Raw genomic sequence first — 68,772 nt, 5'->3', positions numbered from 1 at the left:
CGTGGTAGGGCTGGTGTTTCAGGGTTTAGGGCAGTGCAGTGGTGTTCGGGCAGTGTAGGGGGTCATGCTGGGGCTGGTGTTTCAGGGTTTAGGGCAGTGCAGTGGTGTTCGGGCAGTGTAGGGGTTCGTGCTGGGGCTGGTGTTTCAGTGTTTAGGGCAGTGCATTGGTGTTGGTGCAGTGTAGGGGTTCGTGCTGGGGCTGGTGTTTCAGGGTTTAGGGCAGTGCAGTGGTGTTTGGGCTGTGTAGGGGTTCGTGCTGGGGCTGGTGTTTCAGGGTTTAGGGCAGCGCAGTGGTGTTCGGGCAGTGTTGGGGGTTGTGCTGGGGCTGGTTTTTCAGGGTTTAGGGCAGTGCAGTGGTGTTCGGGCAGTGTAGGGTTTCGTGCAGTGGCAGGTGTATCAGGGTTTAGGGCAGTGCAGTGGTGTTCGGGCAGTGTATGGGTTCCTGCTGGGGCTGGTGTTTCAGTGTTTAGGGCAGTGCAGTGGTTTTCAGGCAGTGTAGGGGGTCATGCTGGGGCTGGTGTTTCAGGGTTTTGGGCAGTGCAGTGGTGTTCGGGCAGTGTACGGTTTCTGCTGGGGCTGGTGTTTCAGGGTTTAGGGCAGTGGTTTTCAAGCAGTGTAGGGGGTATTGCTGCGGGTGGCATTTCAGGGTTTAGGGCAGTGCAGTGGTGTTCTGGCAGTGTAGGGTGTCTTCCTGGGGTAGTCTTTCAGGGTTTAGGGCAGTGCAGTGGTGTTCGGGCAGTGTAGGGGTCGTGCTGGGGGTGGTGTTTCAGGGTTTAGGGTAGTGTAGTGATGTTCAAACAGTATAGGAGGTCGTGCTGGGGGTGGTGTTTCAGGGTTTAGGGCAGTGCAGTGGTGGTCGGGCAGTGTAGGGGGTCATGCTGGGTCTGGTGTTTCAGGGTTTAGGGCAGTGCAGTGGTGTTCGGGCAGTGTAGGGGGTCGTTCTGGGGCTGGTGTATCAGAGTTTAGGGCAGTGCACTGATGTTCGGGCAGTGTAGGGGGTCGTGCTGGGGGTGGTGTTTCAGGGTTTAGGGCACTGCACTGGTGTTCGGGCAGTGTAGGGTTTCGTGCAGTGGCAGGTGTATCAGGGTTTAGGGCAGTGCAGTGGTGTTCGGGCAGTGTATGGGTTCCTGCTGGGGCTGGTGTTTCAGTGTTTAGGGCAGTGCAGTGGTTTTCAGGCAGTGTAGGGGGTCATGCTGGGGCTAGTGTTTCAGGGTTTTGGGCAGTGCAGTGGTGTTCGGGCAGTGTATGGGTTCCTGCTGGGGCTGGTGTTTCAGGGTTTAGGGCAGTGGTTTTCAGGCAGTGTAGGGGGTCTTGCTGCGGGTGGCATTTCAGGGTTTAGGGCAGTGCAGTGGTGTTCTGGCAGTGTAGGGTGTCTTCCTGGGGTAGTCTTTCAGGGTTTAGGGCAGTGCAGTGGTGTTCGGGCAGTGTAGGGGTCGTGCTGGGGGTTGTGTTTCAGGGTTTATGGCAGTGTAGTGATGTTCGAGCAGTATAGGAGGTCGTGCTGGGGTGGTGTTTCAGGGTTTAGGGCAGTGCAGTGGTGGTTGGGCAGTGTAGGGGGTCATGCTGGGTCTGGTGTTTCAGGATTTAGGGCAGTGCAGTGGTGTTCGGGCAGTGTAGGGGGTCGTTCTGGGGCTGGTGTATCAGAGTTTAGGGCAGTGCACTGATGTTCGGGCAGTGTAGGGGGTCGTGCTGGGAGTGGTGTTTCAGGAATTAGTGCAGTGCAGTCGTGTTTGGGAAGTGTAGGGGGTCTTGCTGGGGCTGGTGTTTCAGGGTTTAGGGCAGTGCAGTGGTGTTCGGGCAGTTTAGGGGGTCATGCTGGGGCTGGTGTTTCAGAGATTAGGGCAGTGCAGTGGTGTTCGGGCTGTGTAGAGTGTCATGCTTGGGCTGGTGTTTCAGGGTTTAGGGCAGAGCAGTGGTGTTCGGGCAGTGAAGGGGTTCGTGCTGGGGCTGGTGTTTCAGGGTTTTGGGCAGAGCAGTGGTGTTCAGGCAGTGTAGGCGTTCATTCTGTGGCTGGTGTTTCACGGTTTAGGGCAGTGCAGTGGTGTTTGGGCAGTGTATGAGGTCATGCGGGGTTGGTGTTTCAGGGTTTAGGGCAGTGCAGTGGTGTTCGGGAAGTGTAGGGGGTCTTGATGGGGTGGTGTTTCAGGGTTTTGGGCAGTGGTGTTCGGGCAGTGTAGGGGGTCTTACTGGGGTTGTGTTTTAGGGTATAGGGCAGTGCAGTGGTGTTCGGGCAGTCTAGGGGGTTGTGCCCAGGCTGGTGTTTCAGGGTTTAGGGCAGTGCAGTGGTGTTCATGCAGTTTAGTGTTTCGTGCTGGGGCTGGTGTTTCAGGGTTTCGATCAGTGCAGTGGTGTTCGGGCAGTGTATGGGTTCCTACTGGGGCTGGTGTTTCAGGGTTTAGGGCAGTGCAGTGGTTTTCAGGCAGTGTCGGGGGTCATGCTGGGGCTGGTGTTTCAGGGTTTTGGGCAGTGCAGTGGTGTTCGGGCAGTGTATGGGTTCCTGCAGGGGCTGGTGTTTCAGGGTTTAGGGCAGTGGTTTTCAGGCAGTGTAGGGGGTCTTGCTGCGGGTGGCATTTCAGGGTTTAGGGCAGTGCAGTGGTGTTCTGGCAGTGTAGGGTGTCTTCCTGGGGTAGTCTTTCAGGGTTTAGGGCAGTGCAGTGGTGTTCGGGCAGTGTAGGGGTCGTGCTGGGGGTGGTGTTTCAGGGTTTAGGGCAGTGTTGTGATGTTCAAGCTGTATAGGAGGTCGTGCTGGGGGTGGTGTTTCAGGGTTTAGGGCAGTGCAGTGGTGGTCGGGCAGTGTAGGGGGTCATGCTGGGTCTGGTGTTTCAGGATTTAGGGCAGTGCAGTGGTGTTCGGGCAGTGTAGGGGGTCGTTCTGGGGCTGGTGTATCAGAGTTTAGGGCAGTGCACTGATGTTCGGGCAGTGTAGGGGTCGTGCTGGGGGTGGTGTTTCAGGGTTTAGGGCACTGCACTGGTGTTAGGGCAGTGTAGGGGGTCGTGCTGGGAGTGGTGTTTCAGGAATTAGTGCAGTGCAGTCGTGTTTGGGAAGTGTAGGGGGTTTTGCTTGGGCTGGTGTTTCAGGGTTTAGGGCAGTGCAGTGGTGTTTGGGCAGTGTAGGGGGTCTTGCTGGGGCTGGTGTTTCAGGGTTTAGGGCAGTGCAGTGGTGTTCGGGCAGTGTAGGGGGTCATGCTGGGGCTGGTGTTTCAGGGATTAGGGCAGTGCAGTGGTGTTCGGGCTGTGTAGAGTGTCATGCTTGGGCTGGTGTTTCAGGGTTTAGGGCAGAGCAGTGGTGTTCGGGCAGTGAAGGGGTTCGTGCTGGGGCTGGTGTTTCAGGGTTTTGGGCAGAGCAGTGGTGTTCAGGCAGTGTAGGCGTTCATTCTGTGGCTGGTGTTTCACGGTTTAGGGCAGTGCAGTGGTGTTTGGGCAGTGTATGGGGTCATGCGGGGTTGGTGTTTCAGGGTTTAGGGCAGTGCAGTGGTGTTCGGGAAGTGTAGGGGGTCTTGATGGGGTGGTGTTTCAGGGTTTTGGGCAGTGGTGTTCGGGCAGTGTAGGGGGTCTTACTGGGGTTGTGTTTTAGGGTATAGGGCAGTGCAGTGGTGTTCGGGCAGTCTAGGGGGTCGTGCCCAGGCTGGTGTTTCAGGGTTTAGGGCAGTGCAGTGGTGTTCATGCAGTTTAGTGTTTCGTGCTGGGGCTGGTGTTTCAGGGTTTCGATCAGTGCAGTGGTGTTTGGGCAGTGTATGGGTTCCTACTGGGGCTGGTGTTTCAGGGTTTAGGGCAGTACAGTGGTTTTCAGGCAGTGTAGGGGGTCATGCTGGGGCTGGTGTTTCAGGGTTTTGGGCAGTGCAGTGGTGTTCGGGCAGTGTATGGGTTCCTGCAGGGGCTGGTGTTTCAGGGTTTAGGGCAGTGGTTTTCAGGCAGTGTAGGGGGTCTTGCTGCGGGTGGCATTTCAGGGTTTAGGGCAGTGCAGTGGTGTTCTGGCAGTGTAGGGTGTCTTCCTGGGGTAGTCTTTCAGGGTTTAGGGCAGTGCAGTGGTGTTCGGGCAGTGTAGGTGTCGTGCTGGGGGTGGTGTTTCAGGGTTTAGGGCAGTGTTGTGATGTTAGAGCAGTATAGGAGGTCGTGCTGGGGGTGGTGTTTCAGGGTTTAGGGCAGTGCAGTGGTGGTTGGGCAGTGTAGGGGGTTATGCTGGGTCTGGTGTTTCAGGATTTAGGGCAGTGCAGTGGTGTTCGGGCAGTGTAGGGGGTCGTTCTGGGGCTGGTGTATCAGAGTTTAGGGCAGTGCACTGATGTTCGGGCAGTGTAGGGGTCGTGCTGGGGGTGGTGTTTCAGGGTTTAGGGCACTGCACTGGTGTTAGGGCAGTGTAGGGGGTCGTGCTGGGAGTGGTGTTTCAGGAATTAGTGCAGTGCAGTCGTGTTTGGGAAGTGTAGGGGGTTTTGCTTGGGCTGGTGTTTCAGGGTTTAGGGCAGTGCAGTGGTGTTTGGGCAGTGTAGGGGGTCTTGCTGGGGCTGGTGTTTCAGGGTTTAGGGCAGTGCAGTGGTGTTCGGGCAGTGTAGGGGGTCATGCTGGGGCTGGTGTTTCAGGGATTAGGGCAGTGCAGTGGTGTTCGGGCTGTGTAGTGTGTCATGCTTGGGCTGGTGTTTCAGGGTTTAGGGCAGAGCAGTGGTGTTCGGGCAGTGAAGGGGTTCGTGCTGGGGCTGGTGTTTCAGGGTTTTGGGCAGAGCAGTGGTGTTCAGGCAGTGTAGAGGTTCATTCTGTGGCTGGTGTTTCGCGGTTTAGGGCAGTGCAGTGGTGTTTGGGCAGTGTATGGGGTCATGCGGGGTTGGTGTTTCAGGGTTTAGGGCAGTGCAGTTGTGTTCGGGAAGTGTAGGGGGTCTTGATGGGGTGGTGTTTCAGGGTTTTGGGCAGTGGTGTTCGGGCAGTGTAGGGGGTCTTACTGGGGTGGTGTTTTAGGGTATAGGGCAGTGCAGTGGTGTTCGGGCAGTCTAGGGGGTCGTGTCCAGACTGGTGTTTCAGGGTTTAGGGCAGTGCAGTGGTGTTCGTGCAGTTTAGTGTTTCGTGCTGGGGCTGGTGTTTCAGGGTTTCGATCAGTGCAGTGGTGTTCGGGCAGTGTATGGGTTCCTACTGGGGCTGGTGTTTCAGGGTTTAGGGCAGTGTAGGTGTTTTCAGGCAGTGTAGGGGGTTGTGCTGGGGCTGGTGTTTCAGGGTTTAGGGCAGTGCAGTGGTTTTCAGGCAGTGTAGGGGGTCGTGCTGGGGATGGTGTTTCAAGGTTTAGGGCAGTGCAGTGGTTTTCGGGCAGTGTAGGGGGTTGTGCTAGGACTGGTGTTTCAGGCTTTAGGGCAGTGCAGTGGTGTTCAGGCAGTGTAGGGGGTCATGCTGGGGGTGGTGTTACAGGGTTTAGGGCCGTGTAGTGGTGTTCAGGCAGTGTAGTGGGTCTTGATGGGGTAGTCTTTCAGGGTTTAGGGCAGTGCAGTGGTGCTCGGGCAGTGTAGGGGGTCTTGCTGGGGGTGGTGTTTCAGGCTTTAGGGCAGTGGTGTTCAGACAGAGTAGAGGGTCTTGCTGCAGGTTGTGTTTCAGGGCTTAGGGTAGTGCAGTGGTGTTCTGGCAGTGTAGGGGGTCTTGCTGGGGTTGTCTTTCAGGGTGTAGGGCAGTGCAGTGGTGTTCGGGCTGTGTAGGGGGTCGTGCTGGCGGTGGAGTGTCAGGGTTCAGGGCAGTGTAGTGATGCTCGGGCAGTTTAGGGGGTCGTGCTGGGGGTGGTATTTCAGGTTTTAGGGCAGTGCAGTGGTGTTCAGGCAGTGTAGGGGTCATGCTGGGGTGGTGTTTTAGGGTTTAGGGCAGTGCAGTGGTGTTCCAGCAGTGTAGGGGGTCGTGCTGGGGGTAGTGTTTCAGGGTTTAGGGCAGTGCAGCGGTGTTCGGGCAGAGTAGGGGTTTGTGCGGGGGGGGGGGTGTTTCAGGGTTTAGGGCAGTGCAGTGGTGTTCCAGCAGTGTAGGGGGTCTTGCTGGGGGTGGAGATTCAGGGTTTAGGGCAGTGGTGTTCAGGCAGTGTAGGGGGTCGTGATGGGGTGGTGTTTCAGGGTTTAAGACAGTGCAGTGGTGTTCCAGCAGTGTAGGAGGTCATGCTGGGGGTAGTGTTTCAGGGTTTAGGGCAGTGCAGTGGTGATCGGGTAGTGTAGAAGGTTGTGCTGGGGCTGGTGTTTCAGGGTTTAGGGCAGTGCTCTGGTGTTCAGGCAGTGTAGGGGGGTCGTGCTGGGGCTGGTTTTTCAGGGTTTTGGGCAGAGCAGTGGTGTTCGGGCAGTGTAGGGGGTCATGCTGGGGCTGGTGTTTCAGCGTTTAGGGCAGTGCAGTTGTGTTCGGGCAGTGCTGGGGGTCGTGCTGGGGCTGGTGTTTCAGGGTTTAGGGCAGTGCAGTGGTGTTCGGGCAGTGTAGGGGTTCGTGCTGGGGCTGGTGTTTCGGGTTTAGGGCAGTGCATTGGTGTTGGTGCAGTGTAGGGGTTCGTGCTGGGGCTGGTGTTTCAGGGTTTAGGGCAGTGCAGTGGTGTTTGGGCAGTGTAGGGGGTTGTGCTGGGGCTGGTGTTTCAGGGTTTTGGGCAGAGCAGTGGTGTCCGGGCAGTGTATGGGGTCATGCTGGGTCTGGTGTTTCAGGGTTTAGGGCATTGCAGTGTTCTTCGGGCAGTATAGAGGGTCTTGCTGTGGGTGGTGTTTCAGGATTTACGGCAGTGGTGTTTGGGCAGTGTCGGGGGTCTTGCTGGGGTAGTCTTTCAGGGTTTAGGGCACGGCAGTGGTGTTCGGACAGTGTAGGGAGTCGTGCTGGGGGTGGTATTTCAGGGTTTAAGGCAGTGTAGTGGTGTTCGGGCAGTATAGGGGGGTCGTGCTGGGGGTGGTGTTTCAGGGTTTAGGGCAGTGCAGTGGTGTTCAGCCAGTGTAGGGGGTAGTGCTGGGGGTGGTGTTTCAGGGTTTAGGGCAGTGCAGTGGTGTTCAGCCAGTGTAGGGGGTAGTGCTGGGGGTGGTGTTACACGGTTTAGGGCAGTGCGGTAGTGTTCGGGCAGTGTAGGGGGTCTTGCTGGGGCAGTCTTTCAGGGCTTAGGGCAGTGCAGTTGTGTTCGGGCAGTGTAGGCGGTCGTGCTGGGGCTGGTGTTTCAGGGTTTAGGGCAGAGCAGTGGTGTTCGGGCAGTGTAGGGGGGCATGCTGGGTCTGGTGTTTCAGGGTTTAGGGCAGTGCAGTGGTGTTCGGGCAGTGTAGGGGGTCTTAATGAGGGTGGTGTTTCAGGGATTAGGGCAGTGCAGTGATGTTCGGGCCGTGTAGGGGAATTGCTGAGGTAGTCTTTCAGGGTTTAGGGCAGTGCAGTGGTGTTCGGGCAGTGTAGGGGGTCGGGCTGGGGGTGGTGTTTCAGGGTTTTGGGCAGTGTATAGGTGTTCGAGCGGTGTATGGGTCGTGCTTGGGGTGACGTTTCAGGGTTTAGGGCATTGCAGTGGTGTTTAGGCAGTGTACGGGTCGTGCTGGGGTGGTGTTTCAGGGTTTAGAGCAGTGCAGTGGTGTTCGGGCTGTGTAGTGGGTCATGCTTGGGCTGGTGTTTCAAGGTTTAGGGCAGAGCAGTGGTGTTCGGGCAGTGAAGGGGTTCGTGCTGGGGCTGGTGTTTCAGAGTTTTGGGCAGAGCAGTGGTGTTCAGGCAGTGTAGGGGTTCATTCTGTGGCTGGTGTTTCACGGTTTAGGGCAGTGCAGTGGTGTTTGGGCAGTGTAGGGGGTCATGCGGGGTTGGTGTTTCAGGGTTTAGGGCAGTGCAGTGGTGTTCGGGAAGTGTAGGGGTCTTGATGGGGGTGGTGTTTCAGGGTTTTGGGCAGTGGTCGGGCAGTGTAGGGGGTCTTACTGGGGTGGTGTTTTAGGTTATAGGGCAGTGCAGTGGTGTTCGGGCAGTGTAGGGGGTCGTGCCCAGGCTGGTGTTTCAGGGTTTAGGGCAGTGCAGTGGTGTTCGGGCAGTTTAGGGTTTCGTGCTGGGGCTGGTGTTTCAGGGTTTAGAGCAGTGCAGTGGTGTTCGGGCAGTGTATGGGTTCCTACTGGGGCTGGTGTTTCAGGGTTTAGGGCAGTGCAGGTGTTTTCAGGCAGTGTAGGGGGTCGTGCTGGGGCTGGTGTTTCAGGGTTTAGGGCAGTGCAATGGTTTTCGGGCAGTGTAGGGGGTCGTGCTGGGGCTGGTGTTTCAGGGTTTAGGGCAGTGCAGTGGTGTTCAGGCAGTGTAGGGGGTCATGCTGGGGGTGGTGTTACAGGGTTTAGGGCAGTGTAGTGGTGTTCGGGCAGTGTAGGGGGTCTTGCTAAGGTAGTCTTTCAGGGTTTAGGGCAGTGCAGTGGTGTTCGGACAGTGTAGGTGGTCATGCTGGGGGTGGTATTTCAGGGTTTAGGGCAGTGCAGTGGTGTTCGGGCAGTGTAGGTGGTCTTGCTGGGGGTGGTGATTCAGGGTTTAGGGCAGTGGTGTTCCAGCAGTGTAGGGGGTCGTGCTGGGGGTAGTGTTTCAGGATTTAGGGCAGTGCAGTGGTGATCGGGCAGTGTAGAAGGTTGTGCTGGGGGTGGTGTTTTAGGGTTTGGGCAGTGCAATGGTGTTCGGGCAGCGTAGGGGTTCGTGCTGGGGCTGGTGTTTCAAGGTTTAGGGCAGTGTAGTGATGCTCGGGCAGTATAGGGGGTCGTGCTGGGGGTGGTATTTCAGGTTTTAGGGCAGTGCAGTGGTGTTAAGGCAGTGTAGGGGTCATGCTGGGGTGGTGTTTTAGGGTTTAGGGCAGTGCAGTGGTGTTCGGGCAGTGTAGGGGGTCGTGCCCAGGCTGGTGTTTCAGGGTTTAGGGCAGTGCAGTGGTGTTCGGGCAGTTTAGGGTTTCGTGCTGGGGCTGGTGTTTCAGGGTTTAGAGCAGTGCAGTGGTGTTCGGGCAGTGTATGGGTTCCTACTGGGGCTGGTGTTTCAGGGTTTAGGGCAGTGCAGGTGTTTTCAGGCAGTGTAGGGGGTCGTGCTGGGGCTGGTGTTTCAGGGTTTAGGGCAGTGCAATGGTTTTCGGGCAGTGTAGGGGGTCGTGCTGGGGCTGGTGTTTCAGGGTTTAGGGCAGTGCAGTGGTGTTCAGGCAGTGTAGGGGGTCATGCTGGGGGTGGTGTTACAGGGTTTAGGGCAGTGTAGTGGTGTTCGGGCAGTGTAGGGGGTCTTGCTAAGGTAGTCTTTCAGGGTTTAGGGCAGTGCAGTGGTGTTCGGACAGTGTAGGGGGTCATGCTGGGGGTGGTATTTCAGGGTTTAGGGCAGTGCAGTGGTGTTCGGGCAGTGTAGGTGGTCTTGCTGGGGGTGGTGATTCAGGGTTTAGGGCAGTGGTGTTCCAGCAGTGTAGGGGGTCGTGCTGGGGGTAGTGTTTCAGGATTTAGGGCAGTGCAGTGGTGATCGGGCAGTGTAGAAGGTTGTGCTGGGGGTGGTGTTTTAGGGTTTGGGCAGTGCAATGGTGTTCGGGCAGCGTAGGGGTTCGTGCTGGGGCTGGTGTTTCAAGGTTTAGGGCAGTGTAGTGATGCTCGGGCAGTATAGGGGGTCGTGCTGGGGGTGGTATTTCAGGTTTTAGGGCAGTGCAGTGGTGTTAAGGCAGTGTAGGGGTCATGCTGGGGTGGTGTTTTAGGGTTTAGGGCAGTGCAGTGGTGTTCCAGCAGTGTAGGGGGTCGTGCTGGGGGTAGTGTTTCAGGGTTTAGGGCAGTGCAGTGGTGTTCGGGCAGTGTAGGGGTTTGTGCGGGGGGGGTGTTTCAGGGTTTAGGGCAGTGCAGTGGTGTTCCAGCAGTGTAGGGGGTCTTGCTGGGGGTGGTGATTCAGGGTTTAGGGCAGTGGTGTTCTGGCAGTGTAGGGGGTCGTGATGGGGTGGTGTTTCAGGGTTTAAGACAGTGCAGTGGTGTTCCAGCAGTGTAGGAGGTCATGCTGGGGGTAGTGTTTCAGGGTTTAGGGCAGTGCAGTGGTGATCGGGTAGTGTAGAAGGTTGTGCTGGGGCTGGTGTTTCAGGGTTTAGGGCAGTGCTCTGGTGTTCAGGCAGTGTAGGGGGGTCGTGCTGGGGCTGGTTTTTCAGGGTTTTGGGCAGAGCAGTGGTGTTCGGGCAGTGTAGGGGGTCATGCTGGGGCTGGTGTTTCAGCGTTTAGGGCAGTGCAGTTGTGTTCGGGCAGTGCTGGGGTCGTGCTGGGGCTGGTGTTTCAGGGTTTAGGGCAGTGCAGTGGTGTTCGGGCAGTGTAGGGGTTCGTGCTGGGGCTGGTGTTTCGGGTTTAGGGCAGTGCATTGGTGTTGGTGCAGTGTAGGGGTTCGTGCTGGGGCTGGTGTTTCAGGGTTTAGGGCAGTGCAGTGGTGTTTGGGCAGTGTAGGGGGTCGTGCTGGTGTTTCAGGGTTTTGGGCAGAGCAGTGGTGTCCGGGCAGTGTATGGGGTCATGCTGGGTCTGGTGTTTCAGGGTTTAGGGCATTGCAGTGTTCTTCGGGCAGTATAGAGGGTCTTGCTGTGGGTGGTGTTTTAGGATTTACGGCAGTGGTGTTTGGGCAGTGTCGGGGGTCTTGCTGGGGTAGTCTTTCAGGGTTTAGGGCACGGCAGTGGTGTTCGGACAGTGTAGGGAGTCGTGCTGGGGGTGGTATTTCAGGGTTTAAGGCAGTGTAGTGGTGTTCGGGCAGTATAGGGGGGTCGTGCTGGGGGTGGTGTTTCAGGGTTTAGGGCAGTGCAGTGGTGTTCAGCCAGTGTAGGGGGTCGTGCTGGGGGTGGTGTTACACGGTTTAGGGCAGTGCGGTAGTGTTCAGGCAGTGTAGGCGGTCGTGCTGGGGCTGGTGTTTCAGGGTTTAGGGCAGAGCAGTGGTGTTCGGGCAGTGTAGGGGGGCATGCTGGGTCTGGTGTTTCAGGGTTTAGGGCAGTGCAGTGGTGTTCGGGCAGTGTAGGGGGTCTTAATGAGGGTGGTGTTTCAGGGATTAGGGCAGTGCAGTGATGTTCGGGCCGTGTAGGGGAATTGCTGAGGTAGTCTTTCAGGGTTTAGGGCAGTGCAGTGGTGTTCGGGCAGTGTAGGGGGTCGGGCTGGGGGTGGTGTTTCAGGGTTTTGGGCAGTGTATAGGTGTTCGAGCGGTGTATGGGTTGTGCTTGGGGTGACGTTTCAGGGTTTAGGGCATTGCAGTGGTGTTTAGGCAGTGTACGGGTCGTGCTGGGGTGGTGTTTCAGGGTTTAGAGCAGTGCAGTGGTGTTCGGGCTGTGTAGTGGGTCATGCTTGGGCTGGTGTTTCAAGGTTTAGGGCAGAGCAGTGGTGTTCGGGCAGTGAAGGGGTTCGTGCTGGGGCTGGTGTTTCAGAGTTTTGGGCAGAGCAGTGGTGTTCAGGCAGTGTAGGGGTTCATTCTGTGGCTGGTGTTTCACGGTTTAGGGCAGTGCAGTGGTGTTTGGGCAGTGTAGGGGGTCATGCGGGGTTGGTGTTTCAGGGTTTAGGGCAGTGCAGTGGTGTTCGGGAAGTGTAGGGGTCTTGATGGGGGTGGTGTTTCAGGGTTTTGGGCAGTGGTCGGGCAGTGTAGGGGGTCTTACTGGGGTGGTGTTTTAGGTTATAGGGCAGTGCAGTGGTGTTCGGGCAGTGTAGGGGGTCGTGCCCAGGCTGGTGTTTCAGGGTTTAGGGCAGTGCAGTGGTGTTCGGGCAGTTTAGGGTTTCGTGCTGGGGCTGGTGTTTCAGGGTTTAGAGCAGTGCAGTGGTGTTCGGGCAGTGTATGGGTTCCTACTGGGGCTGGTGTTTCAGGGTTTAGGGCAGTGCAGGTGTTTTCAGGCAGTGTAGGGGGTCGTGCTGGGGCTGGTGTTTCAGGGTTTAGGGCAGTGCAATGGTTTTCGGGCAGTGTAGGGGGTCGTGCTGGGGCTGGTGTTTCAGGGTTTAGGGCAGTGCAGTGGTGTTCAGGCAGTGTAGGGGGTCATGCTGGGGGTGGTGTTACAGGGTTTAGGGCAGTGTAGTGGTGTTCGGGCAGTGTAGTGGGTCTTGATGGGGTAGTCTTTCAGGGTTTAGGGCAGTGCAGTGGTGCTCGGGCAGTGTAGGGGGTCTAGCTGGGGGTGGTGTTTCAGGCTTTAGGGCAGTAGTGTTCAGACAGAGTAGAGGGTCTTGCTGCAGGTGGTGTTTCAGGGCTTAGGGTAGTGCAGTGGTGTTCTGGCAGTGTAGGGGGTCTTGCTGGGGTTGTCTTTCAGGGTTTAGGGCAGTGCAGTGGAGTTTGGGCAGTGTAGGGGGTCGTGCTGGGGGTGGAGTTTCAGGGTTTAGGGCAGTGTAGTGATGCTCGGGCAGTATAGGGGGTCGTGCTGGGGGTGGTATTTCAGGTTTTAGTGCAGTGGTGTTCAGGCAGTGTAGGGGTCATGCTGGGGTGGTGTTTCAGGGTTTAGGGCAGTGCAGTGGTGTTCCAGCAGTGTAGGGGGTCATGCTGGGGGTAGTGTTTCAGGGTTTAGGGCAGTGCAGTGGTGTTCGGGCAGTGTAGGGGGTCTTGCTGGGGGTGGTGATTCAGGGTTTAGGGCAGTGTAGTTCAGGCAGTGTAGGGGGTCGTGATGGGGGTGGTGTTTCAGGGTTTAAGATTGTGCAGTGGTGTTCCAGCAGTGTAGGAGGTCGTGCTGGGGGTAGTGTTTCAGGGTTTAGGGCAGTGCAGTGGTTATCGGGTAGTGTAGAAGGTTGTGCTGGGGGTGGTGTTTTAGGGTTTGGGCAGTGCAGTGGTGTTCGGGCAGTGTAGGGGTTCGTGCTGGGGCTGGTGTTTCAGGGTTTAGGGCAGTGCTCTGGTGTTCAGGCAGTGTAGGGGGGTCGTGCTGGGGCTGGTTTTTCAGGGTTTTGGGCAGAGCAGCGGTGTTCGGGCAGTGTAGGGGGTCATGCTGGGGCTGGTGTTTCAGCGTTTAGGGCAGTGCAGTTGTGTTCGGGCAGTGCTGGGGGTCGTGCTGGGGCTGGTATTTCAGGGTTTAGGGCAGTGCAGTGGTGTTCGGGCAATGTAGGGGGTCTTGCTGGGGCTGGTGTTTCAGGGTTTAGGGCAGTGCAGTGGTGTTCGGGCAGTGTAGGGGTTCCTGCTGGGGCTGGTGTTTCAGGGTTTAGGGCAGTGCATTGGTGTTCGTACAGTGTAGGGGGTCTTGCTGGGGTAGTCTTTCAGGGCTGAGGGCAGTGCAGTTGTGTTCGGGCAGTGTAGGGGTCGTGCTGGGGCTGGTGTTTAGGGTTTAGTGCAGTGCAGTGGTGTTCGGTCAGTATAGGGGGTCGTGCCGGGGCTGGTGTTTCAGGGTTTAGGGCAGAGCAGTGGTGTTCGGGCAGTGTAGGGGGCATGCTGGGTCTGGTGTTTCAGGGTTTAGGGTAGTGCAGTGGTGTTCGGGCAGTGTAGGGGGTCTTAATGAGGGTGGTGTTTCAGGGTTTAGGGCAGTGCAGTGATGTTCGGGCAGTGTAGGGGAATTGCTGGGGTAGTCTTTCAGGGTTTAGGGCAATGCAGTGGTGTTCAGGCAGTGTAGGGGTCATGCTGGGGTGGTGTTTCAGGGTTTAGGGCAGTGCAGTGGTGATCCAGCGATGTAGGGCGTCTTGCTGGGGGTGGTGATTCAGGGTTTAGGGCAGTGGTGTTCAGGGAGTGTAGGGGGTCATGATGGGGGTGGTGTTTCAGGGTTTAAGACAGTGCAGTCGTGTTCCAGCAGTGTAGGGGGTCGTGCCTGGGGTAGTGTTTCAGGGTTTAGGGCAGTGCAGTGGTGATCGGGCAGTGTAGAAGGTTGTGCTGGGGGTGGAATTTTAGGGTTTGGGCAGTGCCATGGTGTTCGGGCAGTGTAGGGGTTCGTGCTGGGGCTGGTGTTTCAAGGATTAGGGCAGTGCAGTGGTGTTCGGGCAGTGTAGGGGGGTCGTGCTTGGGCTGGTTTTTCAGGGTTTTGGGCAGAGCAGTGGTGTTCGGGCAGTGTAGGGGGTCATGCTGGGGCTGGTGTTTCAGCGTTTAGGGCAGTGCAGTTGTGTTTGGGCAGTGCTGGGGGTCGTGCTAGGGCTGGTGTTTCAGGGTTTAGGGCAGTGCAGTGGTGTTCGGGCAGTGTAGGGGGTCATGCTGGGGCTGGTGTTTCAGGGTTTAGGGCAGTGCAGTGGTGTTCGGGCAGTGTAGGGGTTCGTGCTGGGGCTGGTGTTTCAGTGTTTAGGGCAGTGCATTGGTGTTGGTGCAGTGTAGGGGTTCGTGCTGGGGCTGGTGTTTCAGGGTTTAGGGCACTGCAGTGGTGTTTGGGCAGTGTAGGGGGTCGTGCTGGGGCTGGTGTTTCAGGGTTTTGGGCAGACTAGTGGTGTACGGGAAGTGTATGGGGTCATGCTGGGTCTGGTGTTTCAGGGTTTAGGGCAGTGCATTGGTGTTCGGGCAGTGCAGGGTGTCTTGCTGGGGGTGGTGTTTCAGGGTTTACGGAAGTGGTGTTTGGGCAGTGTAGGGGGTCTTGCTAAGGTAGTCTTTCAGGGTTTAGGGCAGTGCAGTGGTGTTCGGACAGTGTAGGGGGTCATGCTGGGGGTGGTATTTCAGGGTTTAGGGCAGTGCAGTGGTGTTCGGGCAGTGTAGGGCGTCTTGCTGGGGGTGGTGATTCAGGGTTTAGGGCAGTGGTGTTCCAGCAGTGTAGGGGGTCGTGCTGGGGGTAGTGTTTCAGGATTTAGGGCAGTGCAGTGGTGATCGGGCAGTGTAGAAGGTTGTGCTGGGGGTGGTGTTTTAGGGTTTGGGCAGTGCAATGGTGTTCGGGCAGTGTAGGGGTTCGTGCTGGGGCTGGTGTTTCAAGGTTTAGGGCAGTGCAGTGGTGTTCGGGCAGTGTAGGGGGGTCGTGCTGGGGCTGGTTTTACAGGGTTTTGGGCAGAGCAGTGGTGTTCGGGCAGTGTAGGGGGTCATGCTGGGGCTGGTGTTTCAGTGTTTAGGGCAGTGCAGTTGTGTTCGGGCAGTGCTGGGGGTCGTGCTAGGGCTGGTGTTTCAGGGTTTAGGGCAGTGCAGTGGTGTTCGGGCAGTGTAGGGGGTCATGCTGGGGCTGGTGTTTCAGGGTTTAGGGCAGTGCAGTGGTGTTCGGGCAGTGTAGGGGTTCGTGCTGGGGCTGGTGTTTCAGTGTTTAGGGCAGTGCATTGGTGTTGGTGCAGTGTAGGGGTTCGTGCTGGGGCTGGTGTTTCAGGGTTTAGGGCAGTGCAGTGGTGTTTGGGCAGTGTAGGGGGTCGTGCTGGGGCTGGTGTTTCAGGGTTTTGGGCAGACCAGTGGTGTACGGGCAGTGTATGGGGTCATGCTGGGTCTGGTGTTTCAGGGTTTAGGGCAGTGCATTGGTGTTCGGGCAGTGCAGGGTGTCTTGCTGGGGGTGGTGTTTCAGGGTTTACGGCAGTGGTGTTTGGGCAGTGTAGGGGGTCTTGCTAAGGTAGTCTTTCAGGGTTTAGGGCAGTGCAGTGGTGTTCGGACAGTGTAGGGGGTCATGCTGGGGGTGGTATTTCAGGATTTAGGGCAGTGCAGTGGTGTTCGGGCAGTGTAGGTGGTCTTGCTGGGGGTGGTGATTCAGGGTTTAGGGCAGTGGTGTTCCAGCAGTGTAGGGGGTCGTGCTGGGGGTAGTGTTTCAGGATTTAGGGCAGTGCAGTGGTGATCGGGCAGTGTAGAAGGTTGTGCTGGGGGTGGTGTTTTAGGGTTTGGGCAGTGCAATGGTGTTCGGGCAGTGTAGGGGTTCGTGCTGGGGCTGGTGTTTCAAGGTTTAGGGCAGTGAAGTGGTGTTCGGGCAGTGTAGGGGGGTCGTGCTGGGGCTGGTTTTTCAGGGTTTTGGGCCGAGCAGTGGTGTTCGGGCATTGTAGGGGGTCTTGCTGGGGCTGGTGTGTCAGCGTTTAGGGCAGTGCAGTTGTGTTCGGGCAGTGCTGGGGGTCGTGCTAGGGCTGGTGTGTCAGCATTTAGGGCAGTGCAGTTGTGTTCGGGCAGTGCTGGGGGTCGTGCTAGGGCTGGTGTTTCACGGTTTAGGGCAGTGCAGTGATGTTCGGGCAGTGTAGGGGAATTGCTGGGGTAGTCTTTCAGGGTTTAGGGCAATGCAGTGGTGTTCCGGCAGTGTAGGGGGTCGTGCTGGGGTGGAGTTTCAGGGTTTAGGGCAGTGTAGTGATGCTCGGGCAGCATAGGGGGTCGTGCTGGGGGTGGTATTTCAGGGTTTAGGGCAGTGCAGTGGTGTTCAGGCAGTGTAGGGGTCATGCTGGGGTGGTGTTTCAGGGTTTAGGGCAGTGCAGTGGTGATTCAGCAATGTAGGGCGTCGTGCTGGGGGTAGTGTTTCAGGGTTTACGGCAGTGCAGTGCTGTTCGGGCAGAGTAGGGGTTTGTGCAGGGGGTGGTGTTTCAGGGTTTAGGGCAGTGCAGTGGTGTTCGGGCAGTGTAGGGCGTCTTGCTGGGGGTGGTGATTCAGGGTTTAGGGCAGTGGTGTTCAGGCAGTGTAGGGGGTCATGATGGGGGTGGTGTTTCAGGGTTTAAGACAGTGCAGTGCTGTTCCAGCAGTGTAGGGGGTCGTGCCTGGGGTAGTGTTTCAGGGTTTAGGGCAGTGCAGTGGTGATCGGGCAGTGTAGAAGGTTGTGCTGGGGGTGGCATTTTAGGGTTTGGGCAGTGCAATGGTGTTCGGGCAGTGTAGGGTTTCATGCTGGGGCTGGTGTTTCAAGGTTTAGGGCAGTGCAGTGGTGTTCGGGCAGTGTAGGGGGGTCGTGCTGGGGCTGGTTTTTCAGGGTTTTGGGCAGAGCAGTGGTGTTCGGGCAGTGTAGGGGGTCATGCTGGGGCTGGTGTTTCAGCATTTAGGGCAGTGCAGTTGTGTTCGGGCAGTGCTGGGGGTCGTGCTAGGGCTGGTGTTTCAGGGTTTAGGGCAGTGCAGTGGTGTTCAGGCAGTGTAGGGGGTCATGCTGGGGCTGGTGTTTCAGGGTTTAGGGCATTGCAGTGGTGTTCGGGCAGTGTAGGGGTTCGTGCTGGGGCTGGTGTTTCAGTGTTTAGGGCAGAGCGTTGGTGTTGGTGCAGTGTAGGGGTTCGTGCTGGGGCTGGTGTTTCAGGGTTTAGGGCAGTGCAGTGGTGTTTGGGCAGTGTAGGGGGTCGTGCTGGGGCTGGTTTTTCAGGGTTTTGGGCAGAGCAGTGGTGTACGGGCAGTGTATGGGGTCATGCTGGGTCTGGTGTTTCAGGGTTTAGGGCAGTGCAGGGTGTCTTGCTGGGGGTGGTGTTTCAGGGTTTACGGCAGTGGTGTTTGGGCAGTGTAGGGGGTCTTGCTAAGGTAGTCTTTCAGGGTTTAGGGCAGTGCAGTGGTGTTCGGACAGTGCAGGGGGTCATGCTGGGGGTGGTGTTTCAGGGTTTAGGGCAGTGCAGTGGTGTTCGGGCAGTGTAGGTGGTCTTGCTGGGGGTGGTGATTCAGGGTTTAGGGCAGTGGTGTTCCAGCAGTTTAGGGGGTCGTGCTGGGGGTAGTGTTTCAGGATTTAGGGCAGTGCAGTGGTGATCGGGCAGTGTAGAATGTTGTGCTGGGGGTGGTGTTTTAGGGTTTGGGAAGTGCAATGGTGTTCGGGCAGTGTAGGGGTTCATGCTGGGGCTGGTGTTTCAAGGTTTAGGGCAGTGCAGTGGTGTTCGGGCAGTGTGGGGGGGTTGTGCTTGGGCTGGTTTTTCAGGGTTTTGGGCAGAGCAGTGGTGTTCGGGCAGTGTAGGGGGTCTATCTTGGGCTCGTGTGTCAGCGTTTAGGGCAGTGCAGTTGTGTTCGGGCAGTGCTGGGTGTCGTGCTAGGGCTGGTGTTTCAGGGTTTAGGGCAGTGCAGTGGTGTTCAGGCAGTGTAGGGGGTCATGCTGGGGCTGGTGTTTCAGGGTTTAGGGCAGTGCAGTGGTGTTCGGACAGTGTAGGGGTTCGTGCTGGGGCTGGTGTTTCAGTGTTTAGGGCAGTGCATTGGTGTTGGTGCAGTGTAGGGGTTCGTGCTGGGGCTGGTGTTTCAGGGTTTAGGGCAGTGCAGTGGTGTTCGGGCAGTGTAGGGGGTCGTGCTGGGGCTGGTGTTTCAGGGTTTTGGGCAGAGCAGTGGTGTACGGGCAGTGTATGGGGTCATGCTGGGTCTGGTGTTTCAGGGTTTAGGGCAGTGCAGTGGTGTTCAGGCAGTGTAGGGTGTCTTGCTGGGGGTGGTGTTTCAGGGTTTACGGCAGTGGTGTTTGGGCAGTGTAGGGGGTCTTGCTAAGGTAGTCTTTCAGGGTTTAGGGCAGTGCGGTGGTGTTCGGACAGTGTAGGGGGTCATGCTGGGGGTGGTGATTCAGGGTTTAGTGCAGTTTAGTGGTGTCTGGGCAGTGTGGGGGGTCGTGCTGGGGTGGTGTTTCAGGGTTTAGGGCAGTGAAGTTGTGTTCGGGCAGTGTAGGGGTTTGTGCTTGGGCTGGTGTTTAAGGGTTTACGGCAGTGCAGTGGTGTTTGGGAAGTATAGGTGGTCGTGTTTGGGCTGGTGTTTCAGGATTTAGGGCAGTGCAGTGGTGTTCGGGCAGTGTATTCGGTCCTGCTGGAGCTGGTGTTTCAGGGTTTAGGACAGTGCAGTGGTGTTCGGGCAGTGTAGGGGGTCGTGCTGGGGCTGGTGTTTCAGGATTTTGGGCAGAGCAGTGGTGTTTTGGAAATGTAGGGGGTCGTGCTGGGGCTGGTGTTTTAAGGTTCAGTTCAGTGCAGTGGGGTTCGGGCAGTGTAGGGGGTCTCGCTGGGAGTGGTGTTTCAGGGTTTAGGGCAGTGCAGTGGTGTTCGGGCAGTATAGCGGGTCGTGCTGGGAGTGGTGTTTCAGGGTTTAGGGCAGTGCAGTGGTGTTCAGGCAGTGTAGGGTGTCGTGCTGGGGGTGGTGTTACAGGGTTTAGGGCAGTGAATTGGTGTTCGGGCAGTGTAGGGTGTCTTGCTGGGGTAGTTTTCAGGGTTTATGGCAGTGCAGTGGTGTTTGGGTAGTGTAGGGGGTCGTGCTGGAGCTGGTTTTTCAGGGTTTAGGGCAGTGTAGTGGTGTTCGGGCAGTGTAGGGGGTCGTACTGGGGTGGTGTTTGAGGGTTTAGGGCAGTGCAGTGGTATTTGGGCAGTGTCGGGGGTCGTGCTCTGGTGGTGTTTCAGAGTTTAGGGCAGTGCAGTTGTGTTTGGGCAGTGTAGGGGCACATGCTGGGGGTGGTGTTTCAGGGTTTAGGGCAGTGTTGTGGTGTTTGGGCAATGTAGGGGTTGTGATGGGGTGGTGTTTCAGGGTTTAGCGCAGTGCAGTGCTGTTCGGGCAGTGTAGGGTTTCATGCTGGGGCTGGTGTTTCAGGGTTTAGGGCAGTGTTGTGTTGTTCGGGCAATGTAGGGGTCATGCTTGGGCTGATGTTTTAGGGTTTAGGGCAGTGCAGTGGTGTTCGGGCAGTGTTGGGGGTTGTTCTGGGGCTGGTTTTCAGGGTTTAGGGCAGTGCAGTGGTGTTCGGGCAGTGTAGGGTTTCGTGCAGTGGCAGGTGTATCAGGGTTTAGGGCAGTGCAGTGGTGTTCGGGCAGTGTATGGGTTCCTGCTGGGCTGGTGTTTCAGTGTTTAGGGCAGTGCAGTGGTTTTCAGGCAGTGTAGGGGGTCATGCTGGGGCTGGTGTTTCAGGGTTTTGGGCAGTGCAGTGGTGTTTGGGCAGTGTATGGGTTCCTGCTGCGGCTGGTGTTTCAGGGTTTAGGGCAGTGGTGTTCAGGCAGTGTAGGGGGTCGTGCTGCGGGTGGTGTTTCAGGGTTTAGGGCAGTGCAGTGGTGTTCTGGCAGTGTAGGGTGTCTTCCTGGGGTAGTCTTTCAGGGTTTAAGGCAGTGCTGTGGTGTTCGGGCAGTGTAGGGTTCGTGCTGGGGGTGGTGTTTCAGGGATTAGGGCAGTGTAGTGATGTTCGAGCAGTATAGGAGGTCGTGCTGGGGGTGGTGTTTCAGTGTTTAGGGCAGTGCAGTGGTGGTCGGGCAGTGTAGGGGGTCGTGCTGGGGCTGGTGTTTCAGGGTTTAAGGCAGTGCAGTGGTGTTCGGGCAGTGTAGGGGGTCATGCACGGGCTGGTGTTTCAGGTTTTAGGGCAGTGCAGTGGTGTTTGGGCAGTGTAGGGTTTCGTGCTGGGGCTGGTGTTTCAGGGTTTAGGGCAGTGCAGTGATGTTCGGGAAGTGTAGGGGGTCTTGATGGGGGTGGTGTTTCAGGGTTTAGGGCAGTGGTGTTCGGGCAGTGTAGGGGGTCATGCTGGGGGTGGTGTTTCAGGGTTTAGGGCAGTGCAGTGGTGTTTGGGCAGTGTAGGGGGTCATACTGGGGCTGGTGTTTCCACATTTAGGGCAGTGCAGTGCTGTTCCAGCAGTGTAGGGGGTCGTGCCTGGGGTAGTGTTTCAGGGTTTAGGGCAGTGCAGTGGTGATCGGGCAGTGTAGAAGGTTGTGCTGGGGGTGGCATTTTAGGGTTTGGGCAGTGCAATGGTGTTCGGGCAGTGTAGGGTTTCATGCTGGGGCTGGTGTTTCAAGGTTTAGGGCAGTGCAGTGGTGTTCGGGCAGTGTAGGGGGGTCGTGCTGGGGCTGGTTTTTCAGGGTTTTGGGCAGAGCAGTGGTGTTCGGGCAGTGTAGGGGGTCATGCTGGGGCTGGTGTTTCAGCATTTAGGGCAGTGCAGTTGTGTTCGGGCAGTGCTGGGGGTCGTGCTAGGGCTGGTGTTTCAGGGTTTAGGGCAGTGCAGTGGTGTTCAGGCAGTGTAGGGGGTCATGCTGGGGCTGGTGTTTCAGGGTTTAGGGCATTGCAGTGGTGTTCGGGCAGTGTAGGGGTTCGTGCTGGGGCTGGTGTTTCAGTGTTTAGGGCAGAGCGTTGGTGTTGGTGCAGTGTAGGGGTTCGTGCTGGGGCTGGTGTTTCAGGGTTTAGGGCAGTGCAGTGGTGTTTGGGCAGTGTAGGGGGTCGTGCTGGGGCTGGTTTTTCAGGGTTTTGGGCAGAGCAGTGGTGTACGGGCAGTGTATGGGGTCATGCTGGGGGTGGTGTTTCAGGGTTTACGGCAGTGGTGTTTGGGCAGTGTAGGGGGTCTTGCTAAGGTAGTCTTTCAGGGTTTAGGGCAGTGCAGTGGTGTTCGGACAGTGCAGGGGGTCATGCTGGGGGTGGTGTTTCAGGGTTTAGGGCAGTGCAGTGGTGTTCGGGCAGTGTAGGTGGTCTTGCTGGGGGTGGTGATTCAGGGTTTAGGGCAGTGGTGTTCCAGCAGTTTAGGGGGTCGTGCTGGGGGTAGTGTTTCAGGATTTAGGGCAGTGCAGTGGTGATCGGGCAGTGTAGAATGTTGTGCTGGGGGTGGTGTTTTAGGGTTTGGGAAGTGCAATGGTGTTCGGGCAGTGTAGGGGTTCATGCTGGGGCTGGTGTTTCAAGGTTTAGGGCAGTGCAGTGGTGTTCGGGCAGTGTAGGGGGGTTGTGCTTGGGCTGGTTTTTCAGGGTTTTGGGCAGAGCAGTGGTGTTCGGGCAGTGTAGGGGGTCTAGCTTGGGCTCGTGTGTCAGCGTTTAGGGCAGTGCAGTTGTGTTCGGGCAGTGCTGGGTGTCGTGCTAGGGCTGGTGTTTCAGGGTTTAGGGCAGTGCAGTGGTGTTCAGGCAGTGTAGGGGGTCATGCTGGGGCTGGTGTTTCAGGGTTTAGGGCAGTGCAGTGGTGTTCGGACAGTGTAGGGGTTCGTGCTGGGGCTGGTGTTTCAGTGTTTAGGGCAGTGCATTGGTGTTGGTGCAGTGTAGGGGTTCGTGCTGGGGCTGGTGTTTCAGGGTTTAGGGCAGTGCAGTGGTGTTCGGGCAGTGTAGGGGGTCGTGCTGGGGCTGGTGTTTCAGGGTTTTGGGCAGAGCAGTGGTGTACGGGCAGTGTATGGGGTCATGCTGGGTCTGGTGTTTCAGGGTTTAGGGCAGTGCAGTGGTGTTCAGGCAGTGTAGGGTGTCTTGCTGGGGGTGGTGTTTCAGGGTTTACGGCAGTGGTGTTTGGGCAGTGTAGGGGGTCTTGCTAAGGTAGTCTTTCAGGGTTTAGGGCAGTGCGGTGGTGTTCGGACAGTGTAGGGGGTCATGCTGGGGGTGGTGATTCAGGGTTTAGTGCAGTTTAGTGGTGTCTGGGCAGTGTGGGGGGTCATGCTGGGGTGGTGTTTCAGGGTTTAGGGCAGTGCAGTTGTGTTCGGGCAGTGTAGGGGTTTGTGCTTGGGCTGGTGTTTAAGGGTTTACGGCAGTGCAGTGGTGTTTGGGAAGTATAGGTGGTCGTGTTTGGGCTGGTGTTTCAGGATTTAGGGCAGTGCAGTGGTGTTTGGGCAGTGTATGGGGTCCTGCTGAAGCTGGTGTTTCAGGGTTTAGGACAGTGCAGTGGTGTTCGGGCAGTGTAGGGGGTCGTGCTGGGGCTGGTGTTTCAGGATTTTGGGCAGAGCAGTGGTGTTTTGGAAATGTAGGGGGTCGTGCTGGGGCTGGTGTTTTAAGGTTCAGTTCAGTGCAGTGGGGTTCGGGCAGTGTAGGGGGTCTCGCTGGGAGTGGTGTTTCAGGGTTTAGGGCAGTGCAGTGGTGTTCGGGCAGTATAGCGGGTCGTGCTGGGAGTGGTGTTTCAGGGTTTAGGGCAGTGCAGTGGTGTTCAGGCAGTGTAGGGTGTCGTGCTGGGGGTGGTGTTACAGGGTTTAGGGCAGTGAATTGGTGTTCGGGCAGTGTAGGGCGTCTTGCTGGGGTAGTTTTCAGGGTTTATGGCAGTGCAGTGGTGTTCGGGTAGTGTAGGGGGTCGTGCTGGAGCTGGTTTTTCAGGGTTTAGGGCAGTGTAGTGGTGTTCGGGCAGTGTAGGGGGTCGTACTGGGGTGGTGTTTCAGGGTTTAGGGCAGTGCAGTGGTATTTGGGCAGTGTCGGGGGTCGTGCTCTGGTGGTGTTTCAGAGTTTAGGGCAGTGCAGTTGTGTTTGGGCAGTGTAGGGGCACATGCTGGGGGTGGTGTTTCAGAGTTTAGGGCAGTGTTGTGGTGTTTGGGCAATGTAGGGGTCATGATGGGGTGGTGTTTTAGGGTTTAGGGCAGTGCAGTGGTTTTCGGGCAGTGTAGGGCTTCGTGCTGGGGCAGGTGTTTCAGGGTTTAGCGCAGTGCAGTGCTGTTCGGGCAGTGTAGGGTTTCATGCTGGGGCTGGTGTTTCAGGGTTTAGGGCAGTGTTGTGTTGTTCGGGCAATGTAGGGGTCATGCTTGGGCTGATGTTTTAGGGTTTAGGGCAGTGCAGTGGTGTTCGAGCAGTGTTGGGGGTTGTTCTGGGGCTGGTTTTCAGGGTTTAGGGCAGTGCAGTGGTGTTCGGGCAGTGTAGGGTTTCGTGCAGTGGCAGGTGTATCAGGGATTAGGGCAGTGCAGTGGTGTTCGGGCAGTGTATGGGTTCATGTGGGGTGGTGTTTCAGTGTTTAGGGCAGTGCAGTGGTTTTCAGGCAGTGTAGGGGGTCATGCTGGGGCTGGTGTTTCAGGGTTTTGGGCAGTGCAGTGGTGTTTGGGCAGTGTATGGGTTCCTGCTGCGGCTGGTGTTTCAGGGTTTAGGGCAGTGGTGTTCAGGCAGTGTAGGGGGTCTTGCTGCGGGTGGTGTTTCAGGGTTTAGGGAAGTGCAGTGGTGTTCTGGCAGTGTAGGGTGTCTTCCTGGGGTAGTCTTTCAGGGTTTAAGGCAGTGCTGTGGTGTTCGGGATGTGTAGGGTTCGTGCTGGGGGTGGTGTTTCAGGGATTAGGGCAGTGTAGTGATGTTCGAGCAGTATAGGAGGTCGTGCTGGGGGTGGTGTTTCAGTGTTTAGGGCAGTGCAGTGGTGGTCGGGCAGTGTAGGGGGTCATGCTGGGTCTGGTGTTTCAGGGTTTAGGGCAGTGCAGTGGTGTTCGGGCAGTGTAGGGGGTCGTTCTGGGGCTGGTGTATCAGAGTTTAGGGCAGTGCACTGATGTTCGGGCAGTGTAGGGGGTCGTGCTGGGGGTGGTGTTTCAGGGTTTAGGGAACTGCACTGGTGTTCGGGCAGTGTAGGGGGTCGTGCTGGGAGTGGTGTTTCAGGAATTAGTGCAGTGCAGTCGTGTTTGGGAAGTGTAGGGGGTTTTGCTTGGGCTGGTGTTTCAGGGTTTAAGGCAGTGCAGTGGTGTTTGGGCAGTGTAGGGAGTCTTGCTGGGGCTGGTGTTTCAGGGTTTAGGGCAGTGCAGTGGTGTTCGGGCAGTGTAGGGGGTCATGCTGGGGCTGGTGTTTCAGGGATTAGGGCAGTGCAGTGGTGTTCGGGCTGTTTAGTGTGTCATGCTTGGGCTGGTGTTTCAAGGTTTAGGGCAGAGCAGTGGTGTTCGGGCAGTGAAGGGGTTCGTGCTGGGGCTGGTGTTTCAAGGTTTTGGGCAGAGCAGTGGTGTTCAGGCAGTGTAGGGGTTCATTCTGTGGCTGGTGTTTCACGGTTTAGAGCAGTGCAGTGGTGTTTGGGCAGTGTAGGGGGTCATGCGGGGTTGGTGTTTCAGGGTTTAGGGCAGTGCAGTGGTGTTCGGGAAGTGTAGGGGGTCTTGATGGGGGTGGTGTTTCAGGGTTTTGGGCAGTGGTGTTTGGGCAGTGTAGGGGGTCTTACTGGGGTGGTGTTTCAGGGTTAAGGGCAGTGCAGTTGTGTTCGGGCAGTTTAGGGGTTTGTGCTTGGGCTGGTGTTTAAGGGTTTACGGCAGTGCAGTGGTGTTTGGGAAGTATAGGTGGTCGTGTTTGGGCTGGTGTTTCAGGATTTAGGGCAGTGCAGTGGTGTTCGGGCAGTGTATGGGGTCCTGCTGGAGCTGGTGTTTCAGGGTTTAGGGCAGTGCAGTGGTGTTCGGGCAGTGTAGGGGGTCGTGCTGGGGCTGGTGTTTCAGGATTTTGGGCAGAGCAGTGGTGTTTTGGCAATGTAGGGGGTCGTGCTGGGGCTGGTGTTTTAAGGTTCAAGTCAGTGCAGTGGGGTTCGGGCAGTGTAGGGGGTCTCGCTGGGAGTGGTGTTTCAGGGTTTAGGGCAGTGCAGTGGTGTTCGGGCAGTATAGCGGGTCGTGCTGGGAGTGGTGTTTCAGGGTTTAGGGCAGTGCAGTGGTGTTCAGGCAGTGTAGGGTGTCGTGCTGGGGGTGGTGTTACAGGGTTTAGGGCAGTGAATTGGTGTTCGGGCAGTGTAGGGCGTCTTGCTGGGGTAGTTTTCAGGGTTTAGGGCAGTGCAGTGGTGTTCGGGTAGTGTAGGGGGTCGTGCTGGAGCTGGTGTTTCAGGGTTTAGGGCAGTGTAGTGGTGTTCGGGCAGTGTAGGGGGTCGTACTGGGGTGGTGTTTCAGGGTTTAGGGCAGTGCAGTGGTATTTGGGCAGTGTCGGGGGTCGTGCTCTGGTGGTGTTTCAGAGTTTAGGGCAGTGCAGTTGTGTTTGGGCAGTGTAGGGGGACATGCTGGGGGTGGTGTTTCAGGGTTTAGGGCAGTGTTGTGGTGTTTGGGCAATGTAGGGGTCGTGATGGGGTGGTGTTTTAGGGTTTAGGGCAGTGCAGTGGTTTTCGGGCAGTGTAGGGCTTCGTGCTGGGGCAGGTGTTTCAGGGTTGAGCGCAGTGCAGTGCTATTCGGGCAGTGTAGGGTTTCATGCTGGGGCTGGTGTTTCAGGGTTTAGGGCAGTGTTGTGTTGTTCGGGCAATGTAGGGGTCATGCTTGGGCTGATGTTTTAGGGTTTAGGGCAGTGCAGTGGTGTTCGGGCAGTGTTGGGGGTTGTTCTGGGGCTGGTTTTCAGGGTTTAGGGCAGTGCAGTGGTGTTCGGGCAGTGTAGGGTTTCGTGCAGTGGCAGGTGTATCAGGGTTTAGGGCAGTGCAGTGGTGTTCGGGCAGTGTATGGGTTCCTGCTGGGCTGGTGTTTCAGTGTTTAGGGCAGTGCAGTGGTTTTCAGGCAGTGTAGGGGGTCATGCTGGGGCTGGTGTTTCAGGGTTTTGGGCAGTGCAGTGGTGTTTGGGCAGTGTATGGGTTCCTGCTGCGGCTGGTGTTTCAGGGTTTAGGGCAGTGGTGTTCAGGCAGTGTAGGGGGTCTTGCTGCGGGTGGTGTTTCAGGGTTTAGGGCAGTGCAGTGGTGTTCTGGCAGTGTAGGGTGTCTTCCTGGGGTAGTCTTTCAGGGTTTAACCCCTTCGATGCTCATGACGGAACGGTTCCGTCATGAGCATCGGTTGGGCTGTGCTCATGACGGAACCGTTCCGTCATGAGGACAGCCCCCGGGGGAAGCGCTGGCGCTCCCCCCCTTGTCCCTCGATCTTGGCCCCCTTTACGGGGGTGGCAGCGGAAGAGCTTCCGCTGCCACCCCCGACCCCCCCCGAGCCCCCCCACGCTTTCTGATGACGTCAGCGCGCACAGCGCGCGCCGGCGTCATCAGGAAGCGTTGGACGCGCTGGAATCCATTTCTTCCAGCGCGTCCAAGGCAGCAAGAGGTAGGTTCCGTTGTCCGGTGGGGGCCGCGGGGGTGATTTCTTTTGTATTGAGGCATCGGGGGAGAGGAAAGAGTATTTCCTCTCCCCCGATGTCTCAATACAGGGCATTCCTGCTCCACGATCGCGCACAGCGTCGCGATCGTGGAGTAGGGATGCCCCACTAGACACCAGGGATTTGTTTATTTGGATTTGGGAAGCGACCCCTTAGGCAAGGGTCGCTTCCTTGGGGACGAAAATTTTGCAAAGTCTTTTCTGCCCCCCCTGGGGGCAGATCGGCTCGCTTTCTGCGCGTTTCTGCCCCCGGGGGGGGCAGAAAAGCCCACTAGTCACCAGGGATGCTGTTCCTACTATGTAGGAAGCGACCCCTTGGGCAAGGGTCGCTTCCTTGGGGGCAAATTTTGTTGAAGTCTTTTCTGCCCCCCCTGGGGGCAGATCGGTCCGCTTTCTGCGCGTTTCTGCCCCCGGGGGGGGCAGAAAAGCCCACTAGACACCAGGGATATTGGTTATGCTATGTAGGAAGCGACCCCTTAGGCAAGGGTCGCTTCCTTTGGGGGCCAAATAATTTGAAGTCTTTTCTGCCCCCCCTGGGGGCAGATCGGTCTTCTTTCTGCCCGTTTCTCCCCCTAGGGGGGGCAGAAAAGCCCACTAGACACCAGGGATGTCTATTTCGTTATGTAGGAAGCGACCCCTTGGGCAAGGGTCGCTTCCTAGGGTGGTAAAGTGATTAGGAGACTTTTCTGCCCCCCCTGGGGGCAGATCGGTCGTCTTTCTGCCCGTTTCTGCCCCCAGGGGGGGCAGAAAAGCCCACTAGACACCAGGGATGTCTTTTTCTTTATGTAGGAAGCGACCCCTTGGGCAAGGGTCGCTTCCTTTGCGGCCTAATTTTTTAGAATACTTTTCTGCCCCCCCCTGGGGGCAGATTGGTCGTCTTTCTGTCCGTTTCTGCTCTTTGGGGGGGGGGCAGAAAAGCCCACTAGACACCAGGGATATAAATATTATTGTAGGAAGCGACCCCTTGGGCAAGGGTCGCTTCCTTGGGCCCCTAAATGTTTTGAAGACTTTTCTGCCCCCTCTGTGGGCAGATCGGTTTTATTTTTTTGCCGTTTCTGCTCCCATTGGAGGCAGAAAAGCCCACTAGACACCAGGGAATTAGTTCAATTAGAAATAGAAGTGACCCCTCGCTTCCAGGGTGCAATTTGTTATATGTATTTGGGTCACCTGCCCCGGGACTGAATAGCCTTTTTTTTCCTGCTGTTTTCTGCCTGACCTGGCACACAAACCGATTGACCATTTGGGTAGTGACATGGCATGTTATAATGTTTATTGTTATATGTTTTGTGATTTCCAATTGTAATGTTTTTTTTGTTTACTTTTTTGTTCTAGGTGAAGGCTTTTCTTCTGTTCACGGTGACATTTTGGTTCTGGTGGTTTTGCTGTTTGTGTAGTTTGGTAAGAGACTGTTTTTTTGTACAATGCAAATGTGTTTGATTTCTCTGCCTGTTTTTTTTTGCAAATGGTGTAATAATAGCAGTATGTTTGGTTTTTGAGTTTCAAAAACTTTTTGCATTGGTGCATGATGTGTATTTTGTTGTCTTGTGAGTAATTTGTTTTTTTTTCTTCTTTCTAGTTTGATATCGTTGGTCTTTGCTGTGTCACTGCAGAGTTTGTTTCTGGTGAGTGTAGCTGTCTCTTTTGATTTTGGATTGTATAGTTTTTGAGTACATTGATCTTATTGATATAAGGTACACATTTCTTTACTTACTTGGTTTGCACATTGTTGGTTGTTGTTGACTTGTTTGTGCAGTCTTCCATCTTAGTAGGTATAATGGCTAGCCGCAGGATGACTGCTCAGCAGGTTGTTGGTTTGCTGTTTGAGTCTTCCTCTGATATTGGGTCAGAGACTGACTCTGCTTCTGAGGGAGAGGGGGCAGGGGACGATTCTGGCAGTGAGTTTTCTCTCCGTATGGGGTCATCGGATGATGAAGATACTCTTAGCGCGGATGAAGTGCCTGTGTTAGAGGAGGAGACTGATGTGCCGATAGTGCGGCAAGAGGCATCTGGGCTGCAGCCTGCGCCTGCAAGGCTTCCCGTTGGTGTAGTGCGGCAAGAGACATCTGGGCTGCAGGCTGGGACTGCAAGGCTTCCCGTTGGTGTAGTGCGGCAAGAGGCATCTGGGCTGCAGGCTGGGGCTGCAAGCCTTTCCGTTGGTGTAGTGCGGCAAGAGACATCTGGGCTGCAGGCTGGGGCTGCAAGTCTTCCCGTTGAAAGTGATGACCTCTGGGTTGCCCCTGGCATGGTGCAGCCGGAATTTCCTGAGTTTACTGGTGTTCCAGGGTCTAGAGTGAATACCGAGAACTTTTTGCCTGTAAATTTTTTTCAGTTGTTTATGGACGATGTGTTTTTGGCAGAGATTGTTGAGCAGACTAATTTGTATGCCGAACAGTTTTTGAGGGACAACAGTGCCAGTCTTAAGCCACACTCTAGAGCTACCCGGTGGACTCCCACAAATGTTGAAGAGATGAAGAAGTTCTTGGGTTTAACTTTTTTGATGGGCTTGCTAAGGAAGCCATCATTGGCTTCATATTGGTCTAGCAGTCCCTTGATGGCAACGTCTATTTTTCCGGCAGTCATGAGTCGTGACAGGTATTTGCTTCTGCTTCGGATGATGCACTTTGTAGATAATGGTTTAGCGTTGCCACGAGATCACCCTGATTGTGACCGTCTTTTTAAGATTAGGCCTGTCCTTGATCACTTTGTTGATCGATTTTCTGAGATTTATGCCCCTGGTAGAGAAATTGCAGTGGATGAGTCTTTGGTGTTGTTCAAGGGCCGCTTGGTTTTTAGGCAATACATTCCTAGTAAGAGGGCACGCTATGGAATAAAGCTGTATATGCTGTGTGACAGTAGGACTGGATATGTCTCTAATTTCAGGGTGTACACCGGTAAGGAATCTAGGTTTAACCTCCCTGGTTGTCCGTCCACTTTTGGAGTGACTGAGAAAATTGTTTGGGAACTTGGAAGAGGATTTTTTAACAAAGGCCACCATTTATATGTAGATAACTTCTACACTGGTGTACGGTTGTTCAGGGAATTGGCCAAAGTGGACACTTTTGCTTGTGGCACAGTCCGCTGTAACCGTAAAGGTTTTCCGAAAGAACTTGTTTGTCAAAAGCTTGTGCGGGGACAGTGCAGTGCGTTGCGTTGCCAGGAGCTTCTTGCTGTGAAGTTTACAGACAGGAGAGATGTCTACATGCTGACTTCCATCCATGATGAAAGCACTGCACCTGTGACTGTTTGGGGTCAGGTCGCTGAAGCGCGCAAACCTGTATGTGTTTTAGACTATAATAGGTACATGGGTGGTGTTGACAGAGTAGATCAGAGGTTGGAACCTTACACTGCTCTTCGTAAGGCTTACATTTGGTACAAGAAGTTGGCTATCCATCTTTTCCACTTGGCAATGTTTAATGCTTTTGTTGTGTTCCAGGATTCTTGCCCTGAGTCAACGATGACTTTTGTTAAGTTTCAGGAGTCTGTAATAGGCAGCCTTGTTGTAGTGGAACAGGCAAGTGTTCCTAGAGTTGGACTGGTGGAGGATGTTGCTAGATTGAAAGAACGCCACTTTCCAGATCACATTCCTCCCACACCCGCAAAAGATTTTCCCAGTAGGAGATGTAGAGTCTGTTGGCGAAGAGGTACGCGGAAGGAGTGTCGTATGTACTGCCCCGATTGTCCCTCTCATCCTGCACTGTGTCTCTCTGCTTGTTTTAGAGCGTACCACACGCGAAAAAATTTTTGGGAGGATTCTTGAGTGGTAAAGTGAACTGGCTGGTCTGTATTCTTTGGATAATTTGATTCTGTTTCAAGGTTGGTGTTAGTGCAATGTATTTAGTTGCTGATTTTCTGTTAGAAAATTTGTATCTATTTGCGATTTGTTTGTGTTTTTATTTTTTTCTAAAAAAATCCAAAATGTGATGGCGGTGTGTGTAGGCTTGCGCTTGGCTGTTGGTGTGTGTGGACTGGCACTTGGTTGGTGGTGTGCGTGGAATGGTGCTTGGCTGACGGTGTGCGTGGACTGGCGGTGTGCATGGACTGGCGGTGTGCGTGGACTGGTGCGTGGCTGGTGGTGTGCGTGGCTGGTGGTGTGCGTGGAATGGTGCTTGGCTGGCGGTGTGCGTGGAATGGTGCTTGGCTGGTGGTGTGCGTGGAATGGTGCTTGGCTGGCGCTGTGCGTGGACTGGTTCTTGGCTGGCAGTGTGTGTGGACTGGTGGTGTGTGCGGACTGGTGTTTGGCTGGTGGTGTCCGTGGACTGGAGCTTGGCTGGTGGTGTCCGTGGACTGGAGCTTGTCTGGTGGTGTGTGTGGACTGGAGCTTGGCTGGCGGTGTGTGTGGAATGGTGCTTGTCTGGTGGTGTCCGTGGACTGGAGCTTGGCTGGCGGTGTAGGTGGATTGGCGATTGGCTGCCGGTGTGCCTGGACTGGCGATTGGATGGTGGTGTGCCTGGACTGGCGCTTGGCTAGCGGTGTGCGTGGACTGGCGTTTGGCTAGCGGTGTGTGTCGACCGGTGCTTGGCTGGCTGTGTGTGAGTAGTGACTTTCTGCTGGTCACTACACACACTGCTAGCTGAGTGCCACTCCACGCAATCCTTCTGCCTGTGTAGTTGCTGTGTCTGGATTGTGGGCGTGTGAAAGTGATGGGCCCTTGAATGGCGCTGTGTGCCGGTGTGAGTTTTGTTATGTGATGGGCCCGCGGCTGGCGGTGTGAATGGTTTTGTATGTCTCACACGTATGAAAGGTGTATGAATGGCCTGTAAAGAGGTTGGTGCCTTGTCGTGGCTTTACAGCTCACGAGCTGTGAGTCAATGGTTCAGTTTCTTGCCCTTTCAATTATTACCAGTGCATTTCATTTTTTGTGAAATCACTTGGTAATACAATTTTATCTACTGAACCATCACTCACCCTCGTGCCAAATCCAACCAGTATGTGCGTGTGCTTGCGGGTTAGATGACTGTGCAGTAATATTTGTTTTTTTGAAGCAGGGTGTACCTTGTCCCTTTTTGGTGATTTTTGTACTGTGTTGCTTTTGTACCTGGTGGTGCGAATGGTCTTGTTTGTATCACGTATGAAAGGTGTGTGAATGGCCTGTAAAGCGGTTGGTGCCTTGACGTGGCTTTACAGCTCACGAGCTGCAAGTCATTGGTTTGGTTTTTTGTGAATTTAATTATTGACAGTGCATTTCATATTTGTGAAATCTCTTGTTAATAAAATTTAATACACTGAACCATGACTTGCCCTCGTGCCAAATCCAACCAGTATGTGTGTGTGTTTGAGGAATAGATGGTTGTGCAGGAATCTTTTTTTTTTGTTTCTCTGCCAAGGTACACTTTCCATGTAAGAATAACCCACCAACTGTAGATATTGTCGAAAACCTTTGGGAGTTCATGGTGATGTCTCTCTAGTGATTTGAAAAATATTTTTTATCCCCATTGTCCTGTAAACCTCAAATTGTCTGCCACATTTTCTTTGCAGTATTATTCCTAAATTCTCACGCTGTAGTAACAATAGGTAATCTGGTTATGCAAGGGGGGTTACTTTTGTTTTTTGCCCAGGGCTCGGCGGCCATCTAGGGAAACCTACCAAACCCAGGCATTTTTGAAAACTAGACACCCGGCGGCTTCCAGGGAGGTATGGCTTGCGTGGATCCCCCAACGTTTCCTTACCCAGAATCCCCTGCAAACCTCAATTTTTGCCCAAAAAATCACTTTTTTCACACATTTTGGGGTGGGAAAGTAGTGGCATCACCGGGCTCACACAAATTTACCACCACCCAGCGTTCCCCCAGGTCTCCCGGTAAAAATGGTGCCTCACTTGTGTGGGAGGCCCAAGTACCCGCGGCAGGCAAGGGCCCCAAAGGTAGTGAGGCCACCTCAAGATGGCCTATCGCCAAACCACCTGGTTTTGCAAGGGGGGTCACTTTGGTTTTTGGCCCGGTGCGCGGCGGCCATCTAGGGAAACCTACCAAACCCAGGCATTTTTGAAAACTAGACACCCGGCGGCTTCCAGGGAGGTATGGCTTGCGTGGATCCCCCAACGTTTCCTTACCCAGAATCCCCTGCAAACCTCAATTTTTGCTCAAAAAATCACTTTTTTCACACATTTTGGGGTGGGAAAGTAGTGGCATCACCGGGCTCACACAAATTTACCACCACCCAGCGTTCCCCCAGGTCTCCCGGTAAAAATGGTGCCTCACTTGTGTGGGAGGCCCAAGTACCCGCGGCAGGCAAGGGCCCCAAAGGTAGTGAGGCCACCTCAAGATGGCCTATCGCCAAACCACCTGGTTTTGCAAGGGGGGTCACTTTGGTTTTTGGCCCGGTGCGCGGCGGCCATCTAGGGAAACCTACCAAACCCAGGCATTTTTGAAAACTAGACACCCGGCGGCTTCCAGGGAGGTATGGCTTGCGTGGATCCCCCAACGTTTCCTTACCCAGAATCCCCTGCAAACCTCAATTTTTGCTCAAAAAATCACTTTTTTCACACATTTTGGGGTGGGAAAGTAGTGGCATCACCGGGCTCACACAAATTTACCACCACCCAGCGTTCCCCCAGGTCTCCCGGTAAAAATGGTGCCTCACTTGTGTGGGAGGCCCAAGTACCCGCGGCAGGCAAGGGCCCCAAACGTAGTGAGGCCACCTCAAGATGGCCTATCGCCAAACCACCTGGTTTTGCAAGGGGGGTCACTTTGGTTTTTGGCCCGGTGCGCGGCGGCCATCTAGGGAAACCTACCAAACCCAGGCATTTTTGAAAACTAGACACCCGGCGGCTTCCAGGGAGGTATGGCTTGCGTGGATCCCCCAACGTTTCCTTACCCAGAATCCCCTGCAAACCTCAATTTTTGCTCAAAAAATCACTTTTTTCACACATTTTGGGGTGGGAAAGTAGTGGCATCACCGGGCTCACACAAATTTACCACCACCCAGCGTTCCCCCAGGTCTCCCGGTAAAAATGGTGCCTCACTTGTGTGGGAGGCCCAAGTACCCGCGGCAGGCAAGGGCCCCAAACGTAGTGAGGCCACCTCAAGATGGCCTATCGCCAAACCACCTGGTTTTGCAAGGGGGGTCACTTTGGTTTTTGGCCCGGTGCGCGGCGGCCATCTAGGGAAACCTACCAAACCCAGGCATTTTTGAAAACTAGACACCCGGCGGCTTCCAGGGAGGTATGGCTTGCGTGGATCCCCCAACGTTTCCTTACCCAGAATCCCCTGCAAACCTCAATTTTTGCTCAAAAAATCACTTTTTTCACACATTTTGGGGTGGGAAAGTAGTGGCATCACCGGGCTCACACAAATTTACCACCACCCAGCGTTCCCCCAGGTCTCCCGGTAAAAATGGTGCCTCACTTGTGTGGGAGGCCCAAGTACCCGCGGCAGGCAAGGGCCCCAAACGTAGTGAGGCGACCTCAAGATGGCCTATCGCCAAACCACCTGGTTTTGCAAGGGGGGTCACTTTGGTTTTTGGCCCGGTGCGCGGCGGCCATCTAGGGAAACCTACCAAACCCAGGCATTTTTGAAAACTAGACACCCGGCGGCTTCCAGGGAGGTATGGCTTGCGTGGATCCCCCAACGTTTCCTTACCCAGAATCCCCTGCAAACCTAAATTTTTGCTCAAAAAATCACTTTTTTCACACATTTTGGGGTGGGAAAGTAGTGGCATCACCGGGCTCACACAAATTTACCACCACCCAGCGTTCCCCCAGGTCTCCCGGTAAAAATGGTGCCTCACTTGTGTGGGAGGCCCAAGTACCCGCGGCAGGCAAGGGCCCCAAACGTAGTGAGGCCACCTCAAGATGGCCTATCGCCAAACCACCTGGTTTTGCAAGGGGGGTCACTTTGGTTTTTGGCCCGGTGCGCGGCGGCCATCTAGGGAAACCTACCAAACCCAGGCATTTTTGAAAACTAGACACCCGGCGGCTTCCAGGGAGGTATGGCTTGCGTGGATCCCCCAACGTTTCCTTACCCAGAATCCCCTGCAAACCTCAATTTTTGCTCAAAAAATCACTTTTTTCACACATTTTGGGGTGGGAAAGTAGTGGCATCACCGGGCTCACACAAATTTACCACCACCCAGCGTTCCCCCAGGTCTCCCGGTAAAAATGGTGCCTCACTTGTGTGGGAGGCCCAAGTACCCGCGGCAGGCAAGGGCCCCAAACGTAGTGAGGCAACATCAACATTGCCTATCCCAAAGGTCGCCTCACTACGTTTGTTGTCCTGGCCTGCCGCGGGTACTTGGGCCTCCCACACAAGTGAGGCACCATTTTTACCGGGAGACCTGGGGGAACGCTGGGTGGTGGTAAATTTGTGTGAGCCCGGTGATGCCACTACTTTCCCACCCCAAAATGTGTGAAAAAAGTGATTTTTTGAGCAAAAATTGAGGTTTGCAGGGGATTCTGGGTAAGGAAACGTTGGGGGATCCACGCAAGCCATACCTCCCTGGAAGCCGCCGGGTGTCTAGTTTTCAAAAATGCCTGGGTTTGGTAGGTTTCCCTAGATGGCCGCCGCGCACCGGGCCAAAAACCAAAGTGACCCCCCTTGCAAAACCAGGTGGTTTGGCGATAGGCCATCTTGAGGTGGCCTCACTACCTTTGGGGCCCTTGCCTGCCGCGGGTACTTGGGCCTCCCACACAAGTGAGGCACCATTTTTACCGGGAGACCTGGGGGAACGCTGGGTGGTGGTAAATTTGTGTGAGCCCGGTGATGCCACTACTTTCCCACCCCAAAATGTGTGAAAAAAGTGATTTTTTGAGCAAAAATTGAGGTTTGCAGGGGATTCTGGGTAAGGAAACGTTGGGGGATCCACGCAAGCCATACCTCCCTGGAAGCCGCCGGGTGTCTAGTTTTCAAAAATGCCTGGGTTTGGTAGGTTTCCCTAGATGGCCGCCGCGCACCGGGCCAAAAACCAAAGTGACCCCCCTTGCAAAACCAGGTGGTTTGGCGATAGGCCATCTTGAGGTCGCCTCACTACGTTTGGGGCCCTTGCCTGCCGCGGGTACTTGGGCCTCCCACACAAGTGAGGCACCATTTTTACCGGGAGACCTGGGGGAACGCTGGGTGGTGGTAAATTTGTGTGAGCCCGGTGATGCCACTACTTTCCCACCCCAAAATGTGTGAAAAAAGTGATTTTTTGAGCAAAAATTGAGGTTTGCAGGGTATTCTGGGTAAGGAAACGTTGGGGGATCCACGCAAGCCATACCTCCCTGGAAGCCGCCGGGTGTCTAGTTTTCAAAAATGCCTGGGTTTGGTAGGTTTCCCTAGATGGCCGCCGCGCACCGGGCCAAAAACCAAAGTGACCCCCCTTGCAAAACCAGGTGGTTTGGCGATAGGCCATCTTGAGGTGGCCTCACTACGTTTGGGGCCCTTGCCTGCCGCGGGTACTTGGGCCTCCCACACAAGTGAGGCACCATTTTTACCGGGAGACCTGGGGGAACGCTGGGTGGTGGTAAATTTGTGTGAGCCCGGTGATGCCACTACTTTCCCACCCCAAAATGTGTGAAAAAAGTGATTTTTTGAGCAAAAATTGAGGTTTGCAGGGGATTCTGGGTAAGGAAACGTTGGGGGATCCACGCAAGCCATACCTCCCTGGAAGCCGCCGGGTGTCTAGTTTTCAAAAATGCCTGGGTTTGGTAGGTTTCCCTAGATGGCCGCCGCGCACCGGGCCAAAAACCAAAGTGACCCCCCTTGCAAAACCAGGTGGTTTGGCGATAGGCCATCTTGAGGTGGCCTCACTACGTTTGGGGCCCTTGCCTGCCGCGGGTACTTGGGCCTCCCACACAAGTGAGGCACCATTTTTACCGGGAGACCTGGGGGAACGCTGGGTGGTGGTAAATTTGTGTGAGCCCGGTGATGCCACTACTTTCCCACCCCAAAATGTGTGAAAAAAGTGATTTTTTGAGCAAAAATTGAGGTTTGCAGGGTATTCTGGGTAAGGAAACGTTGGGGGATCCACGCAAGCCATACCTCCCTGGAAGCCGCCGGGTGTCTAGTTTTCAAAAATGCCTGGGTTTGGTAGGTTTCCCTAGATGGCCGCCGCGCACCGGGCCAAAAACCAAAGTGACCCCCCTTGCAAAACCAGGTGGTTTGGCGATAGGCCATCTTGAGGTGGCCTCACTACGTTTGGGGCCCTTGCCTGCCGCGGGTACTTGGGCCTCCCACACAAGTGAGGCACCATTTTTACCGGGAGACCTGGGGGAACGCTGGGTGGTGGTAAATTTGTGTGAGCCCGGTGATGCCACTACTTTCCCACCCCAAAATGTGTGAAAAAAGTGATTTTTTGAGCAAAAATTGAGGTTTGCAGGGGATTCTGGGTAAGGAAACGTTGGGGGATCCACGCAAGCCATACCTCCCTGGAAACCGCCGGGTGTCTAGTTTTCAAAAATGCCTGGGTTTGGTAGGTTTCCCTAGATGGCCGCCGCGCACCGGGCCAAAAACCAAAGTGACCCCCCTTGCAAAACCAGGTGGTTTGGCGATAGGCCATCTTGAGGTGGCCTCACTACGTTTGGGGCCCTTGCCTGCCGCGGGTACTTGGGCCTCCCACACAAGTGAGGCACCATTTTTACCGGGAGACCTGGGGGAACGCTGGGTGGTGGTAAATTTGTGTGAGCCCGGTGATGCCACTACTTTCCCACCCCAAAATGTGTGAAAAAAGTGATTTTTTGAGCAAAAATTGAGGTTTGCAGGGGATTCTGGGTAAGGAAACGTTGGGGGATCCACGCAAGCCATACCTCCCTGGAAGCCGCCGGGTGTCTAGTTTTCAAAAATGCCTGGGTTTGGTAGGTTTCCCTAGATGGCCGCCGCGCACCGGGCCAAAAACCAAAGTGACCCCCCTTGCAAAACCAGGTGGTTTGGCGATAGGCCATCTTGAGGTGGCCTCACTACCTTTGGGGCCCTTGCCTGCCGCGGGTACTTGGGCCTCCCACACAAGTGAGGCACCATTTTTACCGGGAGACCTGGGGGAACGCTGGGTGGTGGTAAATTTGTGTGAGCCCGGTGATGCCACTACTTTCCCACCCCAAAATGTGTGAAAAAAGTGATTTTTTGAGCAAAAATTGAGGTTTGCAGGGGATTCTGGGTAAGGAAACGTTGGGGGATCCACGCAAGCCATACCTCCCTGGAAACCGCCGGGTGTCTAGTTTTCAGAAATGTATAGGTTTGGTAGGTTTCCCTAGGTGCCGGCAGGGCTAGGGTACAAAATCTACAGCTAGTCACTTTGCCAAAAAAAGGGTCATTTTTCACTCCAAAACCATGTTGCGTTTTGCGCCGTTTCCTGTCGCGGGCACTAGGCCGACCCGCACAAGTGAGGTACCATTTTTCTCGTAGGACTTTGGGGAACGCGGGGTGGGTGGAAATTTGTGGATCCACGCAGATTCCAGAACTTTCCATCACAGAAATGTGGGGAAAATGTGTTTTTTTTGTCAATTTTTTACGTTTGCAAGGGATTCTGGGTAACAGACCATGGTGGGAGGCAGTCAAGTCACCCCATCCTGGATTCCCCTGGGTGTCTAGTTTTCAGAAATGTATAGGTTTGCTAGGTTTCCCTAGGTGCCGGCAGGGCTAGGGTACAAAATCTACAGCTAGTCACTTTGCCAAAAAAAGGGTCATTTTTCACTCCAAAACCATGTTGCGTTTTGCGCCGTTTCCTGTCGCGGGCACTAGGCCGACCCGCACAAGTGAGGTACCATTTTTCTCGTAGGACTTTGGGGAACGCGGGGTGGGTGGAAATTTGTGGATCCACGCAGATTCCAGAACTTTCCATCACAGAAATGTGGGGAAAATGTGTTTTTTTTGTCAATTTTTTACGTTTGCAAGGGATTCTGGGTAACAGACCATGGTGGGAGGCAGTCAAGTCACCCCATCCTGGATTCCCCTGGGTGTCTAGTTTTCAGAAATGTATAGGTTTGCTAGGTTTCCCTAGGTGCCGGCAGGGCTAGGGTACAAAATCTACAGCTAGTCACTTTGCCAAAAAAAGGGTCATTTTTCACTCCAAAACCACGTTGCGTTTTGCGCCGTTTCCTGTCGCGGGCACTAGGCCGACCCGCACAAGTGAGGTACCATTTTTCTCGTAGGACTTTGGGGAACGCGGGGTGGGTGGAAATTTGTGGATCCACGCAGATTCCAGAACTTTCCATCACAGAAATGTGGGGAAAATGTGTTTTTTTTGTCAATTTTTTACGTTTGCAAGGGATTCTGGGTAACAGACCATGGTGGGAGGCAGTCAAGTCACCCCATCCTGGATTCCCCTGGGTGTCTAGTTTTCAGAAATGTATAGGTTTGCTAGGTTTCCCTAGGTGCCGGCAGGGCTAGGGTACAAAATCTACAGCTAGTCACTTTGCCAAAAAAAGGGTCATTTTTCACTCCAAAACCACGTTGCGTTTTGCGCCGTTTCCTGTCGCGGGCACTAGGCCGACCCGCACAAGTGAGGTACCATTTTTCTCGTAGGACTTTGGGGAACGCGGGGTGGGTGGAAATTTGTGGATCCACGCAGATTCCAGAACTTTCCATCACAGAAATGTGGGGAAAATGTGTTTTTTTTGTCAATTTTTTACGTTTGCAAGGGATTCTGGGTAACAGACCATGGTGGGAGGCAGTCAAGTCACCCCATCCTGGATTCCCCTGGGTGTCTAGTTTTCAGAAATGTATAGGTTTGCTAGGTTTCCCTAGGTGCCGGCAGGGCTAGGGTACAAAATCTACAGCTAGTCACTTTGCCAAAAAAAGGGTCATTTTTCACTCCAAAACCACGTTGCGTTTTGCGCCGTTTCCTGTCGCGGGCACTAGGCCGACCCGCACAAGTGAGGTACCATTTTTCTCGTAGGACTTTGGGGAACGCGGGGTGGGTGGAAATTTGTGGATCCACGCAGATTCCAGAACTTTCCATCACAGAAATGTGGGGAAAATGTGTTTTTTTTGTCAATTTTTTACGTTTGCAAGGGATTCTGGGTAACAGACCATGGTGGGAGGCAGTCAAGTCACCCCATCCTGGATTCCCCTGGGTGTCTAGTTTTCAGAAATGTATAGGTTTGCTAGGTTTCCCTAGGTGCCGGCAGGGCTAGGGTACAAAATCTACAGCTAGTCACTTTGCCAAAAAAAGGGTCATTTTTCACTCCAAAACCACGTTGCGTTTTGCGCCGTTTCCTGTCGCGGGCACTAGGCCGACCCGCACAAGTGAGGTACCATTTTTCTCGTAGGACTTTGGGGAACGCGGGGTGGGTGGAAATTTGTGGATCCACGCAGATTCCAGAACTTTCCATCACAGAAATGTGGGGAAAATGTGTTTTTTTTGTCAATTTTTTACGTTTGTAAGGGATTCTGGGTAACAGACCATGGTGGGAGGCAGTCAAGTCACCCCATCCTGGATTCCCCTGGGTGTCTAGTTTTCAGAAATGTATAGGTTTGCTAGGTTTCCCTAGGTGCCGGCAGGGCTAGGGTACAAAATCTACAGCTAGTCACTTTGCCAAAAAAAGGGTCATTTTTCACTCCAAAACCATGTTGCGTTTTGCGCCGTTTCCTGTCGCGGGCACTAGGCCGACCCGCACAAGTGAGGTACCATTTTTCTCGTAGGACTTTGGGGAACGCGGGGTGGGTGGAAATTTGTGGATCCACGCAGATTCCAGAACTTTCCATCACAGAAATGTGGGGAAAATGTGTTTTTTTTGTCAATTTTTTATGTTTGCAAGGGATTCTGGGTAACAGACCATGGTGGGAGGCAGTCAAGTCACCCCATCCTGGATTCCCCTGGGTGTCTAGTTTTCAGAAATGTATAGGTTTGCTAGGTTTCCCTAGGTGCCGGCAGGGCTAGGGTACAAAATCTACAGCTAGTCACTTTGCCAAAAAAAGGGTCATTTTTCACTCCAAAACCATGTTGCGTTTTGCGCCGTTTCCTGTCGCGGGCACTAGGCCGACCCGCACAAGTGAGGTACCATTTTTCTCGTAGGACTTTGGGGAACGCGGGGTGGGTGGAAATTTGTGGATCCACGCAGATTCCAGAACTTTCCATCACAGAAATGTGGGGAAAATGTGTTTTTTTTGTCAATTTTTTACGTTTGCAAGGGATTCTGGGTAACAGACCATGGTGGGAGGCAGTCAAGTCACCCCATCCTGGATTCCCCTGGGTGTCTAGTTTTCAGAAATGTATAGGTTTGCTAGGTTTCCCTAGGTGCCGGCAGGGCTAGGGTACAAAATCTACAGCTAGTCACTTTGCCAAAAAAAGGGTCATTTTTCACTCCAAAACCACGTTGCGTTTTGCGCCGTTTCCTGTCGCGGGCACTAGGCCGACCCGCACAAGTGAGGTACCATTTTTCTCGTAGGACTTTGGGGAACGCGGGGTGGGTGGAAATTTGTGGATCCACGCAGATTCCAGAACTTTCCATCACAGAAATGTGGGGAAAATGTGTTTTTTTTGTCAATTTTTTACGTTTGCAAGGGATTCTGGGTAACAGACCATGGTGGGAGGCAGTCAAGTCACCCCATCCTGGATTCCCCTGGGTGTCTAGTTTTCAGAAATGTATAGGTTTGCTAGGTTTCCCTAGGTGCCGGCAGGGCTAGGGTACAAAATCTACAGCTAGTCACTTTGCCAAAAAAAGGGTCATTTTTCACTCCAAAACCACGTTGCGTTTTGCGCCGTTTCCTGTCGCGGGCACTAGGCCGACCCGCACAAGTGAGGTACCATTTTTCTCGTAGGACTTTGGGGAACGCGGGGTGGGTGGAAATTTGTGGATCCACGCAGATTCCAGAACTTTCCATCACAGAAATGTGGGGAAAATGTGTTTTTTTTGTCAATTTTTTACGTTTGCAAGGGATTCTGGGTAACAGACCATGGTGGGAGGCAGTCAAGTCACCCCATCCTGGATTCCCCTGGGTGTCTAGTTTTCAGAAATGTATAGGTTTGCTAGGTTTCCCTAGGTGCCGGCAGGGCTAGGGTACAAAATCTACAGCTAGTCACTTTGCCAAAAAAAGGGTCATTTTTCACTCCAAAACCATGTTGCGTTTTGCGCCGTTTCCTGTCGCGGGCACTAGGCCGACCCGCACAAGTGAGGTACCATTTTTCTCGTAGGACTTTGGGGAACGCGGGGTGGGTGGAAATTTGTGGATCCACGCAGATTCCAGAACTTTCCATCACAGAAATGTGGGGAAAATGTGTTTTTTTTGTCAATTTTTTACGTTTGCAAGGGATTCTGGGTAACAGACCATGGTGGGAGGCAGTCAAGTCACCCCATCCTGGATTCCCCTGGGTGTCTAGTTTTCAGAAATGTATAGGTTTGCTAGGTTTCCCTAGGTGCCGGCAGGGCTAGGGTACAAAATCTACAGCTAGTCACTTTGCCAAAAAAAGGGTCATTTTTCACTCCAAAACCACGTTGCGTTTTGCGCCGTTTCCTGTCGCGGGCACTAGGCCGACCCGCACAAGTGAGGTACCATTTTTCTCGTAGGACTTTGGGGAACGCGGGGTGGGTGGAAATTTGTGGATCCACGCAGATTCCAGAACTTTGCATCACAGAAATGTGGGGAAAATGTGGTTTTTTTTTCAATTTTTTATGTTTGCAAGGGATTCTGGGTAACAGACCATGGTGGGAGGCAGTCAAGTCACCCCATCCTGGATTCCCCTGGGTGTCTAGTTTTCAGAAATGTATAGGTTTGCTAGGTTTCCCTAGGTGCCGGCAGGGCTAGGGTACAAAATCTACAGCTAGTCACTTTGCCAAAAAAAGGGTCATTTTTCACTCCAAAACCACGTTGCGTTTTGCGCCGTTTCCTGTCGCGGGCACTAGGCCGACCCGCACAAGTGAGGTACCATTTTTCTCGTAGGACTTTGGGGAACGCGGGGTGGGTGGAAATTTGTGGATCCACGCAGATTCCAGAACTTTGCATCACAGAAATGTGGGGAAAATGTGGTTTTTTTTTCAATTTTTTACGTTTGCAAGGGATTCTGGGTAACAGACCATGGTGGGAGGCAGTCAAGTCACCCCATCCTGGATTCCCCTGGGTGTCTAGTTTTCAAAAATGTATAGGTTTGCTAGGTTTCCCTAGGTGCCGGCAGGGCTAGGGTTCAAAAACTACAGCTAGACTCTTTGCAAAAAAAGTGTAAATTTTCAGTGTGAAAATGTGGTGTGTTCACCTTAGGTTTTGAGCCACTTCCTGTCGTGGGCACTATGCCTACCCACACAAGTGAGGTACCATTTTTCTCGGGAGACTTAGGGTAGTTCAAATTTGTAAAGCTACTGTTATTACCTGTTGATTTTTGATGCATTTCTCCCTTCCAAATGAAAGACATTGTGTAAAAAAAAAGTCATTTTGAAAAATGACCAATAATTGTCATGCAAATATGAGTATTCCCAATTTCGAAAATGTGCAAATATGCACTGTTTCTGAACTCTGTAATTTGTTCCCATTTCAGAAATACATAGGTGACTTTCATACCGATTTTTCCAAGTATACATTTTCCCACAATAATTGCTATATACCCGGACCAAAAAAAAAAAACATTACAAAATGCTGCTCATTTTTCTACTCTGGGTTCGTTGGGCTCTTGATGAACCTACAAGTCCTATATGTCCACACAACCAGGAAGGTCTACCGGATGTAACGGTACATTGCTTTCAAAGAGATGTCATAATTCGAAGAAGTTACAGGTAAAAACGTTGACTCAAGAGGCTGCTTTTTTCAACAATTTTTTAATTTCTCCTATATTTGCCTGTAAATTTCTATAAAGAAACCTTGATGGATCTACGCAAATGACCCCTTGCTGAATTCAGAATTTTGTCTACTTTTCAAAAATGTATAGCTTTCCAGGATCCATTATTGTTTTGTTACCCTTTTCTACCGTTAACTGGAAGGAGGTTGAAAGCACAAAAAATAGCAAAAATAGGGTATGTCCCAGAAAAATGCCAAAACTGTGTAAAAAATGTTGGTTTTCTAACAAAAGTCTGTCATTCCCTAAAAGCTGGAGAAATTGTGATTTCAGCCCCACAAACCCTTTTTTGATACCATTTGCAGAGAAAAACCCAGAAGCTTTCATTTGCAGCCCGTTTTTCACATTTTTCACAAAAAAAAAAAAAAATTGCTGTATTTTGACTAATTTCTGTGACCCCTCTAGGAGAATCCACAAACCCTGGGTACCTTTAGAATCCCCAAGATGTTGGAAGAAAAGGACGCAAATTTGGCGTGGATACCTAATGTGGTCAAAAAGTTACAGGGGCCTAAGCGCGCACTACCTCAAATAGCCCAAAAAGGGCTTAGCACAGGAGGGGAAAAGGCCTAGCAGCGAAGGGGTTAAGGCAGTGCTGTGGTGTTCGGGCAGTGTAGGGTTCGTGCTGGGGGTGGTGTTTCAGGGATTAGGGCAGTGTAGTGATGTTCGAGCAGTATAGGAGGTCGTGCTGGGGGTGGTGTTTCAGTGTTTAGGGCAGTGCAGTGGTGGTCGGGCAGTGTAGGGGGTCATGCTGGGTCTGGTGTTTCAGGGTTTAGGGCAGTGCAGTGGTGTTCGGGCAGTGTAGGGGGTCGTTCTGGGGCTGGTGTTTCAGGGTTTAGGGAACTGCACTGGTGTTCGGGCAGTGTAGGGGGTCGTGCTGGGAGTGGTGTTTCAGGAATTAGTGCAGTGCAGTCGTGTTTGGGAAGTGTAGGGGGTTTTGCTTGGGCTGGTGTTTCAGGGTTTAAGGCAGTGCAGTGGTGTTTGGGCAGTGTAGGGAGTCTTGCTGGGGCTGGTGTTTCAGGGTTTAGGGCAGTGCAGTGGTGTTCGGGCAGTGTAGTGTGGAAATATGGATTTTTATGGTCAGTTATGTCCCCTATCTTGGACCCCAACGGTTTCATGTATAAACCATAAGTACATGTATGTTTCCTCCAGTTCCAGTTATGAAGACGCAAACACATGTGCGTCCACCGTCAACATGTCCTCTTTCAGATCCGCCATGAATAGGCCGGATATTCTATTCCTAAGTATGAAAGGCCACCGGCTTTATATGGTTCACTTATCCCATTTTACAGATCAGACGAGTAGGCCCTGATTCTGCCATCAAGTCTTTTCTGCCTTCTGCCTCTGAAAGCTCCAGTCTGAGCTCGCATCTGTACCCATGAACTTTGTCCTACTCCCTGCGCGGCTAACGGTGCCTGACTCCAGCCTGTTGCCTGCCAAAAACTGTATTTCACCTTCAAGATTATCTGCTTTGCTCCGCTCCCTATCCAATACATTCCTGTCTAGTAGTTTAAGTAAACATTCTCCCAGCTACCGAGCAAAGGGCCCGGCTTCTCTGTCTTCATGCAAGTAATTAATAGCCCTATTACTATGGAAGATTTCTGCCCTCGCATCTAGTGTAGACACTTAGACGCTTGTACACGCACTAACGGACAGTATAGTCAGTATAGAATAAGATTCTATCCTAAGAGACCTTTCTTTCTGGATAACACAGTTCTTTAAACATAGGATATTAGATATGATTTGGGATTAGGTTGACATAACCCCAGACTTCTGTCTCCACATGTAGAGCTAAATGTCAAGTCCCCTTCATCCCCTAGTTACACGTCAATCACACGTCATGCTGCTGCGCGCGCATCTCTGCCAAGTATTTCTGCTGACATTGCGAAATTCTTTCATGGAACCACCCATTTAGGACATCATACCTGATGACGTTCTTTAGTTACACCCACTTTAGTTACGCATGTATGTTCTTATCTTTGTTATCAACTGTTACGCCTCCGGCATCTGTTTCACTGTAATGCCTATTGTATATAAATGATTACTTGTCAATAAAGTGGGGTCCTTCACTTCCTGAACCTTCGTGGTGATGGAATATGGAGTCCTCAATTCGAATTGATTTTGGAATAAAGCCCGTTCCGAACCTCTAATACCACGGATTCTGCCTCTTATTTTACTGAGCTATTATTATAGATTTTCCGCATCAAATTAAGTCCCGGTAATTAAATTATTTACCACATATATGGCGCCCGAACAGGGACACTTTCTCATCTCACGCGCCGGAGGTGCGTTGCAGGCCCGGTCTCCTGTCACAGCTGGACGGACAACAACGCGTACCCACAGGATTTCCTGTATCTCCCTCCTGCCGAGCGGGGGTAACTGAGGCTGCGATCAACACCCAGACGAGGCGGTGAGAAGTGCGAAGTATCCCGACCAGAGCCTAGCTGAGAGAGCAAGATCCGAGGTATACAGAGGCCCACCAGTTCCGAAGTTCCGAAGTTCCGAAGTATCGAGTCGAGTCGAGTCCGGTCCGAGTCCAGTTCAGTTCAGTTCCGAGGCCTTCCGTTCCGAGCTACCCGGTGAGTACCATTGTCGGGGAGGCGTTCTGACGTGCACATAGGTTGTGCCGATCAAGACGGGTTTGGGTACACAAATCCGGTCTGCACTGTTTCAGCAGTGTATCTGTACTGTTTAGCAGTATATCAAGTATGTCTAGTATATGAAGTCAGAATTATCTAGTTAGTATCGAGTATTATGCTTAGTGAACGGCCATCATTGTTGTTCATTAAATGTTAAATGTTTTAAATACGTTCTGCATATTGTGGTGTGAATGACTGTTCATTATGTGTTTCGTTGTATTAAACGTGTTCAAAATTAGGTATCAGATCAGATCAGTTCTCAAAATGCCGCTCTTTTCGAAATTAAGACAGATCAAAACTAGAAAAGGGGTACTCGAAGAAGCTGTTCCCATTCCTCCTAGGGACACTCCAGGGTACTTTATGTATCATAAACATGGCCTAGACGCCATATTATTTCTTGATTTATGGGTAGACTACACCAAGGAATTACCAGAAAGTCAGAGGTGGCCCGCAGCTGGGACCTGGGATGCAGATTGCATCGTGAAAGTAGAGAAAGAATTATGGAAAAAGAAAGCTAGACAATCACAGAAAGACGCCATTGAATTATGGCGTAAAGAATCGTATAGACGTACAGAAAAAGCACGTAGACAGGAAGAGAAGAGTAAGGAGAATTTAAATAAAGTTCGAGAAAATATATTAATTGAAGAAGGTACTCGAGTAAAATCAGAACAAGTAGACAGACAACGAAATGCCCTTATGAATGGTATGTATCCTCTCCTGGCCGAAGGATTACCTAAGGCTACTCCGGAGATACCAAAAGACTTGCCACCCCCATTGTTTCCGATAAAGGTACATCCCAAAGGGCATCCCAGAACCGCAGAAGATGTTTTTCTTTCCTCTTATTTAGACGACGCAGCTCCCGAGTATGCAAATGCTGCGCCACATAGACCGCCTGCAGAGGGGGTTCAACGCCAAGACCCTCTTCCGTCTGTACCTCCGCAACAGCAAACTCCGACACAAGTTCAGGCAAGCACATCTGCTTCGACATCTGTATCCACACCTATAGTTGCTATATCACGTTCGACGAATCCTTTCACATCCAGCACCCCAGGTGGGGCTACCGGAGGTACATCAAACATTTTTTCCACGCCACCCAGAGTAAATAAACTTTCCTTTCAAGAATTAGCCCACCAACGTACGCCCAAACTAGTAACTCCCAACGCGCTCAAGGAACTTCTAATAGATTGTAGATATGACCCTGTGCCCGGAAAAGGGGACGAAATGATGCTAGCATCATTACGTATCCGAAGAGCTGCTATATATTTAGGGAAGCTACCAGGAATGACTACACACTTAGAAAATATATATCACTTTGTCCAGTCAGGGCGAGATTCTGAGAGTATTAACAGAGCCATGGAGTACCAAAAAGTGGAAATACAGGGGGAACTGTTACGTTTCCTCATAAATTGTGTGATCAGAAATCAAGACCAACCAGGGGTAAATCCGAAAGAAATGCAAATTCTTACCACATGGAGTCAGAATATATCAGAGGGGAGACATGATAAACGATCATGTATAGTAGCTATGTGCCGAAAGATCCGCAAAGAAATAGAACGAATACACGAAGAAAGATTAGCAGTAGACGAACCTGAACAAACCGAAGACGAGGAAGAATTAGAACTGCCCACAGGACAGTTAGAAACCATGGCCTATGTAGGTAGAGGAAGATCTTGCAATAATACTAGATGCTTCACTGATCCGATACGTCCGGTACGTCCAGATAATAGCAGAAATTTCCAAACTCCTATAATAAATATAAGGTCCCCCGAACATTCGTTCCAAGCCGCTGACAACCTACTCCGAGAACGAAGGGGTTATCATATACTCGATTCTATGGACGAACAAGAATTAGCCAGGTCAGCCGTTCATTGGGTTGATAGTCCCGGAAAATATAGTGATGATACATTAGCACACACGTTTTTGAACCTCGCCCCAGATGAACAGCGTTTAGCTGGTATCTATATGATTCAACAACTCCTTATATTATATAAAAGCCAACACTCCGACCCTGGTCCCTTACCTGATATATTGACTAAATTACTCACGAATAAATGGAGAGGTTCAGGTACTGAGCTAATTAGAGAAATACTAGAATCCAGAAAGCAGTACATTCTTTTTGTATGTCCCGAACATGTTTCACTGCCCATCAAGGAAAGAACGACGTACTATATAGATAGACAGAATCCCTTACGCGAAGTACACCCGATAAAAGGTGAGGACAATCAGTTTAAACGTGTGTTTGTATACACACCCATATCTAAAATAGAACTATTGGAAATGAAGAAGGTGGTACCAAGTCATGACAAAGACCCAGCGGGTTTCCACCGAGAAATTAAAGACATGTTGCTCATGGGAGAGTATACCTACCCCGACATTATGACAATATTGAAGGTATTAATGCCTGCGGGCATTTATGAAAAACTCAAGGAAAAGGATTGGGAGGTGGGAGACCAAAAGATAGATTGGACAGCATTAGAAAACGAAGAAAAAGCTCGAGGTCCAGGTGCAGGGCTTGGGGAGAAGACCAAAACACTACCAGGTTTACTAGTACAGGTACTGCCACGTTTATTAACTACGAAAAAGGAAGACTGGGGTGCAATCTCAGCCTGTAAACAAAAACCAGACGAGGACACTAGTGATTTCTACGCCCGATTCGAAAAATGTTTGGGTATAAATAGTGGAATAAAAGCAAATAGCGAGTCGTATCCACATCTGTTTGTGACAAAGTTAGTTGAAAATTCTTTGCCCCAAGTTAAGAATAGAGTATTGAAATTCGAGAGTACCTGGCAAGGTAACACTCCGTCACAAATGTTACAAATGCTACAGTACCATCACAATAGAATTAGAGAGGAACAAGAACATGAACAAAGACGCATGAAAGACACGAAAATGAAAATGCTAGTTTCCCAGACAGTTCCAGCTGACGGTCATAAGAAGGGTATGACACAGTCCAGTGTTTCAGCAGGTCCCGTAAAAGGGACATGCAACTATTGTAAACAGCCAGGTCATTATGTACACGATTGTCCAGTTTTAAAACATAATATCGCCATAGGTAATACAAAAGAAAGACCACGGCCACTTAGACAGGATCAGAACCAACAAGGAGCTCCGCAGCATGCACAGGCCATGCCAGCTCCGCAACAGTCTATGCCAGCTCCACCACCGCAGCCTATTGCTGCCACACAAACAACGACACGACAGATGTACCAGACCGCACAGTATGACTATCCTGATTATCAACGATACTCATGAAACAGCCTAGAGAGGGAAGTTGGCTTACCCCTTATTGAGGTCCCTGTAGATCAAGAAGGACCTTATGTACACAGTGAACTATTAGGCCAAGATAGAAAATTTTTACTTGATACAGGGGCAAGCCGAACAACAATAAAACGTAGTGAAGTTCCAGGGGCACCCCTCTCAGGCTCACAGAATATTTCCCTTGGCTTTTCAGGAAAACCTATCGTTAACGAAGTATCACAGCCTCTTCCCCTTACGATTGGTCCATTGACACGAACTACAGATTTATTGCTTACTAAATCATGCCCAGAAAACTTGTTAGGTATAAAAACTTTGAAAGCTCTAGGAGCTATAATATGTTGTTCTCCGGAAGGAGTAAGATTGTTTTTACGTGATTTCAAAGGGCACTATGTGTCCCGAGACATGGATCACCGACTGCAGACTTTACCAACACATTTATGGGCACAAGGCCCTACAGATGTTGGTTGCATGAACATTACACCATATCGAGTCACACTAAAGGCAGGAGTGGTACTACCACGAATGCGACAATACAAGTTACCACCAGATGCTGTAGTGGCTTTACTGCAAATAATTGACGAACTTATTACCCAAGGAGTGGTTGTGGAAACAGACTCCAATGTATGTAATTCACCGATAATTCCGATTCTTAAACGAACTGATCCAAAGGCCCCGCCAGTATATCGATTGGTTATTGATCTGCGCGAATTAAATAAATGTATTGTACCACAATACCCCGTAGTTCAAGACATTTCTTCATTACTGACAGCTATTGATTCCGAAGCAACATTCTTTACTGTAATTGATCTCAAGAATGCCTTTTTCAGCGTCCCAATAGATCCGGAAAGCCAATACTTGTTCGGATTTAGTTTAAATGGACGAAGCTTTAAATTCACACGCGCACCCCAAGGATTCACAGAAAGCCCCAGCATCTATAGCCAAGCACTGAAACGAGAACTTGACAGTATACACATGCCAGTCAACACTGCCCTGCTTCAATATGTCGATGATCTGCTGATCACCGCTAGAAGCGAACCTGAATGTGAAAAAGCCTCACTGACGGTTTTACATTTTTTGGCCGAAAAGGGGCACAAGGTGTCCCCTTCTAAGCTGCAATTCTGTGTCCAGCGAGTTGTTTACCTTGGTCACTCGCTGTCCAAGGAGGGAAGGCAGCTTACACCAGATCGCATCCAGTTAATTGCTAACATGCCAATACCCAAGACACAAAAGGAGGTGCGGGCTTTTATAGGCCTCACTTCATATTGTAGGCAGTGGATCCCTCAGTATGCATTTCTAGCAAAACCACTCATTCAGTTGACAACACAGGAGGCAGCCACATCGACTGTCCTCCCTTGGACTCAGGAACATACACAAGCTTTTGAAAACCTAAAGAAAGCTTTATGTCAAGCACCCGTTTTAGCAACACCATGTTACTATAAACATTTTACACTCTTTGTTACAGAACGCGAAGGTACTGCTTTGTCAGTACTCACTCAGGAACAAGCAGGATCACACAAACCGTGTGCTTATTTTTCTAGTACATTAGATCCCGTAGCTCAGGCTTTGCCTGCGTGCCTGAAATCAGTGGCAGCAACAGCTTTAGCAATCAGACAAAGCGATGCCATAGTGTTAGGACACCAATTGACAGTACAAGTACCACATGCAGTAGAGGTTCTCTTGAACCGCACACAGACACAACACTTGACTATAGCACGACTCACTGGTTACGAATTAACATTGTTTCAGCCACATATAGAAATCAGACGTTGTAGTACATTGAATCCTGCCACACTGTTACCAGTAAACGGAACAGACCCACTTGCACATGATTGTATTGAAGTTATCACTATCACGACGAAACCTAGACAAGACTTGACAGACGTCCCATTGTCAGATCCAGACCTGACGTTGTATGTAGATGGGTCATGTATGAGAACAAGTACAGGAGAGTTAGTGGCCGCGTATGCAGTCACAACAGATACTGAAGTTATTGAAACAAATCGCATAAATACCTTGTCCGCTCAAGTAGCAGAGCTCGTCGCTCTGACACAAGCCTGTATTCAAGCTACGAATAAAAAAGTCAACATATATACTGATTCACGTTATGCATTCGGAGTTGTACATGACTTCGGCGTGCTGTGGCGAGAGAGAGGTTATTTAACTTCTCACGGTACCCACATTCAGCACGGACCCCTTATTCATGCCTTACTAGATGCAATACATCTACCCACTGCAATATCAATTATGAAATGTAAAGCTCATACGAAAGTTACTGATATCATTTCCCAAGGCAATGATTTAGCTGACAGAACAGCTAAACAGACTGCTCAAACCCACACGTCTGACATGACAAAGACAATAGTTCCGACACCAACACATTGCATGACGGTTAAGGATCCCGCTCTTGACATAATTGACATACAGACACATGCTACACCAGATGAAATAAAGAAATGGACTGAATTAGGAGGGACCCAAACGGATCAAGGATGGATGACGAAGGAAAAATCTGTGTGGTTCCTTCCTGATTCAATGGTCCAAGTTATCATTAACACTGTACATAGTCCAGCACACCTAGGAGAAAAAGCTATGCTAGACAGCATTCAACACATTTGGTTCAACAAACATTTACGAGCAGCAGCTAAACAAAAAGTCCGTACCTGTATGATCTGTTGTCAGTTTAACCCAGGTAAAAGCATTCCCGTAGAACAGGGTGGATTTCAGCCTCCTGATCACTCTTTTGAAGTCCTCCAGATGGATTATATCCAGATGGAACGATGTCGAGGATTCAAATATGTTCTCGTAGTTGTCTGTGCTCTTTCCCGTTGGACAGAGGCATACCCGGTTTCAGATTACACTGCCCCGACTACTGACAAACAGTTGGTTCGAGAATTCTTCCCACGATACGGTTTACCACGTGTTGTCTACTCAGATAACGGCCAGCCGTTCTCCTCCGAACTAATGAAACACGTTTCACTTTTGTTAGGCTATCAGTGGAGATTTCACTGTGTCCGACACCCCGAGGCAGCAGGTCTCGTGGAACGACATAATCAAACTCTGAAAATTAGATTGGCCAAAATTTGTAGAGAGAAAGGTGTCGACTGGGTAGTAGCCTTACCAGTTGCACTCTTTTACATGAGAATGGTAGCGCACTCTCGAACAGGGCTATCCCCTTATGAAGTGATCTTCGGTAGACCACCAAATATGTGGGGGACGCCTATACCACGAAAAATAACTGATGTTGACTGTAACATGCTGACAGATTACTTGGCTTCCTTGATGTCTGCACTACAATCTTGTCGTTCACAGGTAGCTGCAGCTTTTCCCGACAACACCGAGGTGAAACCCCATGACGTAATTCCAGGGGACCTGGTGTTAGTGAGGAACTTTGACCGGAAATCTCAGCTGGATCCTAGGTGGAGATCGCCTCAACTCGTACTGTTAACAACGAGGACAGCCGTGAAGATCGAAGGTCGAAAAGGCTGGATACATTCGAGTCATATCAAGAAATTTCATGGACTACCGTCCGACGTAAATGACACACCCCGCGTGTCTTCACCGATTGACTCAAAACTTCCTTTGGTTGAACTGAATAACAATGAACAATATAAACTAAAACTTCGGTCTAACAAGTCAGGCAATTTGATTGTTTAAGTCCTCTCCAAGGTGAATCGGTCGAATTTGTCTCTGACATGTATCCCTTAGACCTGTATAGAGAAAGAAACAGAAGGATGAAGTTGAAACAACATGCGTACTGTAAATCACTGCGTAGTCATTGCACAGTGACGTTATTAATTTTGTTTTTCGTATGTCTTTTAATAATAGCTGCAAGTATATTGTTGCACATATATTATCCTATTTCTAAACATGTTCATAATGTTGCTGCTGAACATTCTTTTAGTGAACTTCCCCCGCATGAGTTGTCATATAGATTTGCGCTGCGCAACAACACTTTTATTAGTATGTTACATCATTCCCATCAGGTTAGCAATGCTAAAAATTGTTGGATATGTGGCCGACTCCCTCCCTATCAGAACTATAAAGGAATTCTGCCTCTCTTCCCATACCCGTTCACACACAATGGCTCCTGTGGAGCATGGTTTAGTCTAATTAATTCCCAAGATTCGAATTCCGCAGTTTATCAAGACAACTGGGTATGGGGAAACCTGAACTTAGTTTTACTTAAAGTCTGCTACCCTAACAAGGAGGGACTTCCCAAAAGAACAGGAACTGATCTAGAAAATGAAGTATATGGATTAGGTAATTTCACGCTTAATCTCATGATCCTGAATGTCGAATCCGAACCTGCACCAATTTTGCCCGCTATGTCAGTATTTCCAGTTAAAGGTAAATTATGTATAAAAAAGAATGGCTCTATACACATGGGCCACAGTAAATGTACCACTGTAATAGAATTCAGTGATCAAGGCAAGTCTACATTTAGAGCTTCTCGCCATTCCTACTTTGTATGTGGTCAGACTGCATATATACGTTTGCCTCTAGATTGGGATGGTACCTGCTACATTGGATTCCTTTTGCCACCTGTTTTCCTAGCTCCTCCTGATTATCATAGAAATACTCATTTAGTACACAATAGAGAACGGAGAGATCTCCCAATAGTCGATTACACTGAGACAGCATGGGAAAAATACACAGATTTCAATAAAGGTCTCTTTCCCTATATAGGTACAGTTACCAATAGTAAGCTGATACGTAGATTAACCAGAACCCTTGAAGCAGTAGTGAACGAAACTATTTCCGCCTTAGGCAATTTAACAGAAGAGCAGTCTGCTATGCGGATTGTTGTGCTTCAAAATCGTCTTGTCCTTGACGTCATCCTGGCCGATAGGGGCGGAGCTTGTAGGGTCATCGGATCAAGCTGTTGCATTTTCATACCAGAAAATTCGCCATCTGTATATAAAGCCATAACTCGCCTTCATAAGATTGTAAGCCAGATACACCAGAATCCAGGCACCTGGACATGGTCCAGTTGGTTTTGGAGTGTATTATCTACCTTTGGATGGAGGGTCCTATCCTTCCTAGGTATTGGCTTTCTCATACTATTCAGTTGCTGTTTATGCCTACAATGTGGACCAGCGATTTGTGGTCTGTGTGCCACCTCGTGTATCCCACATCCAAGTTTTCATTCAAGACTCCGGAAGAAGAAAGAAGAACAAATGATGCTATATGAACAGATCAACGGATTGATGAAGATTGATATCTCTTAAGGGCAAGTAGGGGACAAGGAGGGAATGTGGAAATATGGATTTTTATGGTCAGTTATGTCCCCTATCTTGGACCCCAACGGTTTCATGTATAAACCATAAGTACATGTATGTTTCCTCCAGTTCCAGTTATGAAGACGCAAACACATGTGCGTCCACCGTCAACATGTCCTCTTTCAGATCCGCCATGAATAGGCCGGATATTCTATTCCTAAGTATGAAAGGCCACCGGCTTTATATGGTTCACTTATCCCATTTTACAGATCAGACGAGTAGGCCCTGATTCTGCCATCAAGTCTTTTCTGCCTTCTGCCTCTGAAAGCTCCAGTCTGAGCTCGCATCTGTACCCATGAACTTTGTCCTACTCCCTGCGCGGCTAACGGTGCCTGACTCCAGCCTGTTGCCTGCCAAAAACTGTATTTCACCTTCAAGATTATCTGCTTTGCTCCGCTCCCTATCCAATACATTCCTGTCTAGTAGTTTAAGTAAACATTCTCCCAGCTACCGAGCAAAGGGCCCGGCTTCTCTGTCTTCATGCAAGTAATTAATAGCCCTATTACTATGGAAGATTTCTGCCCTCGCATCTAGTGTAGACACTTAGACGCTTGTACACGCACTAACGGACAGTATAGTCAGTATAGAATAAGATTCTATCCTAAGAGACCTTTCTTTCTGGATAACACAGTTCTTTAAACATAGGATATTAGATATGATTTGGGATTAGGTTGACATAACCCCAGACTTCTGTCTCCACATGTAGAGCTAAATGTCAAGTCCCTTTCATCCCCTAGTTACACGTCAATCACACGTCATGCTGCTGCGCGCGCATCTCTGCCAAGTATTTCTGCTGACATTGCGAAATTCTTTCATGGAACCACCCATTTAGGACATCATACCTGATGACGTTCTTTAGTTACACCCACTTTAGTTACGCATGTATGTTCTTATCTTTGTTATCAACTGTTACGCCTCCGGCATCTGTTTCACTGTAATGCCTATTGTATATAAATGATTACTTGTCAATTAAGTGGGGTCCTTCACTTCCTGAACCTTCGTGGTGATGGAATATGGAGTCCTCAATTCGAATTGATTTTGGAATAAAGCCCGTTCCGAACCTCTAATACCACGGATTCTGCCTCTTATTTTACTGAGCTATTATTATAGATTTTCCGCATCAAATTAAGTCCCGGTAATTAAATTATTTACCACAGTAGGGGGTCATGCTGGGGCTGGTGTTTCAGGGATTAGGGCAGTGCAGTGGTGTTCGGGATGTTTAGTGTGTCATGCTTGGGCTGGTGTTTCAAGGTTTAGGGCAGAGCAGTGGTGTTCGGGCAGTGAAGGGGTTCGTGCTGGGGCTGGTGTTTCAAGGTTTTGGGCAGAGCAGTGGTGTTCAGGCAGTGTAGGGGTTCATTCTGTGGCTGGTGTTTCACGGTTTAGAGCAGTGCAGTGGTGTTTGGGCAGTGTAGGGGGTCATGCGGGGTTGGTGTTTCAGGGTTTAGGGCAGTGCAGTGGTGTTCGGGAAGTGTAGGGGGTCTTGATGGGGGTGGTGTTTCAGGGTTTTGGGCAGTGGTGTTTAGGCAGTGTAGGGGGTCTTACTGGGGTGGTGTTTCAGGGTTTAGGGCAGTGCAGTTGTGTTCGGGCAGTTTAGGGGTTTGTGCTTGGGCTGGTGTTTAAGGGTTTACGGCAGTGCAGTGGTGTTTGGGAAGTATAGGTGGTCGTGTTTGGGCTGGTGTTTCAGGATTTAGGGCAGTGCAGTGGTGTTCGGGCAGTGTATGGGGTCCTGCTGGAGCTGGTGTTTCAGGGTTTAGGGCAGTGCAGTGGTGTTCGGGCAGTGTAGGGGGTCGTGCTGGGGCTGGTGTTTCAGGATTTTGGGCAGAGCAGTGGTGTTTTGGCAATGTAGGGGGTCGTGCTGGGGCTGGTGTTTTAAGGTTCAAGTCAGTGCAGTGGGGTTCGGGCAGTGTAGGGGGTCTCGCTGGGAGTGGTGTTTCAGGGTTTAGGGCAGTGCAGTGGTGTTCGGGCAGTATAGCGGGTCGTGCTGGGAGTGGTGTTTCAGGGTTTAGGGCAGTGCAGTGGTGTTCAGGCAGTGTAGGGTGTCGTGCTGGGGGTGGTGTTACAGGGTTTAGGGCAGTGAATTGGTGTTCGGGCAGTGTAGGGCATCTTGCTGGGGTAGTTTTCAGGGTTTAGGGCAGTGCAGTGGTGTTCGGGTAGTGTAGGGGGTCGTGCTGGAGCTGGTGTTTCAGGGTTTAGGGCAGTGTAGTGGTGTTCGGGCAGTGTAGGGGGTCGTACTGGGGTGGTGTTTCAGGGTTTAGGGCAGTGCAGTGGTATTTGGGCAGTGTCTGGGGTCGTGCTCTGGTGGTGTTTCAGAGTTTAGGGCAGTGCAGTTGTGTTTGGGCAGTGTAGGGGGACATGCTGGGGGTGGTGTTTCAGGGTTTAGGGCAGTGTTGTGGTGTTTGGGCAATGTAGGGGTCGTGATAGGGTGGTGTTTTAGGGTTTAGGGCAGTGCAGTGGTTTTCGGGCAGTGTAGGGCTTCGTGCTGGGGCTGGTGTTTCAGGGTTTAGCGCAGTGCAGTGCTGTTCGGGCAGTGTAGGGTTTCATGCTGGGGCTGGTGTTTCAGGGTTTAGGGCAGTGTTGTGTTGTTCGGGCAATGTAGGGGTCATGCTTGGGCTGATGTTTTAGGGTTTAGGGCAGTGCAGTGGTGTTCGGGCAGTGTTAGGGGTTGTGCTGGGGCTGGTTTTCAGGGTTTAGGGCAGTGCAGTGGTGTTCGGGCAGTGTAGGGTTTCGTGCAGTGGCAGGTGTATCAGGGATTAGGGCAGTGCAGTGGTGTTCGGGCAGTGTATGGGTTCCTGCTGGGCGGGTGTTTCAGTGTTTAGGGCAGTGCAGTGGTTTTCAGGCAGTGTAGGGGGTCATGCTGGGGCTGGTGTTTCAGGGTTTAGGGCAGTGCAGTGGTGTTCGGGCAGTGTATGGGTTCCTGCTGGGGCTGGTGTTTCAGGGTTTAGGGCAGTGGTGTTCAGGCAGTGTAGGGGGTCTTGCTGCGGGTGGTGTTTCAGGGTTTAGGGCAGTGCAGTGGTGTTCTGGCAGTGTAGGGTGTCTTCCTGGGGTAGTCTTTCAGGGTTTAAGGCAGTGCTGTGGTGTTCGGGCAGTGTAGGGTTCGTGCTGGGGGTGGTGTTTCAGGGATTAGGGCAGTGTAGTGATGTTCGAGCAGTATAGGAGGTCGTGCTGGGGGTGGTGTTTCAGTGTTTAGGGCAGTGCAGTGGTGGTCGGGCAGTGTAGGGGGTCATGCTGGGTCTGGTGTTTCAGGGTTTAGGGCAGTGCAGTGGTGTTCGGGCAGTGTAGGGGGTCGTTCTGGGGCTGGTGTATCAGAGTTTAGGGCAGTGCACTGATGTTCGGGCAGTGTAGGGGGTCGTGCTGGGGGTGGTGTTTCAGGGTTTAGGGAACTGCACTGGTGTTCGGGCAGTGTAGGGGGTCGTGCTGGGAGTGGTGTTTCAGGAATTAGTGCAGTGCAGTCGTGTTTGGGAAGTGTAGGGGGTTTTGCTTGGGCTGGTGTTTCAGGGTTTAGGGCAGTGCAGTGGTGTTTGGGCAGTGTAGGGGGTCTTGCTGGGGCTGGTGTTTCAGGGTTTAAGGCAGTGCAGTGGTGTTCGGGCAGTGTAGGGGGTCATGCTGGGGCTGGTGTTTCAGGGATTAGGGCAGTGCAGTGGTGTTCGGGCTGTTTAATGTGTCATGCTTGGGCTGGTGTTTCAAGGTTTAGGGCAGAGCAGTGGTGTTCGGGAAGTGAAGGGGTTCGTGCTGGGGCTGGTGTTTCAAGGTTTTGGGCAGAGCAGTGGTGTTCAGGCAGTATAGGGGTTCATTCTGTGGCTGGTGTTTCACGGTTTAGAGCAGTGCAGTGGTGTTTGGGCAGTGTAGGGGGTCATGTGGGGTTGGTGTTTCAGGGTTTACGGCAGTGCAGTGGTGTTCGGGAAGTGTAGGGGGTCTTGATGGGGGTGGTGTTTCAGGGTTTTGGGCAGTGGTGTTTGGGCAGTGTAGGGGGTCTTACTGGGGTGGTGTTTTAGGGTATAGGGCAGTGCAGTGGTGTTCGGGCAGTCTAGGGGGTCGTGCCCAGGCTGGTGTTTCAGGGTTTAGGGCAGTGCAGTGGTGTTTGGGCAGTTTAGGGGTTCGTGCTGGGGCTGGTGTTTCAGGGTTTAGATCAGTGCAGTGGTGTTCGGGCAGTGTATGGGTTCCTACTGGGGCTGGTGTTTCAGGGTTTAGGGCAGTGCAGGTGTTTTCAGGCAGTGTAGGGGATCGTGCTGGGGCTGGTGTTTCAGGGTTTAGGGCAGTGCAGTGGTTTTCAGGCAGTGTAGGGGGTCGTCCTGGGGCTGGTGTTTCAGGGTTTAGGACAGTGCAGTGGTTTTCGTGCAGTGTAGGGGGTCGTGCTGGGACTGGTGTTTCAGGCTTTAGGGCAGTGCAGTGGTGTTCAGGCAGTGTAGGGGGTCATGCTGGGGGTGGTGTTACAGGGTTTAGGGCCGTGTAGTGGTGTTCAGGCAGTGTAGTGGGTCTTGATGGGGTGGTCTTTCAGGGTTTAGGGCAGTGCAGTGGTGCTTGGGCAGTGTAGGGGGTCTTGCTGGGGGTGGTGTTTCAGGCTTTAGGGCAGTGGTGTTCAGACAGAGTAGAGGGTCTTGCTGCAGGTGGTGTTTCAGGGCTTAGGGTAGTGCAGTGGTGTTCTGGCAGTGTAGGGGGTCTTGCTGGGGTTGTCCTTCAGGGTTTAGGGCAGTGCAGTGGTGTTCGGGCAGTGTAGGGTTCGTGCTGGGGGTGGTGTTTCAGGGATTAGGGCAGTGTAGTGATGTTCGAGCAGTATAGGAGGTCGTGCTGGGGGTGGTGTTTCAGTGTTTAGGGCAGTGCAGTGGTGGTCGGGCAGTGTAGGGGGTCATGCTGGGTCTGGTGTTTCAGGGTTTAGGGCAGTGCAGTGGTGTTCGGGCAGTGTAGGGGGTCGTTCTGGGGCTGGTGTATCAGAGTTTAGGGCAGTGCACTGATGTTCGGGCAGTGTAGGGGGTCGTGCTGGGGGTGGTGTTTCAGGGTTTAGGGCACTGCACTGGTGTTCGGGCAGTGTAGGGGGTCGTGCTGGGAGTGGTGTTTCAGGAATTAGTGCAGTGCAGTCGTGTTTGGGAAGTGTAGGGGGTTTTGCTTGGGCTGGTGTTTCAGGGTTTAGGGCAGTGCAGTGGTGTTCGGGCAGTGTAGGGGGTCATGCTGGGGCTGGTGTTTCAGGGATTAGGGCAGTGCAGTGGTGTTCGGGCTGTTTAGTGTGTCATGCTTGGGCTGGTGTTTCAAGGTTTAGGGCAGAGCAGTGGTGTTCGGGCAGTGAAGGGGTTCGTGCTGGGGCTGGTGTTTCAAGGTTTTGGGCAGAGCAGTGGTGTTCAGGCAGTGTAGGGGTTCATTCTGTGGCTGGTGTTTCACGGTTTAGAGCATTGCAGTGGTGTTTGGGCAGTGTAGGGGGTCATGCGGGGTTGGTGTTTCAGGGTTTAGGGCAGTGCAGTGGTGTTCGGGAAGTGTAGGGGGTCTTGATGGGGGTGGTGTTTCAGGGTTTTGGGCAGTGGTGTTTGGGCAGTGTAGGGGGTCTTACTGGGGTGGTGTTTTAGGGTATAGGGCAGTGCAGTGGTGTTCGGGCAGTCTAGGGGGTCGTGCCCAGGCTGGTGTTTCAGGGTTTAGGGCAGTGCAGTGGTGTTCGGGCAGTTTAGGGTTTCGTGCTGGGGCTGGTGTTTCAGGGTTTAGATCAGTGCAGTGGTGTTCGGGCAGTGTATGGGTTCCTACTGGGGCTGGTGTTTCAGGGTTTAGGGCAGTGCAGGTGTTTTCAGGCAGTGTAGGGGATCGTGCTGGGGCTGGTGTTTCAGGGTTTAGGGCAGTGCAGTGGTTTTCAGGAAGTGTAGGGGGTCGTGCTGGGGCTGGTGTTTCAGGGTTTAGGGCAGTGCAGTGGTTTTCGGGCAGTGTAGGGGGTCGTGCTGGGACTGGTGTTTCAAGCTTTAGGGCAGTGCAGTGGTGTTCAGGCAGTGTAGGGGGTCATGCTGGGGGTGGTGTTACAGGGTTTAGGGCCGTGTAGTGGTGTTCAGGCAGAGTAGTGGGTCTTGATGGGGTAGTCTTTCAGGGTTTAGGGCAGTGCAGTGGTGCTTGGGCAGTGTAGGGGGTCTTGCTGGGGGTGGTGTTTCAGGCTTTAGGGCAGTGGTGTTCAGACAGAGTAGAGGGTCTTGCTGCAGGTGGTGTTTCAGGGCTTAGGGTAGTGCAGTGGTGTTCTGGCAGTGTAGGGGGTCTTGCTGGGGTTGTCCTTCAGGGTTTAGGGCAGTGCAGTGGTGTTCGGGCAGTGTAGAGGGTCGTGTTGGGGGTGGAGTGTCAGGGTTCAGGGCAGTGTAGTGATGCTCGGGCAGTATAGGGGGTCGTGCTGGGGGTGGTATTTCAGGTTTCAGGGCAGTGCAGTGGGGTTCAGGCAGTGTAGGGGTCATGCTGGGGTGGTGTTTCAGGGTTTAGGGCAGTGCAGTGGTGTTCCAGCAGTATAGGGGGTCGTGCTGGGGGTAGTGTTTCAGGGTTTAGGGCAGTGCAGTGGTGTTCGGGCAGTATAGGGGTTTGTGCGGGGGGTGGTGTTTCAGGGTTTAGGGAAGTGCAGTGGTGTTCGGGCAGTGTAGGGGGTCTTGCTGGGGGTGGTGATTCAGGGTTTAGGGCAGTGGTGTTCGGGCAGTGTAGGGGGTCGTGATGGGGTGGTGTTTCAGGGTTTAAGACAGTGCAGTGGTGTTCCAGCAGTGTAGGAGGTCGTGCTGGGGGTAGTGTTTCAGGGTTTAGGGCAGTGCAGTGGTGATCGGGTAGTGTAGAAGGTTGTGCTGGGGGTGGTGTTTTAGGGTTTGGGCAGTGCAGTGGTGTTCGGGCAGGGTAGGGGTTTGTGCTGGGGCTGGTGTTTCAGGGTTTAGGGCAGTGCTCTGGTGTTCAGGCAGTGTAGGGGGGTCGTGCTGGGGCTGGTTTTTCAGGGTTTTGGGCAGAGCAGTGGTGTTCGGGCAGTGTAGGGGGTCATGCTGGGGCTGGTGTTTCAGCGTTTAGGGCAGTGCAGTTGTGTTCGGGCAGTGCTGGGGGTCGTGCTGTGGCTGGTGTTTCAGGGTTTAGGGCAGTGCAGTAGTGTTCGGGCAGTGCTGGGGGTCGTGCTGGGGCTGGTGTTTCAGGGTTTAGGGCAGTGCAGTGGTTTTCGGGCAATGTAGGGGGTCTTGCTGGGGCTGGTGTTTTAGGGTTTAGGACAGTGCAGTGGTGTTCGGGCAGTGTAGGGGTTCGTGCTGGGACTGGTGTTTCAGGGTTTAGGGCAGTGCATTGGTGTTCGTGCAGTGTAGGGGTTCGTGCTGGGGCTGGTGTTTCGGGTTTAGGGCAGTGCATTGGTGTTGGTGCAGTGTAGGGGTTCGTGCTGGGGCTGGTGTTTCAGGGTTTAGGGCAGTGCAGTGGTGTTCGGGCAGTGTAGGGGGTCGTGCTGGGGCTGGTGTTTCAGGGTTTTGGGCAGAGCAGTGGTGTCCGGGCAGTGTATGAGGTCATGCTGGGTCTGGTGTTTCAGGGTTTAGGGCATTGCAGTGTTGTTCGGGCAGTATAGGGGGTCTTTCTGTGGGTGGTGTTTCAGGATTTACGGCAGTGGTGTTTGGGCAGTGTAGGGGGTCTTGCTGGGGTAGTCTTTCAGGGTTTACGGCAGTGCAGTGGTGTTCGGGCAGTGTAGAGGGTCGTGTTGGGGGTGGAGTGTCAGGGTTCAGGGCAGTGTAGTGATGCTCGGGCAGTATAGGGGGTGGTGCTGGGGGTGGTATTTCAGGTTTCAGGGCAGTGCAGTGGGGTTCAGGCAGTGTAGGGGTCATGCTGGGGTGGTGTTTCAGGGTTTAGGGCAGTGCAGTGGTGTTCCAGCAGTGTAGGGGGTCGTGCTGGGGGTAGTGTTTCAGGGTTTAGGGCAGTGCAGTGGTGTTCGGGCAGTATAGGGGTTTGAGCGGGGGGTGGTGTTTCAGGGTTTAGGGAAGTGCAGTGGTGTTCGGGCAGTGTAGGGGGTCTTGCTGGGGGTGGTGATTCAGGGTTTAGGGCAGTGGTGTTCAGGCAGTGTAGGGGGTCGTGATGGGGTGGTGTTTCAGGGTTTAAGACAGTGCAGTGGTGTTCCAGCAGTGTAGGAGGTCGTGCTGGCGGTAGTGTTTCAGGGTTTAGGGCAGTGCAGTGGTGATCGGGTAGTGTAGAAGGTTGTGCTGGGGGTGGTGTTTTAGGGTTTGGGCAGTGCAGTGGTGTTCGGGCAGGGTAGGGGTTTGTGCTGGGGCTGGTGTTTCAGGGTTTAGGGCAGTGCTCTGGTGTTCAGGCAGTGTAGGGGGGTCGTGCTGGGGCTGGTTTTTCAGGGTTTTGTGCGGAGCAGTGGTGTTCGGGCAGTGTAGGGGGTCATGCTGGGGCTGGTGTTTCAGCGTTTAGGGCAGTGCAGTTGTGTTCGGGCAGTGCTGGGGGTCGTGCTGTGGCTGGTGTTTCAGGGTTTAGGGCAGTGCAGTGGTGTTCGGGCAGTGCTGGGGGTCGTGCTGGGGCTGGTGTTTCAGGGTTTAGGGCAGTGCAGTGGTGTTCGGGCAATGTAGGGGGTCTTGCTGGGGCTGATGTTTCAGGGTTTAGGACAGTGCAGTGGTGTTCGGGCAGTGTAGGGGTTCGTGCTGGGACTGGTGTTTCAGGGTTTAGGGCAGTGCATTGGTGTTCGTGCAGTGTAGGGGTTCGTGCTGGGGCTGGTGTTTCGGGTTTAGGGCAGTGCATTGGTGTTGGTGCAGTGTAGGGGTTCGTGCTGGGGCTGGTGTTTCAGGGTTTAGGGCAGTGCAGTGGTGTTCGGGCAGTGTAGGGGGTCGTGCTGGGGCTGGTGTTTCAGGGTTTTGGGCAGAGCAGTGGTGTCCGGGCAGTGTATGGGGTCATGCTGGGTCTGGTGTTTCAGGGTTTAGGGCATTGCAGTGTTGTTCGGGCAGTATAGGGGGTCTTGCTGTGGGTGGTGTTTCAGGATTTACGGCAGTGGTGTTTGGGCAGTGTAGGGGGTCTTGCTGGGGTAGTCTTTCAGGGTTTAGGGCAGTGCAGTGGTGTTCGGACAGTGTAGGGAGTCGTGCTAGGGGTGGTATTTCAGGGTTTAAGGCAGTGTAGTGGTGTTCGGGCAGTATAGGGGGTCGTGCGGGGGGTGGTGTTTCAGGGTTTAGGGCAGTGCAGTGGTGTTCAGCCAGTGTAGGGGGTCGTGCTGGGGGTGGTGTTACACGGTTTAGGGCAGTGCGGTAGTGTTCGGGCAGTGTAGGGGGTCTTGCTGGGGCAGGTGTTTCAGGGTTTAGAGCAGTGCAGTGGTGTTCGGGCAGTGTGAGGGAGTCGTGCTGAGGCTGGTGTTTCAGGGTTTGGTGCAGTGCTGTGGTGTTCGGGCAGTGTAGGGGGTTGTGCTGGGGCTGGTGTTTCAGGGTTTAGGGCAGTGCAGTGGTGTTCGGGCAGTGTAGGGGGTTGTGCTGGGGCTGGTGTTTCAGGGTTTTGGGCAGAGCAGTGGTGTCCGGGCAGTGTATGGGGTCATGCTGGGAGTGGTGTTTCAGGAATTAGTGCAGTGCAGTGGTGTTTGGGCAGTGTAGGGGTCTTGCTGGGGCTGGTGTTTCAGGGTTTAGGGCATTGCAGTGGTGTTTGGGCAGTGTAGGGGGTCGTGCCGGGGCTGGTGTTTCAGGGTTTAGGGCACAGCAGTGGTGTTCGGGCAGTGTAGGGGGGCATGCTGGGTCTGGTGTTTCAGGGTTTAGGGCAGTGCAGTGGTGTTCGGGCAGTGTAGGGGGTCTTAATGAGGGTGGTGTTTCAGGGATTAGGGCAGTGCAGTGATGTTCGGGCAGTGTAGGGGAATTGCTGAGGTAGTCTTTCAGGGTTTAAGGCAGTGCAGTGGTGTTCGGGCAGTGTAGGGGGTCGGGCTGGGGGTGGTGTTTCAGGGTTTTGGGCAGTGTAGAGGTGTTCGAGCGGTGTATGGGTCGTGCTTGGGGTGACGTTTCAGGGTTTAGGGCATTGCAGTGGTGTTTAGGCAGTGTACGGGTCGTGCTGGGGTGGTGTTTCAGGGTTTAGGGCAGTGCATTGGTGTTCGGGCTGTGTAGTGGGTCATGCTTGGGCTGGTGTTTCAGGGTTTAGGGCAGAGCAGTGGTGTTCGGGCAGTGAAGGGGTTCGTGCTGGGGCTGGTGTTTCAGGGTTTTGGGCAGAGCAGTGGTGTTCAGGCAGTGTAGGGGTTCATTCTGTGGCTGGTGTTTCACGGTTTAGGGCAGTGCAGTGGTGTTTGGTGTGAGAAAGTGCAATTTTTCTTGCATGGTATGCCCCCACTTTTTGCTAAATTGCTGAATGTACTTCGATTGAGTGTACCCTGGGTTCCTGCCAATCAGGTGCCCAGGGCCTATGTTCCTTCCTTAAACCACACAAACTCCAAATTGGCAAACCCTAGCCACATGTCAGCCCCTAGTAAATGGTACCCTAGGTACCCAGGGCCTTGTGGCCAGGGAAGGCCTCTAAGGGCTGCAGCATTCATTGTGCCACCCTCAGAGGCCCTGTACCCTTACACACACACTGCCCTTGCAGGCTGAGTGTCTGGGTGCAGGACAAAACAAAGAGTCGACATGGCACACATCACTGTGTACCATGCCCATCACCTACACTGCCAAGGCATATGTCAGCCACCCCTCTAGCTGGGTGCATTACGCCTATGGTGTGGGCACAGGAGCAGGAGCCCTGTGCCCCTACAGTACCCGGGTCCATTCCTGGGCACTGTAAGTGCAGTGCTGTCATTTAAGAGTACATGGTGCTGAGAGCTTGTCAAACACGAGCTCCACAGCACCATATTGGCAACACTGAAGCCTGGGAAGTTTGGCATCAAACTTCTCAGCACATTGAAACCACACTGATGCCAGTGTAGGATTGAATGTACTAAGCACCCCAGAGGGCATCTTAGAGATGCCCCCTTACAGCTAACTTACAATCCACGTCTGCTCTGAGGCTGCCCAGGCTGCCACACAGCAGACACGTTGCTGGACCCCTGGGTGGGAGAGCCCCTGCTCTCCCGGGCCTGCAACAATGCACATCCTGGGTGAGGTGAGAAATCTCCTCCCCCAGGATGAGCAAAGGGAAGCTTCAAAGGCAGGCCGCCATTTGGAGTTTCCCCAGGCCACTGCAACCCCCCACTCTGGCGGGAAGCTTGGCCGGAAACCCCATACAAGGACAGGGGATGTGCCAGCCTGCCCACCCCACCCCTCAGGTGGGGGAGGCGAGGTGAAGCACATCTCCGGGCTCTCGCCATCTTGAAGATAGGAGGCCCTACCCTATCAGGATTAGGCTACTGCCCCCCTCCCACAGGAAAGAGGCAGGATAGGGGGTGTACCCACCCCAGGACAAGGACCCATTGGTCCCTGGCCTTCACCTACCTGTAACACCCCTAAACCTAGTATTTAGGGGCACCCTGAACCTTCCTTCCTCAGATTCCAGATAGAAAACTACAAGAAGAGCAAGAAGAACAAGGACCTGCCCTGCAGCTGCTAAAAAGAGAAGAAGGCACCAACTGCTTTGGCCCCAGCCCTACCGGCCTGTTGACTCTCGAACCTGCACCAGCGCGGCATCTCTCGTGGCCAGCAACCTCACCAACCCCGGAGGACCTGGCTACCCTTTTGGCTCTAAGCCCCTGGGACTCCCATGAGTAGAGGCTCTACTCAAGAAACCTATTTTTAACCCCTGGCAGCAGCCCGGAAACGCGGACCCAACACACTCTGCACCAGCCAAGCCTGGCCAGTGCCGGAGTGGACAAAGACCCTGAGGACGACCCCACGGCGACTGTGACCCCGAGTCCGGCACCCAAGGACCCTCCTCGACATCCCGGAAGAAGCCTGCAGCCTCAGAACCGAGTGCCACCCCAACCGCGATCAACCAGAGGGTAAGATTCCCGACGTCAAAAGGCACCCCTGCATCCGGCGCCCTGCGGCCCCCTGTGCCCAATCCCGGGGTACCCACCTAACCTACAACTACCCAACTTACCTCTCGAAGTGGTGGTGGCACCGGAAACATCCTCGTCCCCGAGCCTGCAGCCTTTTTCCAAACCGGAACATTCCCATTGATTTCCATTGAGCGCCCGAAGGCTCAAAAGCACCCTGCACCCAGCCGCCCGAGTGGCCCTGGCAGTGCACTCTCTACACTAACCTACTTCCCCACTTGCCCTGAGTAAGTGACCAGGAGCCCAGCTCCCACAGCCGCGTGGCTTGCCAGACAGCAGCCACCAACCAAGGCCCCCCTATCCCTCATAGGATAACATTGGGCCTAACTCTCTCTGCACCCGGCCGTCCTGAAACCGCTGAGGGTGAACCAACTGTACCTACCTGACACTGGGGGACCCCTGAGTCCATGCCCGGAATTTCAACTCTGCCAGTCGAGTACTTACCCTTAAACCGCTAACTTCATTTTCCTCATAGGGTAACATTGACTGGCTTTTTCTTCAAAAATCTTCGAAGTGTGAACTTTTCAAAACTGCAAAAATTCACCAAAAATCAGCCAAGTGACAAAAACGAATTTACTCACCTGCTCCTAGGTGAGCTCCCAGTGCTGCATCTTGGTGCCCAGCCCTGACCCTGAAAAGTGTTCACAACTATACTTGTCTGCTTTTCTGTGAAATTTCTTCTAAGTGTCTATTTTTGCAAATTTGAAATATTCTTTTAAAATTGTACCATTTCTGCAAACGAAATTGCTTACCTGTTTTTGATAAGGACCTCAGTCCTGGGTCTAGGTACCCAGTCCTGGATTACTAAAGTAACGATAAAGTACTCTACCTGCAATTTGAATTTCTTGCCATAGAGATCCCTTGAATGTTTTCTCTGAAATATTTTCTAAGTGCTAACTTTTGAAATAGCTAAATATTAGTTAAAAATCATTACAGTTATTAAGTCGACTTTCATCACTTGATTCTGAATACTGACCCAAGGCCGGATCTAGGAGCCAGACCTGGAATTCCAAAAGTAATCTGAAAAGTAATTTATTACAAATAACCTGAATTTACCATTGAGCTCAATGCATTGTTATGTTTAGGAAATAGGATTGTTTATTGCAACCAACTGTGACTGTTTATACAAATTTATTGCTTAAGACAAAAGTATTTATATTCAACCTCTCATTCTGAGAAAGTATATTTCTACCCCCTTTTGTGGTTCTAAAAATAAAACAAGCATATATTTTATATATATAAACCATTGGCCTAGAGTTCAGTTATTGAGTGTGTGAAACCATTTGCTGACTGAGTGTGTACAATAAATGCTTTACACTGTCCTCTGGTACTGCCTTACTGCTCGACCAAGCTACCACTTTTGAGAGTAAGGTCATACCTAACTTTGACCTCTATCAGCCTCTGGGGGACTGTGGACTCTGTACACCCTGTACCTATTAGGGAACAGTATATACAGAGCCACTTTCTCACATTGGTGGATCAGCGGTGGGATACAAACTTGCATTTGTTGGACTACTTGGTTACCATCTGATCACACGACAGAACTCTTAAAATTCTGATTGGTTTTTCCAAAATTACTAAAAGTCTTGCTAGGGCCTTGCTTAAGTCCCATTAGAATTTTAGAAAAATAAAAGTCACTATAGTCAGGGTAGAGGGTTAGAACTGTCAGGTTAGAATGTCTCAAACAAACCCAGCTATTAGTGATAATAATAACATGGACCTGGTGGAGGAGCTCGACCTCACACCTTACTTACACTTGTCTTTCAAGGAATTGAGGTCCTTATGTAAACTCAAAAATTTACAAATGGGTCTGCATCCAACCAAACAAGGGCTCCAGGAGCTCCTGGCTGAGTATGCTAAAGACCACCCATCTGAACATGGTGATGGCCAGTCAGATGAGGAAAGGGAAACAGGGGAGGTGGACAACAACCTCCCCATACTATTCCCTAGGGAGGAGATGGCACCCATACCCTCCAACTCAAGACATAGCATCTGGGCACTTAGAGACCTCACAGGTGGCTCTGGTCCCAGAGACAACACTGGGGGACCCCCCAGTGAAGAGGACAGCCTTGTGAGGCTGGCCAGAAGAATAGATCTAGAGTCCAGACTCCTGGCCCTAGAAAAGGAAAGGAGAGAGATGGGTTTAGCACCCATCAATGGTGGCAGCAATAATAAAAATAAGGATAGGGAGGAAACTTCTGACCCTAAAATCCCCAAAGGGATTGTCCCTAAATTTGAGGAAGGTGATGATATCACCAAATGGTTCACAGCCTTTGAGAGGGCTTGTGATATCAGGAAAGTAAAGAAACCTCTCTGGGGGGCACTCCTGTGGGAACTGTTCTCTGGTAACTGCAGGGACAGGCTTCTGACTCTCTCTGGGCCAGAAGCGGGATCCTATGACCTCATGAAGAAAGCTCTGATTGAGGGATTTGGATTCACCACTGAGGAGTATAGAATTAGATTCAGGGGGGCTCACAAAACCCAGACCCAGTCCTGGATTGATTTTGTAGATTTCTCAGTGAAGACACTGGATGGTTGGTTAGCTGGACATGGTGTGCAGGATTTTACTGGATTGTACAATTTATTCATGAAGGAACATATTTTGAGTAACTGCACAAATGAAAAGTTGCATCAGCATTTGGTAGACCTAGGTCTAATTTCTCCCCAAGAATTGGGAAAGAAGGCAGACCACTGGGTCAAGACTAGGGTGACCAAGACAACCACTGGGGGTGACCAAAAGAAAGTGGCCACAAAACCTCCCCAGGGGAA

The sequence above is a fragment of the Triturus cristatus genome, chromosome 1_1 (assembly GCF_964204655.1).
Source record: "Triturus cristatus chromosome 1_1, aTriCri1.1, whole genome shotgun sequence".
NCBI classification, from domain to species: domain Eukaryota; kingdom Metazoa; phylum Chordata; class Amphibia; order Caudata; family Salamandridae; genus Triturus; species Triturus cristatus.
This window is presented reverse-complemented; position numbering follows the sequence as displayed.